This window comes from Lactuca serriola, chromosome 2 (genome assembly GCF_051521515.1).
Source record: "Lactuca serriola cultivar US96UC23 chromosome 2, Lser_US96UC23_V15, whole genome shotgun sequence".
Classification (NCBI taxonomy): Eukaryota; Viridiplantae; Streptophyta; class Magnoliopsida; order Asterales; family Asteraceae; genus Lactuca; species Lactuca serriola.
In genome coordinates, this window is record NC_136409.1 from 52,715,038 (window position 1) to 52,787,126 (window position 72,089).

General features: G+C 38.1%; 1 non-coding gene across 1 annotated transcript; it reads left to right on the forward strand.

Annotated features, from left to right (window-relative positions):
* The first annotated feature begins 23,164 nt into the window (after positions 1–23,164).
* On the forward strand, positions 23,165–23,271 carry LOC145091140 (small nucleolar RNA R71). Its single transcript, XR_013702028.1, has one exon. It is a non-coding gene; the product is annotated as a small nucleolar RNA R71 (small nucleolar RNA).
* The last annotated feature ends 48,818 nt before the right edge of the window (positions 23,272–72,089 follow it).

Below are 72,089 nucleotides of genomic sequence, written 5' to 3' on the forward strand. Positions count from 1 at the left end.
TTTGGGTTTCACTCAGCTCGTAGTGGCACGAAACTAAGATCAAAAACACAGATGTTGTGTAACCATAAACCTCAGTGGTAATTTCTGATAGTCTCAAGGGTTACGTTGAGGAAACGAATGTAATGGAGAAATGTAATGGAGATGGTGTAAGAAAACATAGTACCTCTGCTGTGAAATAAAGGACCAAGCAGAAAACTCTTATCTCATGTGAGAATAGAGTGAGGTAGCTCATGATTAGAATAAATGTATTAGCCTTATTGGGAAGACAAGGTTTGTGTATACCAGGTCATGAAGGCTATTATTCAAAATCTTATGAGGCTTGGGACACATACACCAGCATGCTTCTAGGGACACTTAATTAAGCCAACATTTATATTCCCATAAATGAACGAACATATAAAAAAAATGAAAGAAGAATTAAAAAAATAAGTAAGAAAGTAAGAAAAAAAACTAAGTTAAAAAAAAACCTTTGAAAAACCGAACCCGAACGTTCGGTTGCATTCGGTTAGGAAAAATTTCGAAAAACCGAACCCGAGCGTTCGGTTGGTTTCGGTTCCACAAGATTTTGAAAAACCGAACCCGAACCTTCGGTTGGTTTCGGTTCCACAAAATTTTGGAAAACCGAACCCGAACCTTCGGTTGGTTTCGGTTCCACAAGATTTTGGAAAACCAAACCCGAACCTTCGGTTGGTTTCGAAAAACCGAACCCGAGCGTTCGGTTGATTTCGAAAAACCGAACCCGAGCGTTCGGTTGGTTTCGGTTCCACAAGATTTTGAAAAACCGAACCCAACCTTCGGTTGGTTTCGGTTCCACAAGATTTTGGAAAACCGAACCTGAACCTTCGGTTGGTTTCGGTTTTGGAAAATTTTAAGAAACCAAGGGATTTAGACGTGCAATTGGAAAATACTTTCAATATTAAGAAAAACAATTTTTTACAGGAAATATACAACAAAGAAAAACTACCTTTGAAGTGATGAGCGAATCAGATGGTTTAACCGAACCCGAACGTTCGGTTGGTTTCGCTTCTTACGTTTGAGGTTGAGAGGTAGTGTGAGGTACTGACTCTGATTCCATCATACCTAGCCCTTGCAGTATTCTATTGAATGATGCTTCAGGAAGAGCTTTGGTAAAGACGTCAGCCAGTTGATCAGTGGTTCTTACAAAGTGAACTTCGACGTTTCCATCTTCCACGTGATCCTTGATGAAGTGATACCTCAGTGCTATGTGTTTGGTTTTAGAGTGTTGTACTGGGTTATGACAGATCCTAATTGTACTTTCAGAGTCACAATATAGTGGGATCTTCTTCATATTGAGTCCATAGTCTCAAAGTTGACTTTGGATCCAAATCACTTGGGATGTGCAGGATGCAGCGGCAATATATTCCGCTTCGGTAGTAGACAACGACACAGACGTTTGTTTCTTGGATTGCCAGCTGACCAACTTCCCGTCAAGGAATTGACAGCCACCAGTTGTGCTTTTTCTGTCGAGTCCACATCCTCCAAGTTCAGCATCAGAATAGGCTTGAACGAAGAAGCCTGAGTTGGAAGGATACCACAGACCTAAGGAGGCAGTTCGCTTCAGATAGCGTAAGATGTTCTTCACTGCAAGCATGTGAGGTTCGCGTGGATTTGCCTGAAATCGAGCACAATAACACACGGAAAACATGATGTCAGGTCTGCTAGCAGTAAGATACATTAGTGAGCCTATCATTTGACGATAGAGCGTGATATCGACAGCTGGTTTGTCTAGGGACGGAGTTAGCTTGGTGCCGAATGCCATTGGGACTTTGACTTTTGAGTCTCCCATCATCCCAAACTTTTCTAGGAGAGTCTTCGTGTAAGCTTCCTGATTGATAAAGATGCCTTCGGGTCCCTGTCTAATATTTAAACCAAGGAAAAAGTTAATAGGACCCATTGAGCTCATTTCAAACTTAGTCTCCATCAACTTTCTGAATTTAGCTGTTAAGCTGGGATTCGTAGAGCCAAAGATGATGTCATCGACATAAATTTGAACTATCATAAGGTGGTTACCTTCCTTTTTGCGAAAGAAGGTTGGGTCAACCGAACCTTGTTTGAATTTAGACATCTTTAAAAATTTGGTAAGCGTTTCATACCAGGCTCTCGGAGCTTGTTTAAGGCCATACACAGCTTTATCCAGAATGTAGCAATGATTTGGATATTTTTCGTTCACGAACCCAGGAGGTTGCTCCACATACACGGTTTCTTCGAGTTCTCCATTAAGAAATGCACACTTGACGTCCATTTGGAAAACTTCAAAGTTTTTGTGGGCAGCATAAGCCAGAAATATTCTAACAAATTCTAGCCTAGCTACAGGAGCGAAAGTCTCTTCATAATCTATTCCTTCCTCCTGACAGTATCCCTTTACCACCAGACGAGCCTTGTTCCTTATAACATTACCTTCCTTGTCCATTTTGTTCCTAAAGACCCATTTGAGACCAACAACTGAAGCATCTGGAGGAGTTGGAATAAGGCGCCAGACTTTGTTCCTTTCAAATTCGTTTAGTTTGTCTTGCATTGCTTGAACCCAATCAGAGTGATCGAGGGCAGTGTTAACTGTCTTTGGTTCAAATTTTGATACGAATGAGTTAAACATACAAAACTCAACCTTTGAAAATAAGGATGTCTGTTTTGCTTTCAGTTGCGATCGGGTCAGAACCTTTTCCGAGACATCACCAACTACTTGAGAAATAGGATGATCTCTGGTCCATTTGGTAAGAGGAGGGTAATTTGGATCAAAGGTTGGGTCTAGTTCAGCATTGATCATTTCTTCTTGCTCAGATTGGCTATCGTAGTCAAGCGTCATATCATCATGCTCCCCCTCGATTGATGAGCTTTGAGACACTTGAGGTTCAGGGGTTTCTTGTGGTGCTGTACTTTCAGGCGTTGAAGCGCCTTCGGTTGGAGAGGCACCTTCGGTTGGAGAGGCACCTTCGGTTGGAGTTGTAGAACTTGGCTCCCCCTCGACATTTGAACTTGGCTCCCCCTCGACTTGTGAGCTTGGCTCCCCCTCGACTGAAGCATTGTTGGATGGAGGGTCAACAGTAGTCAATCCTCCCTCATTCATTCTCCTTGCAGCTTCTTCGACAATCTGCTTCATGTGGTCAACCTTGTTGTCTGCTGCACCAGCTTCTGAGAGAGAAGCTTTCTCTGGTTCGTCAAAGAGCTCCAGAAATTTATCGTATAAGTTAGCGATCGAGACTGTGACTTGCCCAGTTTGAGGAAAGATTTCCCCAGCGATGTCTTCTTTGGCTTGTAGCTTTTTGACATAGCCATCGTCAAAGGTCATGTAATATGTCTCTTCAATTTTTCTCGAACGCTTGTTTAGGACTCTGTATGCCTTGGATGTGAGCGAGTATCCCAGAAAGATTCCCTCGTCGGCTTTGACGTCGAACTTGTTGTGGTGTTCTTTAGAATTAAAGATGAAGCACCGTGAGCCGAACACGTGGAAAAATTTCACATTAGGCTTCCTGTTATTGAGAATCTCGTATGGTGTGAGCGTGAATCGTTTGTTGAGATAAGACCTATTCTGTGTGAAACAAGCAGCAGAAATAGCATCAGCCCAAAAATAAAGAGGTAAGGAAGCGAAACTTAGCATAGTTCGGGCAGCTTCACACAAAGATCGGTTTCGTCTTTCGACAATTCCGTTCTGTTGTGGTTGTAGGGAGCTGAGAAGTTGTGACTTATTCCCTTTTCTGCAAGAAATTCTTCAAACTCCCTGTTCTTGAATTCCAGACCATTGTCGCTTCTGATGTTGCGAACAACCTTCTTGAGCTGAACTTCAATCTGCTTAATGAACACTTTCAGCTTATGAGTCGCTTCTGATTTGAGATTTAGAAAGAACACCCATGTAAACCGTGAAAAGTCATCAACGATAACAAGAATATACTTGCTACCACCGATGCTTTCGATAGATGAAGGACCACACAAATCGATATGAAGTAATTCGAGTGGTTCAACAACTTTTGTGTTAATTACAGATGGGTGACTTTGACGACTCTGCTTCCCCATTTCGCATACAGCACACAAATGATCTCTGTCGAACTTGAGCAATGGAAGACCCCTAACATGACCTCCAGTGACAAGTCGGTTGATATCTTTAAAGTTGAGATGAGAGAGTCTTCGGTGCCACAACCAGCTTTCGTCAGATTGAGCTTTTGATAACAGGCATATAGCTGGGTTTCCTTTGATGGGTTTCAGATTTAGAGGAAACATTTCACCCTTTCGCTCCGACTTGAGAATTACCTTCTTTGTCTTTTTCTCAATAATTTCAGAACCTTCATCATCGAATGATACTTTGAGACCTGTACCTCCAACAAGCTGAGATACACTGATGAGGTTGTGATGGAGTCCTTCCACATAAGCCACCTTCCTTATTGTAAAGTCACCATTTGTTATCATCCCGTATCCCTTTATGGTGACGAAAGAATTATTTCCAAACTTGACATTGCCACCATTTGCAAGAGATCTGTATTCCCTGAGCTCCTCTTTCCTCCCTGTCATGTGACGTGAGCAGCCACTATCGATGTACCATTCTTCGTCGAACTGCTCGTCACTTATAACCTGCAAAAATTAAGCAGATTTAGGAACCCAAAGTTTCTTGGGTCCACGTGAGCTTATCATGGGAATAGGAACAGTAAGAGAAATGTCAACTAGATATGTTCGTTTTATGAGTGTTGTTTCATCTTTCTTTTTCATGGTAAAAACTTTTATCTTATTAGGATTGGGTGCGTTCGGTTTGGACTCTGGTTTGGATTCATTGACCTTCTGTTTGCCCTTTTGTTCAGCTGACGAATAAGATTTTTGAGAACGAACAGAATTAGCTTTAGAACAAGATGGAGATGAATTGGTGGAGGTAGAAGAATTAGATGAACTAGAAGAAGTGGGTTTAGATTGAGAGGACTTCTTGGTTGGAGACTCTAGGTGACCCTTTTGCTTTTGATCATTGGGGGGACTGACCTTAGAGTTTTGATCTCTCTTGACTTCAGAACCGAACCTTTGCTTTCGGTTGGAATCGTTCTCTGAACCGAACCTTTGCTTTCGGTTGAAGTCATTCTCAGAACCGAACCTTTGCTTTCGGTTGGTATCCTCTTGTGAACCGAACCTTGGCTTTCGGTTGTTGTGACTGTCAGGCTTTCCGACAGGATTGTTTTCATACTTCAGATTCTTGTCTTGATGTGAGAAGTATGCATTCTGGGATTGCCAAAATTGTCTCCTTTCAGAGAGATTCTTCCTGTATCTTAGGTTCCTTTCTCGCTTCTTATTCCTCATCTGCTTCGATTGATGATGAACATTAGCTTTCGTTTTTGGTTTCTCCTTGGCTGGTTCGTTTTGAACTGTTGGAGTTTCATTTTGCACTGAGGAAGTAGAGGGAACGTCTTCTGTTGCCGAACTTTCATTCTCCTTAGGAATGTCTTTTGTACCACTGGTATTTGGCTCATCGAAATTATCTGGCTTATTTAAGGGTTCAGGTATGTATCTACCTTTACTCATCCAAGAGGTTCTTTCAGATAAGCCCACCGTTTCATCTGCATTATCGATTGGAGCTGACCAGAAGAACTCATCACATCCATCAGCATTGTCTTCGTTTACAATAGCTGTGAGTTCAGCGGTCTGATGTTCGGTTACTCCAGTGACCTTGTACACTTGATTTGGAGTGGTCTGGACCTTTTGATATACAACCGCTTTCTCTACTAAGATCGGGGACTTTTGTTGGGACAATCGAGCGAACTCTACTGAATTTTCAGAAATTAGATTCTTGTGGTTTTCAGGTTCGCTTTTAACAAATTCTGAGCAGTCAACCGTGTCCTCTACAGAAATTTCACTCATGTTGTCGTCCTCGTTAAGCTCAGATGCATTTTCAACATCAATTTTGTTTTCTGAGCTTACGTTGGCGTTTAAAGAGTCAAATTTTTGTATGGTTTCGGTTCTCAGTTTAAGTCTATCATTTTCATCCAAAAGGTTTTTAAGCATGTCCTTGTGGTCCTTGGATTTAATGAAGGACTCAATTTTGTCCAGTCCATACATGTAGGTCGGATTCACATCATCAGACGATATCACACTCTCACAATTATAGGCTTCAGCATCAATTTCATCCTCCTTAAACTCTAGGAAGGGCAAAATCATGCGATGGATCTTTTGGCCTATTTCACAATCTAAGTGAAGCTGAGTAATATTAGAATAAAGACATTTTGCAATTAAACAAAAACATTCTGCTGTTTTAACAACTTTAAATTCTCTCTTTGTAAATAAATGTTTTCGTCTTTAATTTTAACTATTTCAGACTCCTTCAACTCGATCCACATACGCCGCTCCTCACTCTTCGACGCCGCCCTGCTTAATTGATCAGTTAGGTTAGAATTGGTGACTCGAGTTTGAGTTAAGCTACTATCTAAATGAGAAATTCTTGTATTAACACTTTTTAATTCTTTCTCATATGAGGATTGTGGTACTTTAAATGAAACAAAAACCGATTGTACCTTCTTTATCAGTTCATCAAGCTCATTGAATTGCTGGCTGAGTGGTTTGGCCGTAAAGCACATGTCCTCCTGCACCTTTGGTTCATTGCTTCCATTATCGGTGTTGTATCCCCTCATCTGAGATACATCAGACACCATGAAGCATCTTCCTCCATTGCTCTCCTCCTTTGCCACATAAGCCTTTCCATGAGTAGGCTTCCTTACTTCATCGTCTTCTGAGTCGGTAGACCAAACTTCCGTGCTACCGAACTCATCATCAGCAACCGAACCCTGCACAATAAGAGCATTAATAGAAGGATTAGCGGTAGACTTCTTCTTTCTCAACTCATCCAGCCTTTTCTGCAACATAGCTTCTGTTGGATAAGGTGTCTAAGTCCATAACTATTTCGGGCTTGTACTTGACCCGACCCGGCATGGTCCATTTGGGTTGCATGGCACCATGCAATTGGATAGACTAAATGAGAGAAATAACACTTGGAGATTATTAATATATTATAAGTTCTAATATATTAATAATATTATTTAATTAGTTGATCAAAGAATTAATTTGGAATTAATTAAGTGATCAAAGGATAACTAATTAAATATATGGGTTGGTTATGTAAATCATCCATATCTTGTATAGTGGGCTAAAAGGCTCCATGGATTATCAGGTTGGGTTCTACCCATAGGATGTTCCATGGATGCTCCATGGGAGTTACAAACCCATGGGTCATGGAAATGAAGAGTCATGACACATTAGGGTTTACATGGTGTAACCCTAGATGTGCCAACACTATATAAGGATCCCATTCTCCACCAAAATTGGCTAAGGAAAAAGAATCTAGAGGGCTTGGCCGATTTTGAGAAGTGTGTGTTATCTCAAGAGTCTTTCCAAGAGCATTTGGTGTTGTGTGAAGCATTTGAGGCATCACACTTGGGGTGCTAGGCTCACAAGGTTTCAAGGAACACAAGCAACAACAAGGTAAGTTATTCTATCTATGATTCAAGTTAAAATTGTTCCCCATGTATGCTAGATAGGAATATAACCTTGGAATTCAACTTTGCATGATAATTAGACAAACATAGATCCAAGGTTATTAGGGTTGCATGTACACTTAGGAAGTGTTAGAATGCTCAAAACCCATCAGTGGTATCAGAGCCTAGGCATGTTTGTTTGTTATTTGTGCTTAAAAGTTGAAGAAAGTCGAAAATTCTGTTGTCTGACTGATGGACTCGGCGATTCCATGGGGAGGACTCATCGAGTTCATGTGTATCTTCAACCTACTCGGCGAGTAGGTTTATGCACTCGGCGAGTAGGGTCGACAGAGTGCAGAATTTCGACTTGAGTTGCTGGAAATGGATTAGAATCATTACCCTAAAATGTTTTGGTACTTGAAAACTTATTTTAGAAGGTGTAATGTCTTTTCTAACTCATTTACAACAACAAGTTATCAAAATTACAAAGATTAAATGTGATTTTGATTCTTGAAAGTGTTCATATTCATATTCTTGTTCTTATGATGTTTAGATGATCATAGGAATTATTTGTAACCTATGTGGTAGATTAATTCATGATCATAATGTGTTTTAATGGAGTCCATAACTTGTCCTCAAGTTATGGAAAACCAAAAGTCTCTTGGATTAAAAACCATTAAAAGAACACAAGAGTTAGGAAAAATGAAAAGTCCTCATTTTATTACTCTAATAAACTCATAAGTTACAAGAAAATGAAAAGTTTTGAAAGTTTACAAAACTTGCCCTCAAGTTTTGGAACAAGTAAAGTTGAGTTAAAACTTTAGTTCCAACCCCTAGAATTTTAAAAGTTAAAATTCAACCCTTATACTTATATTATTATGATTTAATAATTATATATATATGTATAAGAACAAAGTCGTCTTACCGCTAGTACGCCTCATTCACGAAGCCGGTCTATAAGGTGGGTATAAGGTTGTTGCCTATAAAATGGTGACTTAATGGGTGTCCACTCTCACCCACTGCTTGCTTGATCGGTGGAGGGTCGTTAGCCGAACGGGTAAGACAAGGACTTATTAATTCTCATTCAAAGTATGATGAATATTATAAAGTAACTAAATGTTTTATTAAATTCCCAATCTTAGTTACTTTAGGAAAAATGTGAATAAGGTGCTATTCCATGAAATTACACTTTACACTTTGATTAAGTCGTTGGTGGAGCGTGTGTGGTTAACCGGCACACTAACTTGGACTTAACAAGGTAGGTAAAGGGTGACTTAGGGTTTATTATAGTATCGATGGAGCGTGTGTGGTTAACCGGCACATCGATTGAGTGATAAACTTTAAGGGTACCAAGTGATTTGCATGGTTACTTCACACCTCGTTTTGTGATCCTCGGTATCCCAGTCACAAAACTTGGAGGGCACACTCGAGATTGAAACATGCCTTTGAAAAGTTCATTGAATCTCAAAGAATCTAGGAATTTCTAAGAACCATTCAAAAACCTAATACTAAAATATTGCGGTTTTCGTGGTGGAAATTGGTGAATCGTCATTCACCTACCTTTCAAATATGATATAGCTTAGATTACGACATACCTCTTCTAAGTTATATTATATTGTGATTGGATCCTAGCCTTAATATTACATTTGGGTGTTTTATTAAGGACTCTCTTATCTAAACTAATCTTGTCCTCTTTCCTTCAGATGTCTTTCAACAATGCTTCTGGCTCTAATCCTAATGGATCCTTTATCCTTATGAACTTGTGTGGGAAAGTCACCTTTGATGGATCCAACTTCAATGAGTGGATCAGAAACATCAGGATGATTACCCGCTACGAGGACAAAGAATATGTCCTTGACAAGGAGCTTAAGGAGATTGATGAGTCCACTGCAACTCCTCAGGAGATCGCTGAATTTCGGGCACATGAAAGGGATGCTACGAAAGTAGCTTGCATCATGATGGCCATGATGACAGCAGAACTCCAAAAGTCTTATGAGGATTTCTACCCTTATGACATGCACCAAGATTTGATGGAAAGATACCATCAAAGTGCAAGACAAGAGAGGTATGAAATCATCTGCTCCATGATAACAACCATGATGAAGGACGGGGAATCCGTCACGAGCCACATGCAGAAAATGCAAAGGTATGTGGATCGTTTGCTGAAGCTTAATGTGAACTTCCCGGAGGATCTTGCAATAGATATTATTTTGCATTCCTTACCATCGTGCTATGATCAATTCCGCATGACATATCACATGAACAAGGAAGAAGTCACTCTCAGCAAACTTCAGGGACTTCTCAAGACCGCAGAATCAGGTCTTAAGGGGAAGTCGGTTGCTATCACTCCTACTCAAAACTCTACTCCGGTTTTGGCAATTGGGAAGAATCGATGGAGGAAGAGAAAGAGATCTTCGAAGGGTACCAAGGCTCGGACCCTTGATGGCTCTTCTTCAAGTGGAACCAAGAAAGGTTTCATTACTCCTTCTTCTGACCCAAAAGAGGCTGAATGCTTCTATTGCCATGAAAAAGCTCATTGGAAGCGGAACTGCCCAAAATACCAGCAAGATGTGAAGGATGGGAAAGTTAAACCCAACCATGCAGGTATTTACACTATCATTTCTAATAACTCACCCCATTCTAATTCTTGGGTCCTTGATACCGGGTGTGGTATTCACATTTGTTGTGACTTGCAGGGACTAAGAAGAAGTGAGGATGTGGAGCAAGGAAGGATAAACTTGATCATGGGGAATAGGAAAGCTATACCTGTTACCAAGATTGGAGTTTATACTTTTTCGCTAAGTAGTGGGTTTAGTTTAGATCTGAATAAGTGTTGTTATTCGCCAGGAATGGCAAGAAATATTATTTCCTTCCATGCTTTGTACAAACAAGGGTTTACCTTTTCATTTAATAATGAAGTTGGTTCTATTGATGCTTTCTTTAATAATGTTCTTTATTTTAAAGCATTACCTTGTGATGGTGTGTATGAAGCTGTATCTGTTGTAGATAACTTAGGAAATAATGTTTTGTGTATTGATTCTACTAATAATAACTTGGATAAAGCATCATTATGGCATTGTCGTCTTGGACATATAAGCAAGAAGCGCATAGGCCAACTCCAAAAGGATGGAGTCTTGGAGTCGTTTGACCTAAAGTTAAATGATAGTTGCGAATCATGCTTACTTGGAAAAATTACAAAGTCACCCTTCACAGGTTCGTGTGAGAGGGGTGATGGTTTGTTGGACCTTATACACACGGATGTGTGTGGACCATTCAAACATGCCACAAGGGATGCTAATCGTTATTATTTGACTTTTACTGATGATTATAGTAGATATGGATATGTCTACTTGATCAAGCATAAGTCAGAGACTTTCGAGAGGTTTAAGGAATTTAAACAGGAAGTCGAGAATCAATTGGGCAGGAACATTAAGATGCTTCGATCCGATCGTGGTGGTGAGTATCTTAGTTCATAGTTCCTCGACTATCTAAGGGAATGTGGGATAGTCTCACAATTGACACCTCCCAGGACACCACAGTTGAATGGTGTGGCTGAGAGGCGTAATCGAACCTTGTTAGATATGGTTCGTTCCATGATGAGTCGAGCTACGCTACCAATCTCATTCTGGGGGTATGCCTTGGAGACTGCCGCCCACATTCTTAATCTAGTCCCTACAAAGAAAGTTGCCAAAACTCCTCACGAGATGTGGACTGGTAAAGTACCTAAACTAGACCGCATCAAGATTTGGGGTTGCGAGGCTTTCGTGAGACGCGAGACTCATGATAAGCTCGAACCTCGAAGCGAGAGGTGTATTTTCATCGGTTACCCACAGCGATCCTTTGGCTACCTCTTCTACAGACCTAGTGACAATGTGGTCTTTGTAGCAAGAAGAGGAGTCTTTCGAGAGAGAGAACTTATAAGCCAAGGAGACAGTGGGATACAAATTGATCTTGAAGAAATTCGAGAATCAAGCGGTGAAGGAACTTCAAACTCTAGCCCTCAACCTGAGGAGGAAACTCCTGTTGAGCCAATTGACAAATCTGTACCTCTGAGACGTTCCACGAGAGTTAAGAGTGCACCTGAGCATTACTATGGATTCCATATTACTGCAGAAGGTGAGACACTAGTAAGTCAAGATGACCCTAACAGCTATGAGGAAGCCATGGCAGGCCCCGAGTCTGCTAAATGGAAAGAGGCTATGGATAGCGAGATACAATCCATGTATGACAATCAAGTTTGGAACTTGGTTGAAAATGTACCAGGTCGTAAGACATTCGGGTGCAAATGGATCTTCAATAAGAAGACTGGCATGGATGGTAATGTACACACTTAAAAGGCACGACTGGTTGCAAAGGGCATTTCTCAAACTCTCTAGCCCTCAACTTGAGGAGGAAACTCCTGTTGAGCCTATTGACAAATCTGTACCTCTGAGGCGTTTCACGAGAGTTAGGAGTGCACCTGAGCATTACTATGGATTCCATATTACTGCAGAAGGTGAGACAGTTATTAGTGATGGGACACTAGTAAGTCAAGATGACCCTAACAGCTACGAGGAAGCCATGGCAGGCCCCGAGTCTGCTAAATGGAAAGAGGCTATGGATAGCGAGATACAATCCATGTATGACAATCAAGTTTGGTACTTGGTTGAAAATGTACCAGGTCGTAAGACAGTAGGGTGCAAATGGGTCTTCAAGAAGAAGACCGACATGGATGGTAAAGTACACACTTATAAGGCTAGACTGGTTGCAAAGGGCTTCTCTCAAATTCATGGAGTGGATTATGATGAGACCTTTTCTCCGGTAGCCAAGATTAAGTCTATTCGGGTTCTGTTAGCCATAGCTGCATTTCATGACTATGAAATATGGCAGATGGATGTCAAAACCGCTTTCCTTAATGGAAAGTTGGCTGAAGATGTTTACATGAGTCAGCCAGAGGGTTTTGTCAGCAACGAGCACCCTAATAGAGTGTGTAAGCTTGAGAAATCCATTTATGGATTGAAGCAAGCACCTCGCAGATGGAATCTTTGCTTTGATGAAAAGGTCAAGGAATTTGGCTTTTCTAGGAGTGAAGATGAATCTTGTGTGTATGTCAAGGCTAGTGGGAGTATAGTTAGCTTTTTGGTATTGTATGTGGATGACATACTACTCATAGGAAACGACATTCCAACCCTGCAGGAAGTAAAGTCCTGGCTTGGGAAGTGTTTCGCTATGAAGGACCTTGGTAAAGCTGCCTATATTTTAGGGATAAGAATCTTGAGAGATCGGAGTAAAAGACTAATTGGACTTAGTCAGACTACCTACTTGGATAAGGTGCTGAAGAGATTCAACATGCAGGACTCCAAGAAAGGAGAGTTACCCATCCAGAGTAACACCAGATTGAGTAAGACACAAAGCCCTAGCACTGAGGCTGAGATAGCAGAAATGAGTCGAACACCTTATGCTTCGGCTGTAGGATCGATCATGTATGCTATGACGTGTACTCGACCCGATGTAGCTTTTGCCTTGAGCATGGTTAGCAGATATCAGGCGAACCCTGGCAAGGCACACTGGACTGCGGTAAAGAATATCCTCAAGTACCTACGGAGGACTAAGGACTGGGTTCTTACCCTCGGTGGGAGTGATGACTTGAGAGTTGTAGGGTATAGTGATGCTAGCTTCCAGACTGATAGGGATAATTTCTGCTCTCAGTCGGGCTGGGTCTTTACCCTAAACGGAGGAGCAATTTCTTGGAAGAGTTCCAAGCAAGAGACAGTGGCAGATTCTACTTGTGAATCAGAGTATATTGCAGCTAGTGAAGCAGCAAAGGAGGCGATATGGCTGAAGAACTTCATTGGAGACCTTGGAGTTGTACCAGCTATTAAAGAGCCAATGGAAATTTTCTGTGATAGTGAAAGTGCTGTTGCCTTAGCCAAGGAACCAAGGGATCATGGGAGATCCAGACACATCGACAGAAAATACCATTTCATAAGACATCGGATCGAAGAAGGACACCTCGTGGCAAAGAGGGTATCATCATATGAGAATCCGGCAGATCCCCTCACAAAGGGATTGACTCGGGTTAAGCATCTTCAGCATGCTCGGAGCATAGGGCTGAAGGATGATATTAGATTTAGTAGTTAGATAATCTCGAAATTTGTAAAGTGTAATTGACATTAGATGATGAATAAAACATGTTTTATTTATGAGTAAAGTGTTGCTATCTCTTGTCAATCGTTTACTATATTTCTTTTTGCATGTTATGACTTCCAGAATAATTTTGTTCGGTATAACATATTATTCAAACCTCCACAGTCGGTCATATGTTGGAAGTAGATATGAATCAAGACTGTCATGTTTGGTTGTAGAGGTCTTGGACAAGGCTACAACAATCATGAGTGCTCATAAGTTCTGAGCATTGGATTCAACCCACGCTCACTGGAATCACTTCATGGAATTTTATCTCGAGTGATCGTGAGACAGTAATATCATATAAGTCTTCAAACCTAGAGATATGATTTGTTACTTACAAGTTGGTTATGAATTGACTGTACGAAACCGCATTGGTAACTCGATGTTATAAAACATACTTTTGTGTGTAATTCAATGAGTGGTAGAACAAACATATGAGTCGAAGTTTATATGTTCCTTCTTGGATTAGAAGCTGATATCTGGGCCCCTCGATGATTTTGTTTTGACCCATGTATCGGGCCCGGTCAGAACTAAGTTGATGTGTTCAATTAAGTTCTATGTCAAACAAATCGGAAATCGGGAAACAAATGCTGGACAATAAGCAAGACGTGTTCCATGTATTTGTCCGGCTGATATCTAGAACAAAGGATTATATGATCACTTATCTTAAATGGCGTATCATCATCTTCTCAGTTCCGAGAGACCTTGAAAGAGCTACGATTGCCGGTCGGTTCCTGAAGTACTAGAGATATAGTTATTAGACTTATCCAAGTGGGAGACTGTTGGATAAGGTGTCTAAGTCCATAACTATTTCGGGCTTGTACTTGACCCGACCCGGCATGGTCCATTTGGGTTGCATGGCACCATGCAATTGGATAGACTAAATGAGAGAAATAACACTTGGAGATTATTAATATATTATAAGTTCTAATATATTAATAATATTATTTAATTAGTTGATCAAAGAATTAATTTGGAATTAATTAAGTGATCAAAGGATAACTAATTAAATATATGGGTTGGTTATGTAAATCATCCATATCTTGTATAGTGGGCTAAAAGGCTCCATGGATTATCAAGTTGGGTTCTACCCATAGGATGTTCCATGGATGCTCCATGGGAGTTACAAACCCATGGGTCATGGAAATGAAGAGTCATGACACATTAGGGTTTACATGGTGTAACCTTAGATGTGCCAACACTATATAAGGATCCCATTAATTGGCTAAGGAAAAAGAATCTAGAGGGCTTGGCCGATTTTGAGAAGTGTGTGTTATCTCAAGAGTCTTTCCAAGAGCATTTGGTGTTGTGTGAAGCATTTGAGGCATCACACTTGGGGTGCTAGGCTCACAAGGTTTCAAGGAACACAAGCAACAACAAGGTAAGTTATTCTATCTATGATTCAAGTTAAAATTGTTCCCCATGTATGCTAGATAGGAATATAACCTTGGAATTCAACTTTGCATGATAATTAGACAAACATAGATCCAAGGTTATTAGGGTTGCATGTACACTTAGGAAGTGTTAGAATGCTCAAAACCCATCAGCTTCCTCATCTTTTTCATCACCCTTTTCAGCCATTTTCTTAAGCACACAGTCTTTAGCATAGTGGTTTTTCCCACCACAGTAGTAACAGCTTACTCCGGAATCGCCATCCACCTTCGGTTCCTTCGTGGGCTCTTCAACCTTCGGTTCATGGTAAACTTTTTCTGAACTATAACTCCCCTGCCAGTTTCGGTTTTTATTGCTGGGGAATCTTTTCTTTATGAACCTCTTGGGGTTAGACACCATCATAGCATAATCCTCAGACGTGAGGTCATACTCCTCCAAGTTAAGGTCTTCATCCTCCATCACAGCTTTACTCTTTGACAGGAGGGCCAACGAACCAAGGCTTGAAACAACGTTCTTCTCCTGCAGTACAATCTTCTCTTGGGACTTGAGAATACCCACCAGTTTCGCCAAAGAATATGATTTAAACTGCTCATGGGCTTTGACAGTAGACACCACTGCTCTCCATTCAGACCGCAGACCATTTAAGAAAGTAACCTTCTGCTCGATAAGCTTCCTTTCGATGTCATGTTTGATCATCTTGCTGAGAAGATGATTGAAGCGATCGAACGTCTGGGTCACCATTTCTTCGGCTCCTTGCCTGAATTCTCCAAACTCAGATAAGAGCAAGGTTTAAATAGAATGTTCAAGATCTTCTTCTGTAGAGTACAGTTCGCGAAGTCTATCCCAAACTTCCTTTGCCGTCGTGCATGAGCTGACCAACCTAAAGGTGTCGGACTGAAGGGCGAATCTGATTAACCTTAATGCCTTGATATTGCACTGGAATTTGTCCTTTTCATCTTGTGCAATATCCTTAACATCCTTCAGCAGATCATTGTACTCCTTTTGTGTCTTAATAATCCTGGACGTTGCAGAATGAGAAAACGGTCCATTAATGATAGCTTCCCATATGAGGTATCCATTATCCTTAGATCCAATCACGTAGTCTTCGAAGTGATGCGTCCAGACTTCATAGTCATGGGTATATAGGATTGGAATCTTTGTCGTCGAACCGATGCTATTGGAAATATTAATAGGATTTGATTGCGACTCGTCCATTATGATCGAAAAAAAACCTGTTAAAAGATCAGACTTGTAATAACTCAGATTAGGGCAAAACAATAAATATCAAGATACGTCAATAATGAGATGACGGCTCAATAAATATCGGTAGTTGCGGAAAAACCCTAATTAAAACCTTTTCACAGAAAAGATGTGTATCGATTACACAGCCTCCTGCTCTGATACCAATTGATGAGATTAAAACCTTAATCTATGAAGATCGACTAGATCTTAAATAGGTAATTAATTATAAAAACAACAAGAACACGATAAAAAGTATAAGACAAGAGTGAATCAAACGTGTCGAATGATTAAACAAAATCCTCAGAAGAGCTCGATTAAGAACATCAACTGCAGAGGATTGGTAGGTTACAAGAACGATTAAAGAAACTCGTAAATGCTATCGTTATGCTCTAGATGAATCTCTAAAATAGTTAACCTAATATGCATGCAAGCATATACTTATATATTAAACAAAATGGGCTCTCGGTTGGACAGGCCCAAACCGGAATACAAAATAAATAAATAAACTGCCGAGCACAATAGACGCAATCTTTAACAAAATCTTCAGCCCAACATCTTTGTTATTTAACTTTGATTTCTTTGAATTCACCAACTTTTTATTTGATTTTTGGTATCTTCAACTTTTTGAATCTTCAGAATTGTGATCTTTTAATCTTCATATTGTGTTTGCTCCATAATTCTTACAACTTTTTCTTGTAATTCTCTCTTTTCTTTTTTCACATGTAACTCACTTTTATTCGCTCAAAACCTACATGCTTAAGTAGTGGCGCTCCATTTCAACCTTTATTGATTAAAGATATTAGTTTTCCTGGATACATTTCAAGTACACGATGCTAAACATATTGCATCCCTCAAACTAAGCGATTTTGTGTTTTTGTCCCATGATTTCACTAGAATAAAGGGGGCCACAAATGCATTCTAACCTATATAGGCTCAATTAAACATTTGGGTCTTCATGCAATCATCAAACATAACACTAGCATGATTCCTAATTGCTTTTTACCAAATTTTCTAAATAATGTTTCGTAGCAATTTTATGCAAAAATTGTAAAATTTAACTAGTGTAACCAACCACCTACCCCACACTTAAATTATGCAATGTCCCAACTGCATGTTATGCATGATAAAGAAAATAATGAGAGAATTGGAACAAACTCCCCTGGGTTAGTAGTGACGGGGTCGATATTTCATCTGAAAAGCTCCATCTTCAAATGACTTTAGGCATGGGAACAGCTCATCCATGCCTTGGGTGTCAAAATGTCGTGTGGTTAGCTCCAAATATGCAGGAAAATCACTCGAAAAATTTCTGGAATCAGTCTTAAAGAAAATGCAGTCAAGTGGTGTATAAAATAGCATCAAATCAGCAACTTTAGAGGTGGAACGATAAACGACACGTTGAGTCAAAAAGGCGACTCACTGTGTAGTAGCGTGAAAAGACAGAAATTGTGAAATAACAATGGGACTCGTCGAGTCAGTATGTGCACTCGGCGAGTCCATCGCTGTGTGATAAAAATATATTCTGCTTCAAATCCGGATTTTGGTGTGCTGAAGTAACATCAAAAAGACACTCATGCTCTTCTCCTCTTCAGTGTTTACGAACTCTTCAACCCTCTCTAAAACCGAACTCGATACTTAGACTTCATTCTCACTCGCTTAGGCTCGATGCTTCTTTGGAATGACTTTCTAGACTCTTTGTGTGCAAACCCTTTATCCAAATTCTGGAAAGACTATAACAAACATGTAATAAAAAGAAAAAACACACCATAAGCAAATCCAAAACTACTTGTCCAAACCAAACAATAGCAAACAAACACAAACAAAATCAAACAATAAAAATTGTTTTAACACAACCAAACTAAAAAGGATAGAACTTCAATATTCATCTTCTTCCTCCTCATCCTCTTCATCATCATTCCGCGCTCCGCTCCCACTTGCTCCACTTATTCTTGTGTTTATCCTCTCCTATCAAGTAGGCACATAAGGAAATTGACGCCCATCCACATGTTGGATGTTGAAGTGATTAAACATTTAGATAAAGAACCAGTTGGCAAAATTCAAGCCCCTTCCCAAATCATCTCGATATCTTCTTCCCTCCACATTTAACCACTCTGGGGGTATATCATCTTCGACCGGTATCACCAGTGGATCGTGATGTTCTTGCATGCGTCACGTCCTTATCCTCCTTCCCGACTCCTCGGGTCCTATCATCGCATCATGATGAGGAATAACATAGTGGCCCCCTCCATAATCTTCAATAATTCTGGCTCTTCTAAAAAGAATGGGATTAAAAGGAGGGGTCGGGACCATCATCATCATGTTCCATACTCCTCTTTCCATTAACCCATAATATTTGGCTAGGCGGGTCACAAACATCCCACCATTGATCTTTGAAGTTTTGTGATCCTTGACCGCCCCCAGTTAAATAAGACGCCATGCAGTACGGAATATTGTAGAAAGTGTTTGGAGTAATAATACTCCATAAATACAAAACATCAAGGCTAGGAACCTTGTATTCATCTTTTCGCATGTTGATTGTATTCTCAATAAGGCGGTGAATCAATCTATGGGTGGGTGATCGAATACTCCCGTCTTGAGCGAACTTAGGGATATAAACCTTGTTAGCAATGGTGTTACACCACGTGGAACCCACAACACCCTCTGGGAACTCCTTGTGACAATTCTCAAGAAAGGTGCCAAAACCCTCAGTGGTGACCAATTGTTGGTCATAAATACCCAACCTGCAAGCTAGTTCCACCATACTACATTGGCGGAATTCACCACCAAGGCAAAAAGTAACAATTCCCGGGTTGTAATAATCGTTCCCTTCATAGAAGTTGATGGTTGAGAAAAACTCCCAACATAACTCCTTGAACACCGATTCTTGAATGCAGAATATCCGGTTCCATCCATCACAAGTGATGGATATCCCACCATTCATAAAGACTTTTACAAGACACGGGGCTAACTCCTCTTCATAACGAAATCTTCCTAACCAATCCCAATCTATTGCATTTGGCACATAAATTTCTTTCTTTTTAACTTCAACCAGCTTCTTCTTCCATCTTTTCATCGTGGAATCCGAATCAACTCTTGGAAAATTTAACCAAGGATGGTCTCCTTGGTTACCCCTAGAGCTTTGTCCACCTCTTGAAAACATTTTATGCAACATCAGAAAACCATAAAAACCAGAAAACACAGAAACAATAAAACTCAAAAACTAGGACTGCCTTTAGGGACCGACTCGTTGAGTCCACGAACAGACTCGGCGAATCGCAAGAACTGTTCGAGTCGCATGTCTGAGGTTCATCAGTTCATCAAACAAAACCCAAAATTGGTCCCAGGGGTTTTTCTCGGGATGCATACTAAGTATAAATTCACAATCAATTGCATCTATAACATTCTAATTAGACAAGAATTAAAATCCCTAGAATCCTAATCAAGTCAAAGGAAATGGGTTGCAACAAAATGGGACCATTATTCTGCAAAAATTAAAGCTTTAAGAAGATAATAAACAAAAGATGTTACCTTGTTAGAAGAAACTGGAAGAAATCAAAGAAAAATGGGATTGTTGCTTGAGAGAATATTGGCATGTCGAGTATAGGTATGTCGGCCGAATGAACTGAAAATGTTTTACAATTAGGTTAAAAAAACCATAATTTTACAGAAATGTAAAAATTATTTTTTCAATAAATTAAACCGACTCGTCGAGTCAGTATATGGACTCGCCGAGTCAGGTCGCAAAATTAGTTGACATCTGTGTAAGGACTCGTCGAGTTAGTGTATAGACTCGCCGAGTCTACTAATCTGTTGAAAACATTTTTTTCTAAAAAAACTTCTTTCTTTAAAAATAACACCACACCCCACACTTAGGCCTTAATTACCCTCAAGTAATCTGATAGGATTAAAACAACTTTTAATCTATGAAGATCGATTAGATCTTGAACAAGTATAAGTATAAGAAACAGCAAGAACGCAATAATAATAACAAACCAGAGAACAATATTAAGAACACAACAGCTTGAATCAATCGTGTTGAATGATTAAATAAAATCCTTAGAAGAGCTCGATTAAGAACATCAACTGTAAAGGATTGGGAGATTACAAGAAAGCAATATCGTAGAACTCTTGAATCTACAAACTGAAATCTTGAATCTTAACCTAATATGCATGCAAGCGATAACTTATATACAATACATAAAAGGCTCTCAGTTGGACAGGCCCAAACCTGAGAATAAAAGGCTAATCTACGAGCCCAAAAGACGCAACATAAAACAGAACTTCAGCCCAACATAATCATTTATGAATGAATATGAAGATTGAAATAGAAAAAAGAAATCCAAAGTAATCCACACCAAATGAAAAGTAAAAATGAAAAAGAAAAGAAAAGCAAACTCTATTGACAGGTTGCCTCCCGTTAAGCGCTTTTTTAGGAGTCTTTATCTGGACTCCATCCCGCTTTACGTTTCTGTTGCTTCCTCCATTGGGATCTCCTTCTTTAATTTTTGTACTTTACATTTTGTCTTGTACAAATGGATTTTTCTCTTGTATGCCCTCTTCAATTCTTCTATTCACTTTCTTGCAATGATTTCTTCAGCTTTACGCTTTTTCCCTTTACCATGCTTATTTTTTCCACTCTGTCCTTTTCATGCTCAATCATTTCCCTTCCTTTTATATCTTTCTTGATTGCCTTTTTGGACGTTACAGAATACGGTGTTTTGAAAGTGAAAACTTCAAACGTAGTAGAGACAATGGCACGAGGCTTCATTCTTTTGCTTTTGATTGACATCTCTTCTTAATCTAACATATGTGATTTAATAGAAGAGTTATGATTATCACCATTCAAATTTTTAGGATCCCCTTTATCTTCTAAACTTACTCTATCCTCCTCTTGGACAGCCACATCATTCTCCACAATTGTTTCAAGAAAAGCCAAATGTGCATCCTCAAGTTGATGTGATCTTTAACAGCCTTGTTTTCCTTAAGAGGATTCTTCAAGTAATCATGCAAAACGTGCACATCCGGTTTAGAAAGGGTACTAATGGCTTGCAGAATAAAATTTCCATCAGATTGGGATTTTTCCTATGTACTCGTCGAGCCAGCGGGTATGACTCGGCGAGTCAGAGAGTCTTTAACACTTTTGAGGCTTTCTTTGCAGTCAGCTTCCTTGATCAGCCTTTCTATCTCCTCCAGATCACCCTTGGCATCAAAATTCTCTTCCAAGGATTATAAGAATTGGTTTGGATTGATCTCTTGCAAGTAAGCAAGCTTTCTCTCCAATAATTCATCATCTAAAATTATTGATGAAACCTTATCTTCTTTTGACTCTTTGTGCTTCTCCTTTTTCTCAACTTCAAAAATTACCGAATCATCTCCCACCCTTAATGTTAGCATAGATTCACGTATATCTACCAAGGCACAAGCAGTATTCAAGAATGATTGGTACTTTAAAGTCCTCCTCCATGTCTAATATTATGAACTCAACCGGAAATACTAACTTATCAATTTTGATAAGGAGATATTTACATACTCCCATTGGATGTATTATCGTTTTGTCGGCTAGATGAATCTCCATTTGAATAGGCTTTGGGACCGGAAGGTTTAACTTTTGGAAGAAGGAATATGGCAAAATATTAATACTTTCCCCCGAATCCGTCAATGCTCGTGTGGTCATTATGTCCCCAAATTGACAAGGTACAGTGATGTTCCGCGGATCTCCCCTCTTTCCTGACATTTCATTTAGCACTATTTCAACAACTTCTTCTATATTTCTTCTAGTGGTAAAGAGGTTTTTAAGTAAAATAGCATATTTCGGTGTTTGTAATATCGTTTCAACAAATGGAATATTTACTTGGAGTGCCTTTATGTGCTCCACAAGCCTCCTATATTCTTGAATCTGCTCATCATGTATGGCTCAGCTCGGAAATGGAAAAGAGGGACGGTAAGGCTTCAAAAGAGAGCAGTTTTCGTTATCAGGTCTTCAACGCGTCGAGTCCATGTTAGCGACTCGGCGAGTCAAGTCGGGTTTACTCGAATTCCAGCTAATTACTTCTTCTGTTCGCACTTTGTTGGGATTCTTCTGGATAGAGGTCAGAGGAGTGAAAATTAGCTCAGAATCTGTTGTTATTGCCTTCACATGCGCAAATCTTGGATTTTGCTCGGTATTGGTAGGAAGTTCACCGGGTGCTCTTTGGTTGATTTATTGTGCAAGCTGACCTACCTATTTTTCAGTGTTATGAATAGATGCTTGCTGATTCCTAAGCATATTTTGATGATCCTTCATCATAGATTTATGTTCTCTAAACATATTTCATTTCTCTTTCATTTCAGCATATGTATCATTGTGTCTCTTCTCAGACACGACTACAGATCTTGTGAACATATCTTCCAAGACAGCTTTCTTCTCCAGCACCAGATCCTCTTTTTGATAAAAGCCCGTTTCTTTTTGCTTATATTTTTCCTCCTTTGCCTTTTTGTACTCATAATACGGGAGTCATTCCATCTTTGGTTTTCACTAATTTTCATCGTACCTATCACCAATTGAATAGCATACTTGCACATTCCAGTTCCCGTTCTCGTCAAGATCACATTCTTTAGTGAGATGAGGCCCTCTACAATTCTCAAAACTGACCCTAATGGCATGGATGGATTGGTCCATCTTAGTCATTCTTCGATCCAAACTCTCTAGTTTAGCCGTCATTGTTGCCATTCTATCATTAACTTAGTTCACCGCTCCCCGACATAGTTCATTCCTTGGGTTATGATATTATCTAGAGTGCTTAGAGAATTCTTCAATTAATTCATTGATTACCGGGGGTGGCTTATTCGTGAGAGGTCCTTGCGAATCAAGGAGTTGCCTTGAGGTCACATTCACTCCATCATAGAAAATGGAGACTTTTTGTTTGCTATTAAGATCATGATGTGGGCAGTTCCTTAGTAAACCTTTATATCTTTCCCAAGCCTCGTATAGGGATTCTCCAGCTTGTTGTTCAAAGTTGGCTATGGCTTTCCTCAACATGGCTATTTCTGAAGGAGGGCAAAATCGATCAATAAATTCTTCTTTCATCTTAGCCCATGTGGTGATGGATCCGAGAGGGAGTGGTTTGAGCCAATCTTTTGCATCTCCCTTAAACGTGACTGGTAGCATACGAAGCAAAACGGTTTCGTGAAGCACATTTGGAACATTGAATTAGTCAGTTACATCGTTGACCTCGTCTAAGTGCTTGTAAGCGTCTTCGTGATCTTTCCCGTAAAAGGGGATTTTCTTAAGTTGAGCAAGTATGTGGCCTTTTAGTTCGAAAGTGGCAATTGCAGGAATGATGGGTTGCACTAGTACCAGTCCGATATCGTCATGTATCCTCTTCTTCCATTCGCCCATGGGAACTTGATCGATGTTAGCCATGGTGTTAGTGGGTTCGCCTTCAAAGTCGCTTTATTCTTCGGATTTGGATTCGTAATCATACTCAAATTCGACTTCTTTGTGGAATGTATCGTCTCCAAGATTTCCAAGGTTGCTTCCTTCGCTCTTTTGGCTGCTAGACTCGCCTGCTTTCTTGTTCTTTTGCTTCCCAAAGACTGATTTGAGGTCCTTGAACGGTGATTTCTTTGGCGGGTTCTTGTCTTCAAGTACCTTGTCTATGTTTTTCCTTAGTGCGGATTTCGGGTCTTCAAATGGAGGAACTAGAGGTGTGTTGAATCCTTGGGTCATGTAATGCCTGCAAAAAAATAAGGAAAACGCATAAAAAGAACAAAACTAAAATAAAACACGAAACTGGGAATCAGTTATGGACTCGCCGAGTAGCTTTGACTACACTCGGCGAGTTCAAGGCAAAAATAGAAAAAAAATATATTAACGAAAATTCTAAAACAGAAAACTATTAAAACCTATCCTAATAACTAAATTACTTAAGAAATAAGTTTGTGCAAGATAAATCTCACACAAAGGATCGACAAAAATAGAAATTAGTATTAATTTTTGAACCGTTCCCCGACAACGGCGCCAAATAAGTAGGGTATCGAACTCAGGGAATGGAAATTAAACGAATAACTCATATTATCTAAGAACAAGTAATAAAAAGAAGGGTTTTCTCTAGTTTTACAAGACAAGAAACTTAAATAGACTAACTAACACGCAATTTAACTAACTAACAGCTAAAGTAAGTAAATACCACTAAGTTCAATAATTAAGAGGACTTCTGTTTATGTTCGAATCATTTGTTCCGATGGATGCTTTTATGGTAAATGCATCAGATTAATTCTTCATTGGTTACCGATTAAAGTGATTGGATTCACATTCGCTATTGCTAACCCTTAGAAAACAGATTAATTCAAGCAATGGCCAATTGTCTAAATTAATGAATTTCCTAGTTTATTGATTCGGGTTAAGTAAGACATGTAATAAGCTAATCAAATATGTTAATTCAATTTACTCCTTGTTGATGGTTCGTCACACAAGCTCACACATTAACTTACCTATCTTCTAGTTAATTCTAGTTTCACATTCGTTATTCCTAGACATATAACTATGTGGTTACATAAATCATATGAAATTAATAACTAAGAGAACTTAATTACTAATTTATTAACATAGAATAGTTCTTATTAACATATGAGGTTCTTTAACAAGCATAACAAAACAATATCACCAATTAAAATTAATCCTAACCATAAAATCAATCCATATTCACAAAATCATCTACCCTAAATAGAAAATAAAGGGTATAGTTCACAATTGCAGTAAAAACAAATTCAGAAACAAATTCAATTAGTTCCAACATGATTCAATCAAAAGATTAACGAAGAATAAACTACAATTTGCCTTAATCCTCTTCAAAATTGAACTTAGGGTTGATTCCTCAGTTTCTCCCGATCAAGAACCACCTTCAATCACAATTTGAGCCGCCTAGGGTTCCAGAGAAGTCCCCCTATCGATCTCAAAGTCCCTATTTATATTTTTCTGGAAACAGAGGTGACTCGTCGAGTCAAGGTCCCAACTCGCCGAGTCCCTCATTAAAAATCCGTGTACGGCAAGGACTTCTAGAGTTTCGTGAATCTTCGATCTAACTCGTCGAGTCAGGAGTTGACTTGTCGAGTCCTTCTTGTTTTTGGCAGTTTTTCTTCTTTGTTTCAACTCCCGAACTTCCAACTGCTTCTCCTGCTTCCTTTTGCTTCCGAACATATCTTTTCGACTAAAAATACAATTCAAACACTATTAAGTACCTTTTGTCCATAATGTGCAAATAATTAGTTAATAAATAAGAAAAATCTACACTAAATATATAGCTAAATATGCACATATCAGTTATGTTTCATCGTTCAACTACACCATTCTGTTGTGGAGTGTAAGGAGAAGAAAAGTTGTGGTCAATACCCTTTTCGGTGGGGAAGTTCTCAATGGTGGAATTTGTGAATTCCGAACCATCGTCACTTTGGATTCTCCTTACTGGGAGTTTGATGAGAACTTCAATTTCTTTAATAAAGTTGATGAGTTTGGATGTTGTTTCTGACTTGAGTCAAAGGAAGAAGACCTAGGTCACTTGAAATGGAGAAGTTGTCATTCGAAATGGAGAAGTTTCCATTTGTAAGGATACCATAACCTCTGATCTCAGAGTTGGAGTAGTTGTCATACGTCACATAGACAACATTTGGTGAAAGTTTGAGATCTTAAAGAATGTCCTTCTACCCCGTCATATGCATGGAGTAAGCACTATAAATATACCATATTGTTTCTTGCATCGAAGAACAAAGTGCCTGCAAAATTAGTGAGTTGTGGATCTTTTAGGCTTCCAGTTAGGTTTTGGGACAAGGGGATGAGTCTTAGGCTTTGGTTGTGAATTAAGAGCAACAAATGTTTTGGAAGGTTTGTTCATAGACTCTTTAGGAAACAAACAGAAGGCCATGGTTCTTTCATCTATCCAATAGCCATACTCAATGACATGAGGTTTCGGAATAGCCTTTCTTCGACAGGGAACTTCCGGAGCAGTGAGATTCACTTTTCCTTCCGAAATCACACTTTCATTGATGGCATTTTTTATTTTCCAAACAAGTTTTTTTTAAGATTTTTGTGAAAAAATTTTCTTGGAAATTCTTTCTTTGTTCGATGATACACTTGATTTTGAAATCGATCCAGGTTTAAAAATTATAACATCGGCTTTTACTATGAAAACGGATGAAACACTTAGAGGAGAGTTGGTTCGAGTAGATTGAGTATCTGCAATGGACTTTTTCGAAGTATAACTGACCACATTCTTTTGTTCTACTGGATTGGGAGAATTGGGTGGTCTTTTGAGAATCTTATTGGGTGCGAAGGTGTTGTGACTCTTAGTTGGCAAGTTGGTAGTCCGAGATACACTTTTTTGGAGTTCTCAAGGAATCTAGAGTTTTGTCTTGACTTGACTTCCTTTTTGTGAGCATTCCAGGATTCTGCCTTAGGATCAACAACATCTTTCCTAGTCAACAAGAGTTTCTTTTTAGAATAAGCTGAAGATTTGGAAATTTGACCAACAGAGGGGTTGTTAAACACATGTTTGATTGGCACAAGTTTGGTTTTGGAGACCACTTGTGAGTCAGATTCAAATGAATTGGATGAATTATCATCATCACTATCTATAGATGACCAAACAAACTCAGAGAATTCAGGTCCAGCTGTCTCAGGAATAATTTCCTCAACATAGTTGTTAGGAGGACAGTGGTTCGAAATTTCAATAACTGCAATTGGATTACTAAAGTGAGGTTCTAACGTCCGATTCAGGTCCAGGTTTGTCAGAGGCGGAAGAGGCATAGAATCGGGACACTTGAAAACTATTGGCTGAAATTTAAGGATTAGAGATGCAAATTGCTCAGAAGTCTTTGGATGGGGTGACAAAGGCGTGACAGGGTTGTCCGAATGTTTGATGTTTGGAACATCTTCCATAAAACTTTGGTTTTGTAACTCCCTCATGGGACTAGTAATTGGTTTTGAAAAACTCTCTTCCGAGACCAGGAGCTTTTGACCAAGGATGACGAAAATTGTGGGCCATCCGTTAATTTGCCTCAAGAATGTCAATGGACTTATGCAAAACATCTATTTTAGCATTGAGACTTATACAAAGCATCTATTTGCCTCAGAAATCAAAACATTTCTTTCAAAATAAGTGATTTCACATTCGTCTTTAAGAATGATACATTCATCTTTTGACATTACAACATCTCATTCTAAAGACTCTATTTTTAACTTCTTATCCACAAAACATAATCTAAGACGACTCAGTTCACATTATTCCTTCTCACTGGCTTCTATGGCTAACTCATAGGCTTTATAAATGATGTTCATATCTGAATGGATTTGGGTTAGATATGGTTCACAAAGAGATAAATCAAAATTATTATTAGTAATCATAGATTTTACCTGTTGAACGATGCTTCTTCCAGTTGGATCGTTGGTAGCCATGTAGTTTGGTTATGCATCCTCATCATCTCTCTCTGACCCAGGTGACCAGTAGCCTTCATCACATTTAATTTCTTTTCAAGCCATAAAACATATGTTTCTACCAGTGGTTACATCATCATCATCTCCAGATGACCAATACCCTTCCACATCCCATATAATGGAGACAAAAGCCTTTTTACTCTCTCCTAATTCTTAAGCTTTAAGTGCATAGTAAGCTGAATCCTTGATCTTAGGTTTCTGCAAGACTCCGGCTAAACAATCGTTTGCAATGTGGTTTGAATGACCACTTTTGTGACATACAATCTTGGGCTTTCTGACTTTGGAGTCTGTGAAGATTCCGAAGTGTGATTTGGTGAAGGAAGGTTAGGTTTATAGGATGGAGGATTTTCTAAAGGTTTGTTCAAAGGTTGAGGATTATTTTGGTGAGGAGCATGTAAAAGCTTGTGATACGACTTCATATAAGGACGATTGTATTTCATAGATTGTAAGGCAAACTCCTTTTGGAAACGGAGTTTGGAGTCCATAGCTTCAGAAGTAAGGTCACTTGTTGATTGATAGTTGTTGGTGGGAGCAACTATGGTTGGAGGTGAGGGTTGAGTAGGAGGAATAGATGGAATAATAGCTGAGAAGGGGTCCGAAGCTATGAGGTTCAAAGATTTTGGATCATAGGAACTGACTATAGCTAGAGGTCCTCCAATTAGTTCTCGTAGAGTTTGTGCAACATGTCACACCCTGCTAAACACGAGGCATGGAAGTATAAAGGGTTTCATAGCAAAAGTTAAAAGACAACACCAACCATCGTATTAAAAATCATTACAATTTTACAATGGGTTTGAACAATTTTTAAAAGAAATTACAATGTAAATTGAAATACAACGCATGTGAATGCTCCTAAAAGTGAAGTGTCCCTAAGTGCCACTTACTCGATGATTCCTAAAAAAGCATGTAAAACGAGCGTCAACTATAAAAAAATAGTTGGTGAGTACTCACATTTAAACAAAATAATATTGGTTCCATGAATTGAAATCAACGTTTTAAAAGTTTCCAATAATAAAAGTATATTGTTAAAATGAGTAAATAAGTTTGTAAAAAGAAAACAAAGTTCTTTGTCATCATGAGAGATAAGGCGTGTTGCCTAAATGAGATGCAACGTTCATATTCTCATGGAAGATAAAGTTCGTTACTCAAACGAGTAAACAAGTTTCATTGCTAAAATGAGCAATCAATTTCGTTACTACAAGGAGCAAACAATTTCATTCCTAAAACATGTATATAAATTTCCAGTAATAAAAGTTCGTTGTTATGATGAGATACAAAGTTTATTGCTATAACGAGAAACAAAGTTGATTGCTATAATTGATAAACGAGTTTATTTCCATAATAAATAACAAGTTTATATGTGTATCAGCAAACAATGAGTTCTCAACCAAGCCTATGACTGAAGCCCTATCAAGATCTATGCTTACCGTTCCATAGATTATATGGTATCATGCACTCTAGCAATCGGGCGAGTGAGGAGGTGTCAATTCCTAATAGCGCTATCCACAATGACCATTGGCTCAAAGAATTAATGGTTAGAGAAAAGTGTAAGGGAAGGGCCTTAAGATGATAAATTCTCATGTTTCGTGTTGCATAGACATACATACAGAGATATAGCAATAAAATAGCAATCAAGTTTGATACAAATCAATTTAAATACAACGAACAAATAAAAGTTTTTCGGACATGCTTTTCCACCCCAAAACATAAAAACTGAAAAAAAAAAAAAAAAAAAAAAAAGGAGTGCGTGAATACTCACAATATGCAAAATATAGCAACCAAGTTTATACGAGTCAAATAAGTATAACGAACATAAATAGTTTAGGACATGCTTTTCCACCCCAAAACATAAAAACCGAAAATAGGGGAGTGCGTGAATACTCACGATATGCAAAATATAGTAATCAAGTTTATACGAGTCAATTAAATATAACGAACATAAGTAGTTTAGGACATGCTTTTCCACCCCAAAACATAAAAACTGAAAATAGGGGAGTACGTGAATACTCACAATGCATTGAGATGATGCAAATGGTGCCTTGACTACGCTCCGCTCGTACCACTATCGATTCCTACAATAATGGTATTCGCTAGTGAGTCTCTAATCGAAATCTAACACTAGTATACTTACTACTACAATAGAATTCTGTCAATAATGTGTCAAAATTTAATATTGATAAGTTACAAACATTTTTCTGTGAAAACTAAATTTCAATGAATCAATTGTTATATAACAATTTAAGTGGAAAGTTCCCAATTTTGAAATGCTGATATTTAACATTTTAAGAGGCCTTCCAATGGTTAAATATTCAAAAATTAAATCAATTTAGTTCTAAAATTTCCTAAGCTTTTCATTTCAGTTTTAATTGAAGTCAAAGACCTTAAGTTAAATTTTCTTGAATTTTTCATTTGTCTAACTATTTTTCACCATTTTAGTTTCTCGAATAACCATAAAATCATGGATAAATACTAAATGGTTAGTAAAAATTACAAAACTTCAGATATTTGTTCCAACAGTATTAAAAGACTTCCAAATAACGTTTCATGGATTATAAATATGTATAATCATTTTTCTTATATTTAATCCTCAAAAAGGATAAAAATTCATGAAAAATAAAAATTAGTTAAGACAACACCCTAAGCTTTTTATAATACTGCCATTACACATCCTTAAACTGGGAAAACTATAAAAATAGATTTCCAAACTATTTAACCCAAATTTATGAATTTTGGACATTTATTTGAATAAAAATTGAAATAAATAGAACAAAGTTTCCAAAATTGCCCAAAAAAAATTTTAACACTGTTATTATATATGTAGAAGCTGCGCAAAATATAAAAGATATTTTTCAATTAGTCGTTCTATTTTTCTTTCTTTTATCCTCTTAAATAATCATTAATTGAAGAATAATTATTAAAAAGTTATGGTAAATTTCCAAATTTTTTGTAAAGTTCATTTACAGTGTAAATAATCTGGAAAAATCTCAAAGGTGGTTTTTATCTACTGGAATCCGATTTTGTGTATTTAAGTGTATTTAATCTTAGAAAATAAGGGGAAAATAGTATACAGAAGCGACAAATCATCAACATTTTTATGTAGCATCCTAATGTCCTACATGGTGTTATGGTAAATGTTCATAAATTTTGGATGAGTAAAGATATTTTTCCTATTTTTAGACCATTATAAATACAAAAATCGGAGAAAAATAGAAATGCATTATGAAAAATTCTGAAAATATTTTTCTAAGTCTTAAATAGAGATTATAATTTGCAAAAATTATTATATACCCTTTTCAAATTATCTAAAGCGGTTGTATGATTTATTGGGGCTAAACAAAAAGAAAAATAAAAACCACACTAAACTATAACAAAAATCGATGAAACTTAATGAGAAGTCATGATTTAGCATAGGCGTCATCCAAGAATTTACTTAGGATTTATAGACCCCATAAAGTATTTTATATGATTTATTTCCATATATTATTGAAATAATTATAATACTTCGAGGAAAATGAATTATTTTCTTAAAATTTTCATAACATCTCATTTTGTTGCTGGGAATTTGGGAAAAATCGTATTTGGTCAAAAAAGTAGTTTTAGATATTTATTTGGAAATAAATCCTTCATGAACATATTTGAAAGCTTTTAACAACATACTTTGATGGTCTAGCTTCTAAGCTTGAATATAATCAAATGCATGTTTGTTTGAAGACCATTCATGGATATATTTTGTTCATAGTGATGTTTTTCAAGGAAAAACATGAATGCATAAGGTAGATGAACCTCTAAAACTTGTAAAAATCATCCGTATTTTAGGGTTTCACATAGGTTTTGGTCCTTGGATTTCACCATCAAATAACATGCATGTTGTTCTTGGGTGAAACCCTACCACCATCATCATCAAACTCGACATTCATGGCTATGATCATGAATATTCATAAATAATGGTGTAGAAGAAGGACAAGTGCATGAAAAACCTTTAAAACTAGAAAGAAAAGTGAAGGAGATAAAATGATTTTCGTGATTACCATGAAGAACAACCCTAGAAGATGAAGATTTGAAGGTTAAGAGATGTTCTTGGCTGGAGAATTTCGTGGTTTTAGAGAGGGAAAAAGAGAGTTTGAGTGTGGTAAATGGTGGAGTGTGAGAGAGGGTGTAGAGAGAGAGAGAGAGAGAGAGAGAGAAGTGAAGGAGATGGAGTGTGAGAGAGGAGTGATTATGTGTTTTGGGAAGAGGCGAAGTATCTTGGGAAGAGGGTGGATGGTTTTGAGTGTAAAATGCCCTCCATCTCTTTTAATTTTATAAAAAAGAAATTCAATTCTTTTATAAAAATATCAAACTTTTTATAAAATATACACCCTAACCAAGCTTTTGCTCATGAAACCTTGATTTTTGACTTATAAATTTAGGGTAATTGTTAATGACTTAAATTTTATTTTCCTTAAATGAATTTTCATAATTTTAATTATTATAAGATCACATTATAAGTTTCATAATTAGTTTTATAGAATTTTTAAGGTTAAAGTTTATAAAGATGAGTTTTTATGGCTTTTAGGGTCTTGAGATTTAATTAATATTTGCATATCAAAATTAATTAAATTTTGAAACTTTTTAAATTATTTTTGAGTTTCATAATTCTTATTAAAATTAGAAATAATGTTTGTAATTTATTTTTACCGGTTTATTGGCATTCAATGTAGTGATTCCGATATTCAAGCGAAATTGAGGAATCAAGTATACTAGTCCTTGTCTTCAACTTTGACGTAAGTTTCTATGAGACTTTGACCTAATTTCTACTACTAGGTCAAGTGCATGATGGGTGTATATGATTCATGAAATGGTGTTTAAGTCAAGGAATGACCCGAGTGTGGTTAGCCACTATAGTTAAGTAGGTGTAGAATTCATATAACCATGTGAAATCTAAGTACACTATCCTTCGATTCTAATTGTTTCCAAGTTTATAATAGGTTATATCTTAACTTCTAGTTACTAAGTCTAGTATGTGTCGTGCCTAGATGTGCAACTAAGTTTATTCAAATCTAGAACCGACTCGAATTTTGACGGTTGTCACACAACATTTTTTTCTTGACCTTGAAATTCATAAAAAAAAAGTTGGTATAGTTTCAACTTCTTCAATGATCCTTTACTCTGAAGACATGATTTCAAATTTCCCTGTCACTTTCCGTGATTGTTAATGAACTTGATTTTGTATTAAAGTGGGGTTCGGACTATTCCATGAGAAGTCATGTTGTTGACAACGATTTGGTATCTATTTAATGTTGGGGTGATAGATTCACCGGATGTTTTAGTGAAAGTGTCGAACTCGTTGACAACAGAGGTTAGATGCATATCCTTCATGTTTTCTGACCCCTCTAACAAATCTTGAAGAGTGTCCCAAATCTCTTTGTGGATTTTCACAGTTTGATGTGCTCAAAGAGAGAAGGTGGAATACCAAACACCATTTCGGAAAAGGCAACTTGTTATGTATGCAGCTTTTTGAGGTCATCAGCAATGAGAGGTGCTTGATGTTGTTCATCCTGTCCCATGAGAGTTGCAGCAACATCTCTAACAATGGTTCGAACTGGAACATGAGGATCTTCTTTAACGAATCTCCTGATAAATTCACCTTTTCTTTTCCAAGGAAAAATCTTTCCATTCTGACTTTCCAATGATCATACTCTTCAACAACTAGTAGTGGGGCACGTGAATAGCATCCCACGCTATTTTCTATTTGCATTCAGTACATTTGTTGAGAATTAGAAGCATCCATTGAAGTTAAGATATCTTGAGAAAAAGTGGTATATAGAAGAACTTTTATCATGAACATAGAAATGATCAAGATACCAAGGTAGTCTCGAATCAACTATAATTTGTTCTTATGTATTCAAAGGACAACCGCTTAAGTTCAGATGCCAATTATGAGAACAAGGATCTGATTGTGCATGGACAAGGTTTGAAAACTCAAACCTTGAGTTACTACTTAAGATCAATGTCTGCTTCTGATTATAAGTTCCAGTTAATTCTGGCAAGACCAGTCGATACTGAAGATGAGAATCAAAAAAGTACTTCAAGTATTAAATATGGAGTAATGAGAATAAACAAAGTAAAGACAGTGAATGAACAATTAGAATGTTTGAAGATTGATTTGAGAGAAAAGTGAAAGTGAAGTAAATGTAAATATCTATCTTTGGAGTAAAAATTTGTCATCTATTCTTTGCAATAAACACTCCTTACATAAGAGAAAGGAATGCATCGTACAAACTAAAGCATATACTTAGGAACGGACAAAAGAGTTACATCTAACACTTTGATTATCCAATTTGACAAAATAAACTAAGCCCTATGTACTAGTACATCAAACTAAACGATAATAATAATAAATACAAAGACGGATAGACTGATTCGGACATAATCTTCGTTCGGAACATCTTCACTTGAACATATTCCTATTCCGGACACAAACTCCACATTTGACCATAGACAAGGTTCCAGACCAGATTCTACTCCGAAACTGAAACTGACTTTGGAATATAAAAGATTAGAGATTGCTTGAGATTCACTTTCAAGTTCCAACAGCAACCACAACGTAGCCAATGAGGGCCCATAACATGGTGGCCTTCTTCCTTGCGACTATTTTGTTCAGACATGGCAACGGCATGACCAGGGGTTCACCATTACATGGTAGTTGTCAACCTGGATGATCATTGACGATTGGCCAGTTTGACATTGGTTCAAACTTGAAGGATTTGGGTTGTTAAGTGAGGTTTGACGTTTGTGTTGAATCATGAAAGTGACCCTCTTTAACTTAGCTACCGCAACCATTTCTCTACTGCAACCGCATCTGCACCCGGAGTCAGCTACCGCAGTCATTAGCTAGATTACTTTATTTGTCTTTTATGTAATACACTCTATTATCTAGTATGCCTTGCACGGCTTCTTATAGAGTTGTAATCTAGTGTAGTTCTAAGTCTTTATAAATAGAGACTTATTCTCTTGTATTAAATACCTCTCCTGGTTACAGATAACTTATGCATTTCATCTGAATACAATTTCTAAAGTTATCACTCTTCACTCTCAATTTCTTACTTAAACATATATGATTATAATCACTCTTCGAAGCAAGTCTTTGTGACTTATTCACTAAGTTTGATCTCACTTACTAACATTGGTTTGAATGCATTCCAAGTTACGAATCAACTTACGTGTATTCTTGATATAACAATTGTTGTCATGTACATTACTTTACTTTCCGTATCTAACTCACTAACTTCTAACTATTAATATTATTGTTGAGCTAACAGATCCTTCGAGATTAACTATTCCACTATATACTTGCTCTAACCATTTTGTTCAAGTGTTTCTCAAAGTTTTTCTCTCAACAATTGGTATCAGAGCTATAGTGGTTGCTTTTTGAAAATCGGAACTCTGATTTTTCATAGAGCCCTCTATACCACTGAAGCTCATTTCTAAACAATTTTTTTTCAAATGGCACAATCGTTATCACTGAATGTTTCCAACAATGTTGGTGGTTCCAATCGAGCCCAATACTGGTTGCAAATGAGTATCATCACTGGTCTCAAAGGATGGAAAGATATCTCAGACGACTTGGTAGAGATGTCTGGAGATCTATAGAAGAAGGACCACACATTCCGTTCCTTACCCCTGTCCAAACTGATAGAGCCACAGCAAGGCTTGGAGGAGGTCAACCAGCTTTGAATCGTCCCACAAAAGATGATCTAGACAAGATGGAAAATGATGCTATTGCCTTTTATGAAATCTCTTGTGGAGTTGCTCCTGACAACTTCGACATTATCATAAATTGCAAATCAGCAAAGGAAATTTGGGATGTTCTCAAAAACTTGTACGAACGTTCAGAGCAGGATCAAGACAAAAAGCTCACTACAGCACTCAACGAATTCAATAACTTCAAAGCCCACTCCCGTAAAAGTTTGGAAGACTCGTTTAAAAGGTTCAACTTGATTTTCACAAAACTGTCCAATGCGGGTACCATCCGCAGAAATCATGAAACAAATATGCAGTTTCTTAATGACTTAGGAAGACACTGGACAACAGCCAAAATGATTGTACAAGATGACAGGAAGATTCACTCTTTATCTCTCTATAAGCTTTGTGGATAATTGCAAGCTCATGAGTCCACTGTACTAAAGGACTGTTCAGACTTCAAAGGACCACTCGCATTAGTAGCCCAATCACCTCACACTCAAACTTATCCCACCTATTATGACTCTCCACCATAGTCATATGAAGCTGACTCAGAATATGACGATGAAGAAGAGTTTCAGAATGCCATTGCTCTTATCAGTCAGAAATTCAATCGCTTACCACCTTCATTTCGCAAAAGCCAACAATTCAATCGACCACCTTTTAACCACAACTTTCAAAACAATCACTTCCATTCCACCAAAAACCCTCTCCCTCCACCGCAGTCTCAGCATACTCGGTCCAAAGAAGTACCACCGCAGTCCTAATCAACTGACTCTGGTACCTCTATAGAAGACAAGAGTGACATCATCATATGTCACAAGTGCAACAAGGAAAATCATTTTGCCAATGATTGCAAGGAAAACGTAGTGAAAGATAGAGCCTTCTATCTCAGAATGGCTCAAGAACTAGAAGATAAAGAAAAGGGAAAGGCCTACGTTGCTCAAGTGAAGAGGAATCATCAAGTGTGGTTATCAATAGACGAAGATGAAGATGATCTCAGCAAAGGGAAAGGCAAGATCTGTATGGTAGCAACTGTTGATGAAGACGGCTCAACTAATCTAAAGAAAAACCATTGCTATATGGCTAAATATGGAACTCTCAGCATTGTGGAACAGCTAAAAATCATGATTCAAACTTTAAATTACAACATGCATGATTGTCAACCTTTCATGGACACACTAAATGACACTTGTGCTGCCGTCCTTACAAACTACAATAAAGCCCTAGATGAGAAGAATATCGCTTCGCAGGAGATGCTCCATGTTAGAGGACGTTTGGACAATAAGGGACTCAAAATGGCAATGTTAGAGAAGGATTTAATGTTAGAAAAAGATGCTAGAATGCTTAGTGAAACTCAATTAGAATTAGCCTTAAATCAAAGAGATCTAGCACAGAATGAAATTGTACGTTTAAATCTTTTAATTAAAAAGTTGTTTAATGAAACTGAGGCCATTGAGAATCTTGTTAATAATGGGAATGTTGATAACACTTTTAACTGGGGTTGGTCCAATGGTTACCCAACTGCAACGGACTCCTCACCCCGGTTCACACCGGAACGTCCCTATGTCCCACCAGACCGCAACTTCTTGTTTCCGGTCAATGACAAAACATTTCCTAAGGATATCCAAGCCCACTTTGGAAAACTTCATGATCTGAGTAATAATTGTGTTATACAAGAAGTTCTCCCTGAATTTTCTACTCATGTTGATAACACAGATTCTCCGACATCATCAGTAGTCGATGAGGAAATTGTTATTGAAAGTCCTGAAGTCTCTTTAGACTTCCCATCCTTACAGTCTGACCGCAGTGTTTCTGACCGCAATCATATACTACAATATATCACGTTGTTCAATATCAAATGTCCCATAGAAGTGTCCACCAAGACTTACTCTGCGGTAGTCCAAAGCACTACACTGCTGACCGAAGTCAAAAGTTATGTGACTATTGAACCAATCAAACATGAATTACCAATTGAAAATTTTGAATTTGGTCAATGTTCTCAAAGTCCTGACTTCTCAAGTTCGGATGAATCGAGTCACTATTTTTCCAAACCCTCAAAAGATTTAAGGAAACCACAATTAAATATCGCTGACTGCAGTTCTCCTAAGACCGAAGCAAAAAGAGTTTTTAAAGAAGAATTTCGCTCTCGTGGAAAGAAAAGGGAAATTTGCTCAAAAGTTAAGAAATCTGTGACATGTCCTAAGTCAAAAAGTCCAGAAAAGTTTGTCTTTTCAAATTATCATTTCAAGAAAACTGTTTCCAAGAAAACAAAAAGAAAAGAGTTCACTGTTTCTGACAATACTCAAAAAATATCCAAACATAAGGTTAAGTCTTTTCGATCAAATGGATTTCAAATCTATTCTATCAATGATCCAAAATGGAAAGGTATTTTACCTACTCCAACCTTTTCAAAGTCAGTCTCAAAATCTCAAAAGTGGAAAGGAATTTTGCCAACTCTAGCACTCAAAAGGTCATATCAAATGTTTAAGAAATCACATCACAAAAGCTCTGCACGTACCTTCACCTTCCAGACTTGCACAAAACACCTTTTCAAAACACACAAACAAAAGGGTCAAATCTCACAATCCTCGGAATGGACAAAAACATACTTTTTCTTCAAAACCTCAGCCTAGGTCAAATGTCAGGGAAAATGACAAAAAGTTCTCTTGTCAATGTCAATGTAAAAAAATCCAAAGAACTTCAAACACCCAGGATTTCAGGGTCAATTCTAATCTCTCCAAAAGTACTCGTGATTATTCACAATCTCACAAAACTCCAAAGAACTTCAAACACCCAGGACTAGGCTTGAAAGTTGACTTAAAATGTTCCTACCACCTCGCATCATGCATCGATTAACACATCATATGTGACCTCGGGCTCCAAACTCGCTTGGGTGCCCAAATTAACGACTAAGTTTTTGTAGGCTTTATGCAAGGAGCATCAAGATGAAGAATCGTTGATCGACAGTGCCTGCTCCTTGCACATGACTGGAAGGTTAGAGTACCTTCGAGATTTCAGGCCTATATGCAATGGTGGAAATGTCACTTTTGGAAACAATGCAAATGGCATCATATGAGGCTACGGTGTTCTCACCACGAGGAACTTTTCCATTCAGAAGGTTGCTTATGTAGAAAGCCTTAAACGCAATCTCATCAGTGTTGGCCAACTATGTAAAGCAGGCCATCGAGTGGAGTTTGATGATCAATTATGTTACATAATTACAAGTGATAGAAGCACTTGTTTAATCAAGTTACAATCCGAAGGCACAATGTATCCTCTGGATGTCTCTCTCATCATTGGTAAACCATAGATGTGCTTTCTCTCTAAAGTTGTATCCGAAGTCAGTTGGCTATGGCCTCGCAAGCTAACTCATCTCAACTTCAGATACATCAACAATCTGGTCACTGGAGAACTAGTCTGCTGTCTTCTTATTCTCAAATTCAGCAACGATACTCTTTGTCCAGCCTGTAAATGTGGAAACAAGTCAAAGCAAGTCACCCTCTGACAACGGATTCGTTTATTTCAGAACCACTGGAATTATTGCACACTGATCTCTGCGGTTCTTCAACTGTAGCCAATCTCCACCACAAGAAATACATACTGGTTGTTGTTGATGACTTCACTCGCTTCACATGGGTCTTCTTCCTCAGACTCAAATCCGAAACACCGTAGATTCTCATAAACTTCATCAAAGAAATAGAACTTCAGATCAAGCTTCCAGTAAGATGCATCCCCAGTGATAATGGAACCGAGTTCACAAATCATCTACTCAACAGTTTCTTGGTGTCCAAGGGTATTTCTCACAACTTCTCAGCACCCTACACACCGCAACAAAATGGTGTCGTAGAAAGAAGAAGCCGCACACTAGTAGAAGCAGCCAGATCCATGCTTAACTTCGCCCACCTTCCTCTCTACTTCTGGGCTGAAGCTGTAGCAACCGCATGCTTTGTCCAAAACCGAAGCATTGTGTGCAAATGTCTCAACAAGACACCATACGAGAGTCTTAACAACCGCAAGCCAAATGTTCGTTTCTTTCATATTTTTGGGTGTAGATGCTTCGTCATTAACAACAGAGATCAGCTTAACAAGTTTGCACCTAAGTCTGATGAAGGAATCTTCCTTGGTTATTCCACTAACAAGGTTGCATATCGAGTGCTTATCAGGTGTACAAGGCTGATCATTGAAAGCTTCGATGTAAAATTCGATGATTCTCACATCCGCGATGCCCCTCCATCCACTGAAACCACCGCAATCATGGAATGTGACATTCCTGCTTCCTGTTATCCTCACATTACGTCCCTAAACACCTATCATAAGGGACCTAGCCTAAGGATCATCAGCGGGATGGACACCACTGCTAAGGGGATTCCTCAGCAATAAATGTCCTAAAGGCAACCATGTGGGGGATGGAGTACACCGGTGAAGACATCGTTCACAAACACCTACAGGTTGCGAGCGTGCTAGTGTTCCACTGGACTGTCTAGAAGAGTCCGTGGTCGTCATCCATACTCAGCTAGATGACAGAATCAACAACATAAACATCGAGGCCTCTCATCATTTTATCACACATCACCTATTACATCTACCCATGTTTTACCCCAACATTTTTGTAGATATAAAATACATATACAGTTTAAATCATTGAAAACATGTATAACAATGTTCATCCAGCATAGATAGCAAGCATTCAGATAATATGCACACATAGCACGTAATTTATATAAAATACTTCATATCTATGTGTAAGCTGAAAGTAACTACGCACTCACCTGAGTAGGTGGTGACTCAGCGCTTGGACAGCACTTCGTTACTCTTAACACACTTTTCCTTCGGCAAAACCTAGTATCATTGCCACTAGGGTTTAGTCTAATATTCACCGCGACTAATTAATAGTCTAGCTATTATTACTATTATATAAGCATTAAACGATACTTATATAACCCATAATAATAGCCTAAGTACTTATTATAAGTTCCTAATAACGTTACTATATTAAAACATAAGCTAAACTAAAGTTAGGGTAGGTATAGCTCACTTACAGCGGGTTTTCTCGAAAACCGGGCTTCGCTGGAGCAGCATTCCCAAGCCGAAAGGCTCTTTTCTCGGGACTCCAGGAGCCTCGGGGCTTCTTTCGGGTGCTAGGGGGTTTACCTAGGCTTTTAGGGGGGTTAGGGAGGCTAGAGAGAGAAACTAGAGAGATAAAGTGAGTTTGGGAGGTGTGAAGAGAAGGCTAGACCCGGCACCTCTATTTATAGTGAAAATATCTAATGGAATCGCCGAGTAGGGGGACCTACTCGCCGAGTTGGTCCATGTGGTGGCCTTCTGGTGGTGCCACGTATCCAATTCTGGTGGTGCCACGTCACCCCCTATCGCGTATCAGCCTTCAAACTTAGAAAAATCATAACTCTCGCATACGAGCTCCGTTATCGACGTTCTTTATATCCACGCGTAGGTAAAATCAAGATCTACAACTTTCATTTAGACTCCGTCGGCTAATTTTCGACCAATCTCAAATTTAACAGTAGGAGGCGTTTAGACTGTTAAATGACCGCGAAGAATTCGTAACTCCTTCATACGAACTCCATTTTCGTCCATCTTTTTACCGTTGAGTTCCTATTAATGAGATCTTCCACTCTCATTTAGGTCGTGTAAGCCAAAAACCGCTCGAACTAAAATTCGAGTTTCGGGCCGTGCACTGCTAAGCCGAATCTTAGAAAAATCATAACTTCCTCATACGAAGTCAGATTTGGGCGTTCTTTTTATAGAAGCTCTTAGTTTAACATATTCTACAACTTTCGTTTAGATTGCCAAGGCTAAATCTCAATCTATCGTAAATTCAATATTTACGCTACCCGGTGCCGTGTCGGTTTTGCCGTAAAACTTCGACGGGCCATAACTTCTTCGTTATAACTCGGATTTTGGCGTTCTTTATATGTACGGAAACCTTGAGACATATTCTACAACTTTATGTAGAGACATCAGGCTTATATCGTACTTTAATTTTGACGCTTATTTTTATTCTTTATTAATTATACATTTATAATTAAATTATAAGCACATAAATAATCATAATTCACATAATACTCAAATATTTCATCTTTATTACTTCAAAAAGAGTTACAATAGTTGACCTAGACTATTACATTGACAAATATGCTTAGCCCTGAAACCCGGGCGTTACAATTATCTCCCCCTTAGGATGATTACGTCCTAGAATCATGCATCAGCAAACAGATGTGGATAGCGACTCATCATGTCATCCTCTATTTTCCCAAATGAGATTCGGCCCATTCGAATGTTTCCATCGGACTAGCACTAAGTCGACCATCTTGCATCGTAACTTCTTAGTCCTACGGTCAACAATTGCCTCAGGCTCTTCGATCAGCCTTTTATTTTCATCCATCCTTAACTCTGAGATTGGAATTATGTCGGGAACTTCTCCCGTGAACTTCCTTAAATAACACACATGGAAGGTGTTATGAATACCATCGAGTTCTTCGGGTAATTTGAGCTTGTAAGCTTGGTTCCCTATCTTCTGAAGAACTTTGAACGGTCCAATAAACCTTGGACTCAACTTTCCTCGTTTCCCAAATCTTATATGTCTCTTCCACGGTGAGACTTTAAGCAAAACTGAATCCCCAACTTCGAAGGTCATTGGTCGTCTTTTCTTGTCAGCATAGCTCTTCTGACGATCTTGAGCTGCTCACATCCTTTCCCTAATCACCTTCAACTTCTCAGCAGTCTCATGGACTATCTCGAGACCCATAAACTGCTTCTCTCCGGCTTCAAGCCAACAAGACGGCATACGACACTTCTGTCCATACAAGGCTTGATAAGGTGCCATCTTGATGCTCTAGTGAAAACTGTTGTTGTAGGAGAATTCTACCAAAGGTAAGTGCTTGTCCCAGTTCCATTGGAACTCGAGGGTACATGCTCTCAGCATATCTTCTAGCGTCTGAATTGTTCTTTCGCTCTAACCATCGGTTTGCGGATGGTAAGCAGTACTCAAACACAACTTTGTACCCAACTCCTCTTGTAGACTCCTCCAAAACCTCGATGTGAAACAACTATCACGATTAGATACAATTGTAAGAGGAACACCGTGAAGTCTTACTATCTCTTTCACGTGAGCATTTGCGAGCTTATTCATAGACCACTTCTCGTTGGCTACTATGAAGTGTGCACTCTTGGTGAAACGATCCACGACTACCCAAATCATGCTGTGTCCGCTCTTCATCCTGGGCAGTTTAGTCACAAAATCCATGGTGATGTCTTCCCATTTACCCATGGGTACAGGTAAAGGTTCTAAACTCCCATACGGTTTCTGATGTTGTTCCTTAACTCTCGCACATGTCACACACTTGGCCACATACTTCGCAACATCGAGCTTCATCGTCGGCCACCAGTAGTAGGGTTTTAGGTCCCTATACATTTTAGTACTACCGGGCTGAATTGAGTACATGGTCTTATGTGCTTCTTCCATCAGAAGATCTCTTATTCCTCCCGTCTTAGGTACCTAAATTCGATCTTGGAATACCTTCAGTCCTCGACTGTTTGTACCGAACACTAACGTTTTGCCCAAACGTTCTTCCTTTCGGTCATTCTTTTCTAAAGCATCTTCCTGAGCCTTCCTGATACTTTCCACAATCGTTGAGACGACTTCAATTCTCAATGCTCTTGGCTTTTTCCTTTCAAGGTTGACTTTCCGACTGAGAGCATCAGCAACAATATTTGCTTTACCTGGGTGGTAAAGTATCTCACAGTCATAGTCCTTGAGTAGTTCTAGCCAACGTTGTTGCCTCATGTTCAACTCCTTCTGATTAAAGAGATACCGGAGACTCTTATGATTAGTGAAGAGTTTGCACTTCGTGTCGTAGAGGTAATGCCTCCATATCTTTAGAGCAAATACTACCGCTGCCAACTCCAGATCATGAGTGGGGTAGTTCTTTTCGTGCTCTTTCAATTGTCGAGATGCGTATGCTATCACCTTTTCTCTTTGGGTCAAAACACAACTCAACCCGACTCCAGATGCATCACTATAAACCGTAAAGTCTTCAACTCCATTGGGTAGAGAAAGTATCGGTGCTTCACATAACTTCTTCTTTAGATTCTCGAATGCCTCATCGTGTTTCTCACTCCACGTATACGTAGCTCCTTTGTGGGTCAACGCTGTTAATGGAGCAACTATCGAAGAAAAGCCTTGGATAAATCGTCGATAATATCCGGCTAATCCTAGAAAGCTTCGGATCTCCGTGGGACTCTTTGGACGTTCCCACTTCATTACAGCCTCGATCTTTGCGGGGTCAACCATTATTCCCTCCTGGTTAACAACATGACCCAAGAATTGGACTTCCCGTATCCAAAAGTCGCATTTGGAGAACTTTGCAAAAAGCTTCTCCTTCTTCAACACTTCTAATACTTCTCGTAGATGCTTGCCATGCTCCTCTTGGCTTTTCGAGTAGATGAGAATGTCGTCGATGAACACTATCACGGATTTATCGAGGAATGGTTTACAAACCCTATTCATCAAATCCATGAATGTTGCAGGAGCATTGGTTAGTCCAAATGACATAACCAAGAACTCATAGTGTCCATATCTTGTTCTGAATGTAGTCTTCTTAATATCTTGTTCTCTCACCTTCAGCTGATGATATCCTGACCTAAGATCGATCTTTGAGAAGTAGCTCGAACCTTGCAGCTGATCGAATAGGTTGTCAATCCTCGTCAATGGATACTTGTTCTTTACCGTTGCCTTATTCAGCTCTCGGTAGTCTATACACATTCTCATACTTCCGTACTTCTTCTTTATGAATAACATCGGAGCTCCCCAGGGTGATGAACTAGGTCGAATGAAACCGTTGTCCAACAGCTCCTGAAGTTGCGTCATAAGCTCCTTCATCTCCATCGGTGCTAATCGGTAAGGTGCTTTCACTATTGGTGTTGTTCCTGGTAACAAGTCGATACGGAACTCCACTTGTCTATCAGGTGGTAATCCGGGAAGATCTTCTGGAAAGACTTCGGGATAATCACACACAACCGGTATATTCTGCACCTCTTTCTTTTCTTTCTTAGCATCGATTACGAATGCCAAGTACGATGCACATCCTTTGGACAAACATTTCCTGGCTTTCATCAGGGAGATGATTCTAGAATTCACTATGTGTTTGTCCCCGTACACCATAAATGATTCCTTTCCGGGTGGGTTCACCCTTACTATCTTCTTTCGGCATTGAATCTCAACATCGTTGGCGCTAAGCCAATCCATACCCAAAACAATGTCGAAACCGTTTAACTCTATGGGTAATAGCTCTTCGTGGAATTCGTTTCCGTTTAGGTCAATGACGATGTCCCTAATATGATTACTAACAGGTACGAATTTGCCACTGGCAACTTCTACAATCAGGGCATTATCTAATTTTTCTATAGGCAATGCTAATTTCCCACCAAATTTATGCGACACAAAAGAGTAGTTGGCTCCGGAATCAAATAGTATATTTGCAGGCAAACCATTTACAAGAAAGGTACCTGAAGCGACGTCTGTTGCCTCCTTCGTAGCCTCGAGCGTCATCTGGAAGGCTCTTGCCTTCGGCTTCGGTGGTATGTTGAGTCTTCCTGCCTCCTTCTTCTTCGGGCAATCCTTCAAAATGTGCCCTTCTTCATTACACCCATAACAGGCTTTCTGGTTGAGGGTGCATTCATTGGAATAGTGCTCAGGCTTTCCACATTTGAAACAAGTGACCCCTCCGTCACACTTCCCAGAGTGCTTCTTCTTGCACTTGTCACACCACTTCGCTTCTGATCCTCCTCCTCTCGAACCAGACTTCGAGAATCTACTCTTCTTGTTGGACTTCGAGGATCCATCGAACTTTCGTTTCTCACCAACCTCAGCCCTCTCCAGACGTCTTTCCTTTTGTTGGGTCTCCACGTTCTTAGCTGCTCGAACAGTTGATTTCAAAGTGGTTGCCATCTTGACTGTTGGGCCAAAGTCAGCCGGCAGTCCGTTCGCGAATTTCTCAATTTTGGAAAGTTTGGTTGGCACTAGGTATGGAAACAACTTCATCTTTTCCGTAAATGCAGCAGCATAGTCATCGATGCTCATTCTCCCCTTCTTCAAATTTTGGAACTCATTGTTCAGATCAATCAGATCTATCTCTGAAGAGTACTGCGCCTTCAGTTGTTCCAAGAACTCATCCCATGACATTTTCATAGCTTCTCCTCGTGGCATTGTATCTGCCAATAGCTTCCACCAGCTCAAGACTCCAGTTTTCAATTGTCTTACAGTGAAGACAGTCTTTTGCTTCTCGCTGCAGTCGCAGCACTCAAACACCATCTCCATCTCGGAGATCCAGTCCATAATCTCAACAGGCTTTGGGCTTCCTGAGAGACTTAGTGGTTTCGCACCCAAGAAATTTTTGTACATCAGCCCATCCTTGTTGTTTCTCCCTTCTGGGCCATCCCTTTGCTCACCTTGAGTCCCTACTTGACTCGCTTGGCAGTTGTAGTTCCCTTCCTTAGATTGCTTGGGAACTGGCTCTGTCAATTCAGCATGTATGGTAGGTTCGTCCCTATGCTCGTGGAGCATCCGTCTCATTTCTTCCCTTTGTTCAGCTAGCATAGCCTGAATCAGGGCTTGAACTCCAGCCATGGTAACTGGCGCAGGTGCAACTTTTTCAACTACAGGTATTTGCTGAACCACTGGGGGTTGGTTCCTATCTCCATTTGCATTCACGTTTCCGCTACGGGTCCTTGCCATCTTGATCTATACACCAAATAAGGTGAATTTAGATCTTTATTTAGGATAGACGTTTAAATCGTCCTAATCACTCCGAAACGTTTACATGCTAGTTCTAATATCGTAGTCATACGTTTAGAATCCTAAACACAAACCTTCTTTCCAGATCCGGTCGGCAACAGACCATAGATCCGAACAAATAACAGCATATCATGCATAAAGCATCTAGCACATAAAAGCATTTTAGGCATAATTCCTAAAATAAGCTAGTGCTCACACCTCACAATCATCGCTTAGCATTCTAAGTTTAAGTCTAGAAATCCTACCAATTCCTAGTTCGCTTAAACTAACGCTTTGATACCAACTGTGACATCCCCAAAATCACGGCCAAAAAAGACCGGTTTGTTTATGCTTTGTTTAAAAATCAGAGTAACATTTTAAATAAAAGTGTTGCGGAATTTGTCCCAAAACAAAATCTGATAAAGATTTATGAAAAGCATTTCCATAGAAATGTATTTCATTAAAAGACTTGGGATGTCATGTTCGTACAGATCAAAAGCATAAACAGTACAATATAAGCCTTACTACATTATTTCATATCTACAGGCCTATATCCGTAATCCCTCGTCCAACATCATATCTATGCTCAAGTGCCACTACCTGTAATACATAAAACTGAGTGGGTTAGGCTTGGGAGCCTGGTGAGCACATAGGGTTTTCCACCCACAATAAATAAGTTTATTAATTTTACCAATCAACAATAACCCGATTACCTGTTCCCGTTATCCTCACTTTACGTCCCTAAACACCTAGCATAAGGGACCTAGCCTAAGGATCATCAGCGGGATGGACACCACTTCTAAGGGGATTCCTCATCAATAAATGTCCTAAAGGCAACCATGTGGGGGATGGAGTACACCGGTGAACACATCGTACACAAACACCTACAGGTTGCGAGCCTGCTAGTGTTCCACTGGACTGTCTAGAAGAGTCTGTGGTCGTCATCCATACTCCGCTAGATGACAGAATCAACAACATCAACATCGAGGCCTCTCATCATTTTATCACACATCACCTATTACATCTACCCATGTTTTACCCCAACATTTTCGTAGATATAAAATACATATACAGTTTAAATCATTGAAAACATGTATAACAATGTTCATCCAGCATAGATAGCAAGTATTCAGATAATATGCACACATAGCACGTAATTTATATAAAATACTTCATATCTATGTGTAAGCTGAAAGTAACTATGCACTCACTTGAGTAGGTGGTGACTCAGCGCTTGGAGAGTACTTCATTACTCTTAACACACTTTTCCTTCGGCAAAACCTAGTATCATTGCCACTAGGGTTTAGTCTAATATTCACCGCGACTAATTAATAGTCTAGCTATTATTACTATTATATAAGCATTAAACGATACTTATATAACCCATAATAATAGCCTAAGTACTTATTATAAGTTCCTAATAACGTTACTATATTAAAACATAAGCTAAACTAAAGTTAGGGTAGGCATAGCTCACTTAGAACGGATTTTCTCGAAAACCGGGCTTCGATGGAGCAGCGTTCCTGAGCCAAAAGGCTCTTTTCTCGGGACTCTGGGAGCCTCGGGGCTTCCTTCGGGTGCTAGGGGTTTACCTAGGCTTTTAGGGGGGTTAGGGAGACTAGAGAGAAAAACTAGAGAGAGAAAGTGAGTTTGGGAGGTGTGAAGAGAAGGCTAGACCCGACACCTTTATTTATAGTGAAAATATCTGATGGACTCACTGAGTAGGGGGACCTACTCGCTGAGTTGGTCCATGTGGTGGCCTTCTGGTGGTGCCACGTGTCCAATTCTGGTGGTGCCACGTCACCCCCTATAGCGTATCAGCCTTCGAACTTAGAAAAATCATAACTCTCGCATACGAGCTCCATTTTCGATGTTCTTTATATCCACGCATAGGTAAAATCAAGATCTACAACTTTCATTCAGACTCCGTCGGCTAATTTTCGACTGTTCTCAAATTTAACAGTAGGAGGCGTTTAGACTGTTAAATGACCGCGAAGAATTCGTAACTCCTTCATACGAACTCCGTTTTCGTCCATCTTTTTACCGTTGAGTTCCTATTAATGAGATCTTCAATTCTCATTTAGGTCGCATAAGCCAAAAACCACTCAAACTAAAATTCGAGTTTTGGGTCGTGCACTGCTAAGCCGAATCTTAGAAAAATCATAACTTCCTCATACGAAGTCAAATTTGGGCGTTCTTTTTATCGACACTCTTAGTTTAACATATTCTACAACTTTCGTTTAGATTTCTAAGGCTAAATCTCGCTCTATCGTAAATTCACTATTTACGCTTCCCGGTGTCGTGTCGGTTTTGCCGTAAAACTTCGACGGGCCATAACTTATTCGTTATAACTCGGATTTCAGCGTTTCTTATATGTACGGAAACCTTGAGACATATTCTACAACTTTATGTAGAGACATCGGGCTTATCTCATACTTTAATTTTGACGCTTATTTTTATTCTTTATTAATTATACATTTATAATTAAATTATAAGCACATAAATACACATAATTCACATAATACTCAAATATTTCATCTTTATTACTTCAAAAAGAGTTACAATAGTTGACCTAGACTATTACATTGACAAATATGTTTAGCCCTGAAACCCGGGCGTTACAATATGCTTCTCACAAAAACATCAAAGTACACCAAATGGAGGTTAAGAGTGCTTTTCTCAATGGGGAATTCAAAGAAGAGGTTTATCTTCAACAACCTCTCGGATTTGAAAGTATCGAGTTCCCTGATCACTGCTACAAGCTTCAGAAAGCAGTCTACGGTCTGAAGCAAGCCCCTAGAGCTTGGTATGAAACTCTTTCTGAATTCCTAGTCTCTTTAGGCTACAAAAGAGGAGTGATTGACCCCACATTATTTAGAAAATTAAACGGGACTCACCTTATGCTTGTACAAATATATGTGGATGATATCATCTTCGGATCATCTGATCAAGGAATGGTGGATGAATTTGCTAAGCTCATGACAAACAAGTTTCAAATGAGCATGAATAGAGAGATTAACTTCTTTCTAGGTCTTCAAGTCAAACAAATTCAGCAAGGGATATTCGTTCATCAAGAAAAATACACCACTGAACTTCTAAAGAAATACTCTATGGACAATTGCTCTTCGGCTAAGGTCCATATGGCCTTTGGATATAAGATCTCTGCTGATCCCTCTGGTGAATTTGTGGATCATAAGACTTATAGAGGTATCATTGGCTCGCTAATGTATCTCACCGCAAGCAAACCTGACATTGTCTTTGCAACCGGTGTGTGTGCAAGGTACTAGGCTGACCCATAAGTGTCACACATGACCGCAGCCAAACAAATTATTCAGTACCTAACAGGAAGAAAATCTCTTGGTCTATGGTACCCCACAGGCAATGACTTCAGTCTTCAAGCATTTACTGATGCGGATCATGCCGGATGCAAACTTGATCGAAAAACTACATCTGGTGGATGTCAATTTTTAGGAAGAATACTTGTCATCTGGTCCTCAAGAAAACAAAGTTTTGTTTCTTTATCTACCGCAGAAGCAGAATACGTGGCCGCAGCCAGCTGTTGTTCCCAAGTCCTTTGGATGAAGACACAACTATTAGAGTACGGATACAGGATGCTACGGATACCAATCTACTGTGACTCTGAAAGTGCCATAGCGATCTCTCATAATCCTATTCAGCATTCCAAGACTAAACATATTGAGCTACGATATCATTTCATCAAACAACATATTCTGAAAGGTAATATTGAACTCATCTTTGTTCCTACTCAAGAAGAGATTGCTGATGTCTTTACAAAAGCACTTGACTCTTCAAAACTCAATGTGTTCTTACAAATGTTGGGAATGATGAATCTGGATCCTAAATTCTTCTTGAATTAACTAGTACCGTAGACCTTCCTGGTCCCCATTGGGGTCCTTACTGAAAGTTATTTATAATAGATGGTTTTGGAACATTCTCTGTTCTACAGTCAATGTACCGCAACCATATATTATATCTATCTTTCATGGGTCCTTCTTGTTTGTGTTTACTAACTTTTGTACAAGTGCTTCTCTCAGTTTCTCACTGCAGTCTTTACTCTGGTCATCCGCGATGAAATTCCAAACCGCAATGAAGTTTTCATCCGCAATCGTCGTGACAGTTTCTCAACTGTTTTATCAACCTGTGAATCCTTGTGTGCTATTTAATGATCCTTCATTAAATAAAATAAAACATTCCCCTTAGAAACTGTCATATTCTCTTTCTGAATAATCCTTTTATCAGACTTATTTTAGGGATGATGAAAAAAAAACGTTTTTCCAATAAACTCATCCTTAATTTGTCCTTTCCTCTCCCTAACACGTCCTATCCGTTATCACTTCCTCTCCCATCACCCCCACGATTACCTGACGTATTGACATGCGTCTGACTTTACATTAAATGCAAACCCCTTTTAGAAATCTCCCAAAATCTTTTAGAACCCGTTTTAATTATGTGTGGCTGAGATTTAATCCAAAATTCATCGATTCCCGACAAAAAAAACAATCGACATTTTACCCTATTCTACCATTTACCTAGGGTTAAACATTTTTCTTTCACCCCTCTTATAATCTCATATCCTTCCCTAAATTCACTTTACGCTTTCTGAATATTGATCATTCCCTCTCAAAACCATCAAGAACTCTGTGTTCTACTTCTTCTTCAAACACTTTCAAACTTCAACAATGGTAAAATCAGGAGTATCAAAGAAGCAATCCAAGGCTTCTGGTTCGGTAAATCCAACAGGCTCAGACTCTCCTACAATCGCATCAAGCAATTTCAGAGCAGTGTTTGAAGATCATCCTTCATACAATGTTACCATCAAGCTCATGATCAAGTTTCTCAAGAACCACCCTCTGTTTGGTCTGTTTGATGCATTTACAGACGTTGTTCCAGTTTCTACTCTCTTCAAGAGCGCTTTTTCTGCTTATCGCCCACTGGAAAACCGTCAAGAAGTTCATCTCGATCTCATTAACGGTTCTTTGGTCATCTTGTCCAAAGAAAAGTTCCTCACAACCATTAACCTTCTGGTTCATCCATCCATCAAATTCTTCTCACCATCAATGGCTGACATCACATCCGCACTCTACCAGATGGGGTATCAAAAACCAATTCGAGGTATTGGTGAGTTCAAAAAGAATCAACTGCCTGAGGTTTGGCAGTTTGTGTGTCACTCTGTCATCTGTTTCCTATCCGACAGAACCGGAGGCATTGACAATATGGGATTCAAGCTTTTGGAATTAGTATGGAGCATTTTCACCGGACACGACGTCAACTACGGGCAAATTCTTTGGGATGATTTCATTCAGTACATTCCCAAGGAACACCCAAAGGAAAACCCAACCGAGCTCACATTTTCAAGATTTTGGTCTCTCTTCATATTAGACCTACATGCAGACGCTGGAATAGATATGGGTAGTGACATCAACTTCTTTGTCACTAAGGATCTTAAAATGTACCTCCCTTCATCTGATCAAACTCTCTTTGGACCCATTTGCAGACTCCCAAACCACATTCTTACAACCCTTAGTCATGAGGCTGCTGATGTCTCTGACCATATTGAGGCTACGGAGGGTATTGCCCCGTACCCTTCTACCCTGCCTCTTCCATCCGCAATCGTTAACCCTGAGGGTACCACAGTCCCCTCTGCCACTACATTATCCAATCTTTCTCAAAGAAGAAAGCAATTGGCATCCAAGAAGAAACAAAGAACACCCAAGAAGGATGCTCCCAAACAAACTGCACCCTCCAAGAAACGCAAAACCAAACCAACCACTGTATCAAGCAGTGATTCTGAAGAGAACAGACAACTAATCTCTATCCTAAAGAAAAGAAAAACAACTGCTACCTGTAGCCAAATGCGTGACTGGACTGATACCTCAGCCTCTCCACAGGCTCAGGTAGTCCTTGGGATTGCCGCAGATCCATTCAATACCACCATCGAATACCACTCAAGCTCATCAAGTGAGCATGTTTCATCACATCGTGGAGACACCCCACCTATATCACCCCAAAGCGATAATACTGGTTCTCGCCCTAAGGTCTCCAAGGCCTCCCGACTGCACTTGTTTTCTCCAGAGCAGTTGCGCTCCATCCTTCTTTCTGTCACCCAAACATTACAAACACCTCCCCATCTGCAGTGCACTTCTTCAGCCCATGCCAGAACTGAGTTGAGGACAGACTTGACCACGGGTCAAGGAGACCTAGGACACTCAGGAAATCCTACTCTGCTTTCATCTCTTACAGGTGGTTTAGGCACGGTGAGCACTAATGTGCAAGGATCCGTGAACCCAAGGGACACCTTGGTGCGAACATAAGGAATTGACGATATTAACTCTAGCGATTCTTGGACTCGTTATCAACCAACAACCGTAGTTGAACTCAAAAAATATGAAGCTTTTAGAAGAGCTTTCCAAGCCCACAAGGAGCAACAAATCAAGCAGCAGAAACAGAAAGAGCAGGAGATCCAGTCCGTGGCTAGGTATTGGGCAAATGCCATCAGTAATGCCCATATTGTAGCCACTATTCCAAAAGTTCAAAAGTCGATGGATGAAATGGCAGAAACAATTCTCCAAGCACAAGCTTCCAGTGCACCCACAGGTACCTCCAAAGTTCCTCCCACTCCAACCGCCATCCCAGTCAATCCATCACAAGATGAAGAACCCTCAATCTCAATTAGCCCTGCTCCTACTTTTGGTCTGGATGATGACGACATTCAGGAGGTAAACAGACCCTCTCCCTCAGATGATGACTACATGATGTTTGATGAAGGTGAAGAATCAAGTGGTTCCCATCACTCCACCTCCAAACCCAAGAAGAAGAAGAAGAGGAAGAAGAAGAAGAAGAATGTAGTAACCAGAAAATAATTCTTATCCCTTCAAGCCAAAGTTGATCAGATCTTGGCTGTGGTCCAGCCTTATCAACTGCAACTTGAAGATACTCCAGGACCTCAGTCACTGAGTGAAAGAATAGAGCGTCTGGAAACAAGGGAATGCAAGGCTGCTAAATGCATCTCTCTTAAAGTAGAGATGGGGATCCTGTCTCTTAAAGTAGAGATGGGGATCCAAAGTGGATGGACTTAAGCAATGGCTTGAGGAATCACCTGCGCTGCATTCCTCAAGGGGGGGAAGTGAAGAAGAAGAAGAAGAAGAAATCCATCACTCTGATACTGCCCATCATCAGAGTCCCCCCATCATCACTAACAAAATTCCCACACCGCAGCCCTCACCGCAATCATCTCAGCATATTCCCAAAAAACCTGAGACTCCTCCTCACTTCAAAAATCTTGAGGAGAACATGTCCTCACCAAGCCCAACTGATTCCCTTACCACAGCCCAAAAGAAGAGAGACTGGAGGTCAGCTAAACTTGTTGAAGAAATCTGGAGGCTAAGTGGTTTCGACACTGTCATAAATGAAACCCTTATCAACTCATGGGTCAATCCTCACCGAAGGCTGCAACATGAAGTTTATATTCCCCACCTCACTTATGTAGAACCTCCTTCAGATGGCTACTGGGATGTTCCCATTTCACCCAATGCCAAATACTTCACAGTATTTGAGAAGTTTGACCAAAGCCTTCTTGATGCCAAGAGACTGCCTATGGAGTTTGAAAGACTTGAACAATTCTTTACTAAACATTCCTCCCCCATAGAGCACATATAATCCAATGACAGGCCATCCACAGTTGTGAACTACAAGGCTCGAAGATTCATGAAAGCAGAATTCTTCCAGTACACCCTCACCCGAAGGGGACATGAGTATATCCGCACCCAAGCAGACTTTCCCCACATGAATCCGGAAGAAGTGTTTCTCATAGACAAAGTATTTCAGAACAAGGCTGAGAAGCATCCAAGAATGAATACTGCACTTGATCGGGTCAACAACTTCTTGAGAGAAACTGTGTGCGACTTTGTCAAAATTGATGCGGACATCTATCCCATCATTTCCAAGAAGTTTGATCTACCACCTCTCAACCCCGCACCTATGCCCACCGAAGGCTTTGCTGACAGATCCTTAGGTGCAACTAACTTCCTAGAGCTTGGCATCATTTTCAAGTCAAATACTTTATTCCCATTAGTTCCATGAACCGCCTGCCCAAGAAACAACTTGACATCTACCGGACCGTAGTTGAAAGATTGAAACATACTATCGTAGAAGTCTAGTTCGAGATTACTAGAAGAATCACATGGCTAGAAAACGTCAGGAAGTTCTGGTGGATTTTGATCAAGTTCCTCAAACTTGATAGTTGAACCAAAGTTAAAGAGGTCGCTTAGGGGAAATTGTTGAATCATGAAAGTGACCCTCTTGAACATAGCTAACGCAACCACTTCTCTACTGCAACCGTATCTACACCCGGAGTCAGCTACCGTAGTCATTAGCTAGATTACTTTATTTGTCTTTTATGTAATACACTCTATTATCCAATATGCCTTGCACGGCTGCTTATAGAGTTGTAATCTAGTGTAGTTCTAAGTCTCTATAAATAGAGACTTATTCTCTTGTATTAAATACCTCTCTTGATTACAAATAACTTATGCATTTCATCTTAATACAATTTCTAAAGTTATCATTCTATCACTCTTCACTCTCAATTTCTTAATTAAACATATCTAATTATAATCACTCTTCGAAGCAAGTCTTTGTGACCTATTCATTAAGTTTGATCTCATTTACTAACATTGGTTTGAATGCATTCCAAGTTATGAATCAACTTACGTGTATTCTTAATATAATAATTGCTGTCATTTACATTACTTTACTTTCTGCATCTAACTCACTAACTTCTAACTATTAATATTATTGTTGAGCTAACAGATCCTTCGAGATTAACTATTCCGCTATATACTTGTTCTAACCATTTTGTTCAAGTATGTCTCAAAGTTTTTCTGTCAACACTTTGTATGGTGATAGTCAGTTTGTGGGTTTGATTAGTTCAAGGAGTAGGAGTGCTATTGTGTTTATTGGTTCTTCGATTCAGGAGACTATTCTCAATATGCCATGTCTGACATTATATATCCTCTGTATGTTAGGATAGTAATATTGTTAGAGTACGAGCATGCTAGCAGACTAGGATAACTGCTTTTTATGTATGTGCAATATATGAAACTTGGTTTCATGGTATTCTAGATTATAGGGTGTTGCCTATTGATTGTATGATATTGTTAGGTGTCATGACTGTTTAGGGTAATCATAGTATTGGTTGGTCGTTGAATGGATATCCTAGGGTTTGTTTGTAGTTTAATTTAGATAGCATGATAACTCTTAATCTAAAGCCTTACTACGTGGTTCTTGTTTATTTTATTGCTTTTGGGTAGGATCATATGTCTAACTACCTATGTAACACCTAGTTTCTGTTGGATAAGGTGTCTAAGTCCATAACTTATTCGGTATATACTTGACCCGACCCGGCATGGTCCATTTGGGTTGCACTTCACCCGAACTATTTATGGATAATTTTATGAGAGTTATACACATATGTTTATTAATATATTATAAGTTATAATCTATTAATATGAATTCATGTTATTTAATTAGTCTTAGTCTTAAATTAATTATGAATTAATTTAGAGATTAAAAGGAAGACTAATTAGATTGTGGGCTATTGGTTTTATATAGTGTGGGCTAACACTCATTTGATAATGGGCTAGGCTTATATGGAAGTCCATGGATGATCCATGGAGCTTTTAACCCATGGATCCTTGGAAAAGGAAAGGTCATGGGTTATTAGGGTTTCACCCTAATCATGTACACTATATAAGCATGCTTATGTTGCATGAAATAGCCACTAGTGTCACTAGTGTGTGTGTTTTGTGTGTGGCCGATTTTCTATGTGTGTATACACTCTCTCAAAGTTTTCCAAGTGTTTGTGGTCATTTGTGATTCCATTTGAGGCATTCACACTATTGGTGCTTGGCTCTGAAACTCCAAACAAGCAACCATCATCAAAAGGTATGTATTTCTACTAGTACTTTTATGATTCATAATCCTTATGCTATGCTAGTTAGGAAGAAACCTTGGAAATTATTATTTGCATGTATTTTAGAAGAAAACATAGATCCAAGGTTTATTAGGGTTGCATGCACACTTAGGAAGTGTTAGATTGCTTAAAACCCAACAGTGGTATCAGAGCCTAGGCTTGTTTTCTTGAATACTTGATGCAAATTGCTGAAAATCGAAGTTTATGTGCTGTCTGCACAGCAGACTTGCCGAGTCCATGAAGGGACTCGACGAGTCCAAGACAAAATTCATCCAACTCGGCGAGTTGGTTTATGCACTCGACGAGTTGGACCCCCAGACAACATATCTTTGAGTTTTGGTGCTGGAATTGGTCTAGAATCATTACCATAAACTGTGTTGGACTCACAAAAATTGTTTTTGATGTGGTAATGATGATGGTGGACCAATTTCAAAGTTATAATCAAAATTTCAAGTTTATATGTGTTCATATGATTCTTGAAATTGTTGATGTGGATGTTCATGTTCATATGAGTTTTGTTAGATCATAGGAATTATTTGCAAATTGTTTGTTAGTTGATTCTTGATCTTTATGTGTTTTAATGGAATTCATAATTTGTCCTCAAGTTATGGAATTCCAAAAGTTTTTTCTTTTAAATGTTTTTTTAAGAAGTCATAAGTTACATTTTCTTGAAGAGTTTTTCTAATAAATGCTTTTATGGACCTCATAACTTGTCCTCAAGTTATGGATTTCCAAGAGACTCTTCATTAAAAGTTTTAAACACTTAATTAAAACTCATAAGTTATGAATATCCAAAAGTTTATGAATTGTTCAAAACTTGCCCTCAAGTTTTGGAATTTGTAAAGTCTCACACAAACTTTAATTCCATACCCTAGAAGTTTTAAAAGTTAAAATTCTACCCTTATACTATTATTAGATTAATGGTTAATTATTATATATATGTATAAGAACAAGTCGTTTTACCGTTAGTAGGCCTCATTCACGAAGCCGGTCTATAAGGTGGGTATAAGGTTGTTGCCTATAAAATGGCGACTTAATGGGTGTCCACTCTCACCCACCGCTTGCTTGATCGGTGGAGGGTCGTTAGCCGAACGGGTAGGACAATGACTTTAAATTCTCATTAAAAGTATGATGAATATTATAAAGTAACTAAATGTTTTATTTAATTCCCAATCTTAGTTACTTTAGGAAAAATGTGAATTTGGTGCTAGCCCATGGAATTCACACTTTGTACCTTACCAAGTCGTTGGTGGAGCGTGTGTGGTTAACCAGCACACTAACTTGGACTAGTAAGGATCACGAAGGGTGACTTAATGTTTGTCATAGATCAATGGAGCGTGTGTGGTTAACCGGCACATTGATTAGGTGATAATATTAAGGGTACCAAGTGAATTGGTATGGTTATTCACACCTTGTTTTGTGATCCTCGGCATCCCAGTCACAAAATTTGAGAGGGCACACTCGAGATTGAAACATGCCGTTGAAAAGTTCAATGAATCTCAAAAGATCTAGGAATTTCAAATCCAATTAAAACCTAATAAATTATTTCATTTTTCATGGTGGAAATTGGTGAATCGTCATTCGCCTACCTTCAAATATATTATAGCTTGGATTACGGCATCCCTCTTCCAAATTATAAAATATTGTGTTGGGTCCTAGCCTTAATATCTCATATTGGGTGTTATATTAAGGACTTTGAATCAACTAACTTGATTTTCTCCCATTATAGATGTCTGGTTCAGACAACTATGACCTTCCCAAATCTCTTGAAGATGGTGTCCCTCAACATTATGCTTCACTTCCTCCACCTCCTCCAATTATTCTCCTTTACCCACAAGTTCTTGAAAAAGTTTAAAGTCACTCAATCCCTATTGGCAAGCATAGTCTATGTGTGCTCACATCTTGGAGATAAAAGTCACATATTGACAAGACGGGAGAGTTGGGTGTCAAAGTCTCGTGAAAGTTGGATGTTCAATCACTTTCTTAGTAACATAGTGAGTCTCTTTGGGACTACTATGAGGCGGACTATGACATTACCCTTAATGATGTTATCTGTTTGCTTGGTGTTGTGGAATCAGCAATGATTTGGAACACCTGTAAAGCAAATTTGATTAAAAGAACAACTTCCTAAGTCTTAAATGGACATTGACAATGGTAGCATTGGATATCTAGAAAAAGATTTCTCTTCCCAATGGAAAGGGAACGACTATAGTCAACTTGGTTGACCAAATAGTAAAGAGAAAGGCAAATTCTGATATAGTCTCATGTGCCATTACCAAAGGGTCCATGTGTTTTGTTGCCAAAGGAAAGGGCATTGGTTGCGAAACTGCCCTATTCACCTGAAAGGTCATAAGGTTGATCAACTCAAGAGGTTTGACTCTACTTCGGGTAAAGTCCACTATCTAACTCTATTATGTTCCTATTTGGATATTCTTATTACATAATGTGAATGGGTCACATGCTGATGTTTTTAAGAATCAAAGAAAAGATATGAAGCTTAAAGTAAGTATATGTTGATTCTGATTGCAAAGGTGGGTTTTCGATCGCATGGTTCGGCAATCAGAATTTTGAGCTGTTGCTTAAGAGTTATAATATATTGCTTATGAATAGATAACAACAAGGTTTTCATGTGGATTGTAAAGATAAGTTTTTCTGCAAAGTTTTAAAATAAAAGAAAAAAGGGTTTTAATTTTATTTATTTTAAAAATATCCTTACAATGGCATCTGTGGAAAATTGTTGCTTATGTGTTTCCAGTAATAGCAATATTGGAAAGTGGATTTGATTCTTTCATTTGTGGTAGTGTCTGAATTTACCAAATGAAGAAAGTTTTTCATCACCCAAGTTTCAATTGGACAGAAACTTGGAATCATACAAGTTGTATTGTATGATGAATGAGAATTTTCATCTTTGAAAATTAAGACTAATTCTTTGATCACATGTATATGTGAGTCAATTGAAGGACTAAGGAATTAGGTACACTGGGTGTGCGCTGGTCAAGGTCCACCACAAAGATTGATTTGTCATGATTTACTAAAGATTAGTAAATATGATTATACTTATGAGGTTAAGTATAATTTTGTAACATTGGAAAGGTTACAATGTATGACAAAACAAATGAGAAGAATCAAATTAGGCGGAAAGATAAAAGTTTCTCAAATCTGAAAGGATGGGAGAGTACTTTAATATCGTATTTCATGATCATCTTAATGATTATGAAACCATATCACAAATTCATACTCTAAGGATGTCTTAGTGCATTGTTATGGCTAAGAAGAGAGGTCATGAATTGTTGGATTGGTTAAGATCGAGAAGATGAGTCATACTTCGTTCCAAAACAATTCTTAGAGTCATACTCCAAGATTGCAACATTGAGTGACATAAAGTAAGGTTTAAAACACTTATCAAATGTAGTGTAGAATGCTTCTACCCTTGTACATTTGAGATTGGGAAGTTGTGATGTCTTGGATGAGACAAAGACCAACTAGGACCAATTGTGTGAAGTGTTAGTCTTGATAAGAATCCGCACTATCCCTTGAATATTTGTTTTGTCAAGGAATGGTTCTTGACTGGGGAAACTTATATGTCAAGGGGACAGTGGGAGCCTTAAAGATCCTGAAAGTGTTTCAAGATTTAATCAAGAGTAAAACCTGTAATTTATCACTAATACACGACTTAAGGTTTGCAACCTATCGTGTTGATATAATTCTTATTTCTGTACCTACTTCAAATAATTTGAATTTGCATGTGAGTTACCAGAGTTCAACTTGGAAGCATTGGTGGGCCTTGTGCTACCAAGGTGACAAGAAACTAAGATTGAACAAGTTTAATCCATGTAAGGTTGAATTTGTCACTAACCTTATCCGGTGATTATGGTTTTGATAAATTCACATGGATAGGAACTCATACACTATAAAATCTAAGTGTCATAAGGTTTCTCTCCGATTCATGAAAATTATGGTGAGGAAACGCTTTCACTAAGTAGATTTTACGTAGATATCAATTGTGTTATTTGCATTTTCAAAAGTCGTTAGTGGAGCGTGTGTGGTTAACCAGCACACTAACATGGACTTGTGAGAAATGGCAAAGGTCTAAGAAATTGAGACTATGATTATGGCATCCCTTTTCATAGTTCTTGAAATTGCTTAGACACACATGTGAGCTATCTAAGAAAGGGTGTATGAATCTAAATTTCAGAAGTCCAGCAGATTTCTGGAAATATGTCAGAGCTAGTGGGAGCATAAGTGTTATGCTGATAATCATCATGTTAGTGGGAGCATGATTATTAGGTTTAGTGTTGCAAGTTAGCAATGTTAATTATAGAAAACAAAGGTTCAACTCGTGAAGTTGCAAGGGTTGAAAGGTTGTTTTTCTATAATTAAGGGAGAGGAAATTATACTTCATTTCAATTCTAGAAGCTTAGATTGAGATTTTAATCATCTTTAGTCAAGGACATATATATGAATTTTATGTCTGAATGGTTCGACTTAAGGAAATTCTATATATATTGCGTTCTCAAAATTCAATTATGACTACGACATCCCTCTTCATAGTTAAATTTTGAAAACATGGCAAATAAAAAATATTGTAGCAAAAGACTGGTCTAGTATCATGTCTTTATGTGAGACATCATGAATCGTGTCCCATATGCTTCGGATATAGCATCGATTTCATGTGCTATAATATTCATCTTTTCTAAATTTTCCAAATGATTAAGGCATTGAGAAGGGAAACGTCTAGAACTGGATATGACTAAAGTGATTAAGCAATTGTCGAGGACAAATCTGAGGTTTGCCAAAGATTGGTTGCTCAGGGACAGTTGGTAGTATGATGTAAGTTGTCGGAAAGGACCATATTGACATATTTTGAAAAGAAGTAACTCTTGTTCGGAAGTGATAATTAAAATGGGACTATGGAAATGTCTCCATAGGTGGAAGTTATTCAATCTATGTAAGATTAGAAAACCTTAATGCAAGAAGGATGTTCACAGCAATGTACTTTAAATATGAGACTTCGTTTCCATAGAGTTGATCTTCTTTGGAATACCCTGTAATGACTGGTGACAAGGTTTTGGTGACTTTGTGCATAATCATTACAAGAGGAACATTGCATAAAAGTTTAAAATCTAACAGTTTTTTGGTAAATGATAGGAATCGGGGATTCTCACATTTACAATAAGGATTTGGGATTGTGAAATGAGTATCATTGGAATCATGTTTAATTGATCTACATCACAATGTAAGGATCATCGACAAACATAGTGTGCATACTTGGAGTATGGCATAACTATTGTTTAGAAAAACAAAGTGTACATGCTAGGAGCATGGGATGACTGTTGTTTTTATTCAAGTCTTAAGTTGATTGATTGACATATTATACAATGAATAATGTGTAATCAATATGGTGATAAATAAAAGGTGGTTCTATTTATATTCAAAAGGGTTCTGAGACCATATTGGATTCGATTATTATTGTGTTTCACTTTGCATGTTTTGACTTCCAAAATAGCTAGGTTATTCTTTCCGAATGACTAAGTTATTTAAACACTCCACAGTCATTCATATGTTGGAAGTAGGTATGAATCAAGACTGTCATGAATCGAGTTTGTAGATGGCTAAATGGGTTTAGTCATAGAAATGGTTGCTACAACATTCATGAGTGCTCATAAGTTATGAGTATTGGAATAAACCCACACTCACTTGTATCACTTCATGGAATTTATCTCGAGTGATCGTGAGACGGTAATATCATATAAATCTTCAAACCTAGAGATATGAGTTGTTACCTATGAGTTGGTTGTGCATTGATTGCACGTAAATGCATCAGTAACTTGATGTTATAAAACGTGCCTTTGTGTACAATTCAACAAGTAGTAGAACAAGCATATGAGTCGAAGTTTATTTGTTCCTTCTAGAAATAGAAGCGATATCTGGGCCCCTCGATGATTTTTTTGTGTCCTATGTACCGGCCGGTCAGAACTAAATTGATGTGTTCGATTAAGTTCTTTGTCAAACAAATTGGAAAATCGGGAAACAAACTGCTGGACAATAAGTATGATGTTGTTCCATGTATTTGTCCGGCTGATATCAAGAGAACAGAGGATTATATGATCACTTATCTAAAATGGCGCTTCATAGTTCAACAGAGTTTTCGAGAGCTACGATTGCTGGTTGGTTCCTGAAGTAACATACGCAAATATAGTTATTAGACTTATCCAAGTGGGAGTCGGTTGGATAAGGTGTCTAAGTCCATAACTTATTTGGTATATACTTGACCCGACCCAGCATGGTCCATTTGGGTTGCACTTCACCCGAACTATTTATGGATAATTTTATGAGAGTTATACACATATGTTTATTAATATATTATAAGTTATAATATATTAATATGAAGTCATGTTATTTAATTAGTCTTAGTCTTAAATTAATTATGAATTAATTTAGAGATTAAAAGGAAGACTAATTAGATTGGGGCTATTGGTTTTATATAGTGTGGGCTAACACTCATTTGTTAATGGGCTAGGCTTATATGGAAGTTCATGGATGATCCATGGAGCTTTTAACCCATGTATCCTTGGAAAAGGAAAGGTCATGGGTTATTAGGGTTTCACCCTAATCATGTACACTATATAAGCATGCTTATGTTGCATGAAATAGCCACTAGTGTCACTAGTGTGTGTGTTTTGTGTGTGGCCGATTTTCTATGTGTGTATACACTCTCTCAAAGTTTTCCAAGTGTTTGTGGTGATTTGTGATTCCATTTGAGGCATTCACACTATTGGTTCTTGGTTCTCAAACTCCAAACAATCAACCATCATCAAAAGGTATGTATTTCTACTAGTACTTTTATGATTCATAATCCTTATGCTATGCTAGTTAGGAAGAAACCTTGGAAATTATTATTTGCATGTATTTTAGAAGAAAACATAGATCCAAGGTTTATTAGGGTTGCATGCACACTTAGGAAGTCTTAGATTGCTCAAAACCCAACAGTTTCTAGGGCGGATCGGTTTAGGGTTTCAAGGAGTAAAAGGCATGGTTTTTGGGAAAAGCCGAGTGCCAAATCACAATGTGACAATAGGACGCCTACTTCAAGAGAATGGTTGCAACCCAAGCTCACGAATTTTAGAGTTCTCTCCATATTTAAGGACTTTATCTCATGATTTAGGGTATCTTCTTTAGCCTCCACTCCATTCAAAAGAAACCCTAGTCCCATCTATGAGTTTGTTAACGTTACAATAAAAGGCCACATTAAATGTAACAGAAAGCATAAAAAAATATATTACTGCACCATAACAATTAGCGAAGACCCGGTCTCGACCTGGGTGAGCCAACACTAGTGTGACTGTTCACTTTCCTTCACTAGGAAAGAATATTCCACGGGATCCTCTCATTCACTCACGACCAATCAAGACGTTAGGTGACGCCCAGAACTGACGTCACTAGGCAGTTAGTTAACATGGGCATAATCCTCCCAATAAAAGGGGGCCACGTCTCATACTCATTGGACGAGGTCCCCACGATCTGTTAGAAACAAGTATAAAAGGATCTTTTCTGCCTCAAGGAAGTGATCCATCTTCTCTCTCAAAAATATTACCCCAAAGTTCTATCTCTTAGGAAACTAACTTAATCGTCGGAGTGACGTCCCGGGAGAACACCCAGCCGTCCTTTAACGATTGTTTTGTGTTGTGTTTTTAGGAAAGTCTCCAGGACAGATCCATCATCTAGCATCCAAACCCCTGCGGAGCATGTCACAACATTTGGCGCCATCCGGACGTATCCTCGGAGTGATACAGCTAATAGATGATGTTGGTAAACCATTAGTAGGATTCACCATACATAGCTTGTGGCCATTGGGCACTATTCAACTACGCTTAACGTTGGTCAGTTGTGACGAGAGGGATCAAATCATAAGAAAAATCGATTTCTCTGTGACCTGGTACCCAATAGAACACAATATTCTGCTAGGACTATCGGGAATCTCCTTACTGCACCTCATACCATTGATGACCCATGGCATTGTTAAATTTAGCACACACCAGGGATCGGCAATGGTGCTCGCCACAAACACCAGGGCACAACGTTGCCACCAAATCATAGCCGCTCCAAAACTCGTGCGTGCACCAAAGAAGTCCAAGGAGGGATGTTCCACTGAGCAACACCAAATAAACATGGAATATCTACAACTGCTTGTGCAAATTGGCGCTCACTTATCAGATGAGACCAGGGCACGAATCGTAGCACTCCTGAAGCAATCCTCCATAGTCTTCGCCAGGAAACCAACAGATCTGACAGGAGTTGATCAATAGGCTATAGAACACAACCTTAATATCACTCCTGGAAGCAATCCGGTTAAGCAAAAAAAGAGGGGCTAGGCGGTAGAACGGAACAAGGCCATAAATGCAGAGGTAGCCTATCTGGTGAATGCCAGAATCCTTAGGGAAGTCATGTTCCCAATAGACCATGGCGAATGTGCATTGATTATTCGAACCGTAACAACACCTACCCGAAGGATTGTTATCCTATCCCGGAGATTGATCAGAAGGTCCAATCGCTCAAAGGCTTTCAGCTCAAATGTTTCCTTGATGCGTACAAGGGCTACCATCAAGTACAGATGAAACGAGAGGACGAAGCGAAAACTACCTTCCACACTGAAAAGGGCACCTTCTGCTACTAGAAAATGCCATATGGGCTAAAAAATGCCAGTGCTACTTATCAAAGGCTCATTGACAAAGTATTCGCCGATCAAATTGGTAGGAATATCGAAGTCTATATCGATGACATGGTAGTTAATAGCCACAATGAAGAAGCATTACTCCACGATGTGGAAGAAACTTTTGAAACGGTAGCCAAAGCGAAGATGAAGTTAAACCCAACTAAGTGTACTTTCGGAGTACAGGAAGGGAAATTCCTTGGGTATCAGATATCCAAAGAAGGAATTCTACCAAATCCCACCAAAATCCAAGAGTTCCTCGAGTCAAAAACTCCCCACAACCTCAAGGGTGTGCAGGAGATCAACAGCAGGTTAACAACATTGGGAAGATTCATCGCCAAATCCACAGAAAAAGCAGTCCCCCTATACCAAACACTTAAAGGTTACATAGACAAAAAGCAGTTCAAATGGACAGAAAAATAGGACGCATCATTGTAAAAACTGAAAGATGCTCTACAACAACTACCGACTCTCACCTGCCCGTTACCATGGGAAACATTGCAGATGTATTTAGCAGCTCCCGAAGAATCTATCTCAAGAAGGTTCTTATCCATTTTGTTAGCAGGGCCTTACAAGGACCAGAGGTGAATTACCCGGCCTTGTAAAAACTAGTCATCGCGCTGGTATACATCATCAGATGGCTGGAAAAGTCTAGGCGCCTAGCCAAGTGGGCCATAGAGTTAGGTAAACATGATATCCATTACCACACCCAGACTAGCATCAAGTCCCAGGCCCTCACAGACGTCCTTATTGAAATTCCAGATACCATTAAGGGAGTGCCGACGACGATCCCCGTTGACCCACTCGAAATCAATTTTCATGGAGAATGCAAACGACACAGTCCAATTCTCTAGAAGCCAACGATTAGATCTTCTTCTCATTCTTATTAAAGATCTAAGTCAATTGATAGTCTTATACTTCTCCTTCTTTTCACGATTTCACAAAAGTGAAACTCGATCTTTTCCTTCTTATTATTGTTTTCCTTTTTCTGAAATAACACCAGTGAATCTATGAATGAATGGGAAATTATTTGATTGTTTTTTTTAATTCAAACCTTTTAGAGACTGGAATCGAGAGTTACAGTCATTGTGTCACTTCTATTTCTTTCCCAATCGCTGGAAATTTCAAGTTGCGGTCATTCAAAATTGAGGTCCGGAGACAAAATCGACTTCTTATAATCTGATTATGAATATGTGTAAGTTCTAGCCTTTTTGAAATCTCATTTTGTTTGTGGAATTCAATTTTTTATGATGTTGTGCAAGTTAGTGGAGAAATCGTGTTTTATTGTTTTAATCTGTATACATTAGAGACATTTATTGAACTTTATTTGCTTAAATTCAGTTTCTGTTAATCTTCTTAATTGTGAGTTTTCTATACTTCATGAATCATGATTTGCAGCTCTATTAGGCCCTTTTATAACTACTTACAGTTTTTTATAATAGCCAATACCACAATCATCCCTACAACAGGTAGTCTCCTTGTCTTGGTATATATTTTTTTGTTATTCTCTTATCTGCAATTGTTAATCTGCCATTACTTATTGTTGGTTGATATGTTTCCCATAAAATGTATGTCTAGAAATGAAAAGCCAAAAAATACAGACAATTGATGATTTTGATTTTTGAATCAAAAGAGCTAGTAAATGTAAATTTTTTAGTTTTTCTGTGATATGTTTATGTATTAGCTTTAGAGCATGTTTATTTATTTATTTTTTTTCTTGTATAAATAGTTGTTAGGGTTTTTTTTTTTGTATAAATAGTTGTTAGGTTGTTTGACCCTTGCAGACTGTCTCGTAGTCCTTTTTTTTCCTTTAGGCTGGGAATCCCCCACATGCAATTTTATTGAATTTTTTTTAATAAATAATTTTTTTTTGAGGTGCTCAGTCATCTTTCATAAAAACAATCTGAAGGGCCCCATTTTGTATTTTGCCATGAGCCTCAAATAGTCTTGGACCAGCCCTGTATATTTTAGGTTGGGTCTCTTATGTGTGTGGGTTGATTTGTTATGCATGGTATGCTTGTGGTTTGGTGACTTGGCAAATCGGCGTTGGGGCCGATGAGTTTGGTTGTATGCATTGTATGTATGGTGAAATTTGTGGTATATTGGAAAACTCGCTAAAATTTATTTATATAATTGTAGATTAAATGTTTTGTTGGTAGTTTGAGAGAATAGTTCGGCGAGTCTCCACTCACATCGAAGATATTTGTTTCCATTAATTTTTTTTAAATCAACTCTATTAACATTATGGTTTTTAAACAAATAATTTTAAGTATAAGGTTTTAACTGGTTAACTTATTTTAAATAAAAAAATCTTTTTATAATTTTCAGACGTTGCAAATTCTTTTGAGTTCTAGCAACATTTCTACCCATTGGAATAAATATGTTTCAATAAAATTGAATATTGGAGAGTTGTTTAGAATTGTATTTCTGCCACGGACAATTTAATGTTTAGGGGATTTGATATAGATTAGATTTTATGCTCGAGATCAAAATGAAGATGTCAATCATTTATTCTTGGGATGTTACTTGGCAGGGCAAGTTTGGGCTCGTTTAGCAAGATGGTTCGATTTACTATTCCGGTTTGGTATCTAATTATGGATTTTGTTTATTTGGGTGGAGATATGGTAGATGTCAAGAGTGAAAGAAAGGTGTTGGTTGCTATTTATATGGTCACTGTTTGGGTACATAGGGCGTATCAAATGATAAGGTGTTTGGGCCCATAATTTTAGTAAACATGTTAGTTTCGAAATAATTGTTGCTTTTCATTTTGATTAACATTTTCATCGATAATTGTCATACGAATTTGTGATTAGAGAACCATATATTTTCTACAAATAAAACTTATGATGAGAATTTTAACGGTTGAGGTGTGAAAATTCATATAATAGGACCAAAGTTCAAACTCTGACACGTCAAAAATATTCCTATAAAAGCACTAGTACGAATTGATATGGGTCATTCATTTTTTATAATGACCGCAAATGTGTAACTGATTGTTTGCATTTCCTAACGACTTGCTAGGCTTAATAAAAATTCAACAGTTCAAAAATAATGTCAATATTTGATAAATTTGACAAACACTGTCGATCGACACCTATACTCATCGGTATTTCAGTCAAGATAAATAGCTAAATTACAATGTGTACAAGGAAAGCAATGCGGTTATTAAATTTTGAAATAAGTCACTAATGTATTCCTGGCTCTTTATTGCTAGGATTCGTAAAATCCAATAGTGTATTAACATATAGAAGGGTAAACAAATTTAACTCCTGTTCTGATTTTATATATCCAAGTTCGATTTGCATTAATAAAAGTAGAATTTTTTATTCATTGATTCAGTCAAGGTAAACAGTTACTAAAATTGTAAACAAATGGTTGTCCTAAAATAATACCAATAGCAAGTATATTTAAAATAAAAATTAAAATCAATTTTTGTTTGCTTTGTGTTTTGTATTGTATTGTATTGTTTTATAGTCCGATTTGTTTTCTTTATTCTTTTTAATGTTTGTGTTGGTATCCTATGATGATTTTTCTATGATCCTTGTTGTTTCACACAGATACACAAACTCACATTCATATAAATTTAATAATAAAAAAATATATCCAATAAAAATATATTTTAATCATACCCAAGTTGCGTTTTTCTAATTGGTTTATTTTGGTTTGTTTATGTTGATGTAAATCACCGAAAACAATGGCGACTAAAAACGACAAAAGTGATATAAAATTCATGTGGTGATAGACTCATAGCTCCTTGAAATAACAATATACAGTCTTAAATAACTAAAAATACGTTAAAAAGAATTAAGTTATGTAACTTCACATAGGTGATTTTCAATAGAGAACCATAATTAATAAACAATCAATCATGAGCGTCGGAAATTATAATTATCAACGGTCAAGAAAATAGATATACACTTTTACATTGGACAGACACATACCAGATTATATCAAAAAATCTACCTATTTACCAAAAAACTCACCTCTTTTTTTTTGTTTAAAATTTTTTAGGCCATATTTTTTATTAACAAAAAAACGAATATATTGTTCTCGATTTTTCGTCCCTTTTCCATAAAGATCCATGTTGAAATATAAAAAATAAACTTTTTTTTTGAAAAAAAACTCACTTCATTTTGTTAGTTTTTTCAATATTTAAGTTTATTTTTATCAAAATAATAATAATAATAATAATAATAATAATAATAATAATTATACTAAAAATATTAATTTTTTGTACTCTATTAATAAACATCAACACCAATTTAAAAAAACTAGAACAGTGTAGATTCACACTGCGAATCTAAACTGTAAATATTTCAATTTTTAACATTCACATTGCGAAAAAGCTCAAACAGTTCAGATTCACAATGTGAATCTGACTTACAATTATGTATATTGTGAATCTGAGAAGGTTCAGAAAAACATAAAATATCGATTAGTGTAGATTCACACTGTGAATCTAAACTGTAAATAATTCAATTTTTAACATTCACAATGTGAAAAAGCACCGATCAGTTCAAATTCACATTGTGAATTTGACTTATTATTATGCACACTGTGAATCTGAGAATGTTCACAATATAAATCTGAACAGGTTCACAATGTGAATCTGAACTGAAATTTTATTTTTTACATGAATATCAATCTATGTTAAAAAAGTACAAGAAACATGAATTTTGATATATTTATTAAATTTTTTCTATAAAAAAATAGACCTTAACTTTTCAACAAAGAAAATGAAGTTGGTTTTTATCAAAAAAAAAGTTCGTTTTTTTATATATCATCATGGATCTTTTTGGAAATATGACGAAAAATCGTGAACAACGGTATACTCAGTTTTCTTCAATAAAAAACATGGAAAAAAATTCAACGAAAAAAATGAAGTAGGTTTTGTTATAATCCGGTGCATGTGTGTCTATTATAAAAGTCTACAACCATTCCTTTTGCCGTTGATCGCTTTAAATTTCAACATTTTGTATTTGTTCATTGGCTCATTGATTAATAATGATTCTCTATTGAACTTTTCCCAATATATATATATATATATATATATATATATATATATATATATATATATATATATATTAGGTTTACGTAAGACGGCCTAATATCTTAAGACCGTGAGACCTTTTTTTTATAATGAAATATTCTAATATTCTAATGTTTATAAAAATTAAATATGTGTATTATTCTAATATTGTAAACGAATAACTTTAACATATTTTTCTATTAAAATAATCTAAAACATATACTATTATAATACATTGTATATTCTATTTTTACGAACAATAGAATATTAGAATATTTCACTACAAAAATTTGGTCTCACAGTCTCACAAAACTATATTCGTCTCAAATGAACTCGTGTCTGTATATATATATATATATATATATATATATATATATATATATATATATATATATATATATATATATATATATATATATATATATATATATATAGTTAGCAGATATATATATTCTTCATACTAGTTTAGTATTGTTGTATTTAGGATTGTATTGATTAGCCCATTATACGTATTTGGCCCATGTAGCCTTATGTATTTATACTCTCATTAATGAAGTCGTATGGCAAGGGAATTACAGATTATAATGCTATGAGGCTTTAGCTCTAACCCTAGCTGATCATGTTCCTAAGTCGATCTAGTCTTCTCTCGACGTTCTCTTCTTCTTCTTCTTCTTCTTCCCCTGTTTATTGTTTCTTTATTTTTCACCATGTCAACCGAAAGCAACTCCTCTACAGAACCTACACACAAGGTGTACGACATCACCATCATAAAAACCTTCTTACCACTCATCCTCGATCTCTCTACTCGTAACTAAGACCTCTGGAGCGATGTTTTCAATGCACATTGCATTGCATATGGCGTTGCTGATCATATTAATGAAATATAAGACCCCCCCCCTAAATAAACCTCCTACGAACTAGGAGTAGAAGGAACTCGACAATCTCGTGAAACTATGGCTTTTCGATTCTATATCATAAAAGTTGATTACCTCTGCCTACTCCACCAACGCCATTGCTCGTAGAGTTTGGTTGAACGTACAATACCTCTTTTATGATGATAAAGAGTCAATTTCTATGCAACTAGAAGATGAACTCAGAAACATAACTTTGGAAGAATTAAGCATTCACGATTAATGTGAGAAGATAAAGAAGATCGCTAATATGCTTGAGGGTCTCAGTGAAAAAGTCAATGATCGTAGTGTTGTACTTCATGCATTTAACGGTCTCCCTAGCAAGTTTGAAAGCGTCGATGGAATCCTCCACTTCTCCAAACCTCTTCCCACATTTTCTGAGACGCGATCCATACTCTTGGTTTAAGAATCGAGGTTGAACAGCCACCGTGTCACTCTCCCACCGCACGAAAATCAACACTCTTCACCTTCACTGCTCCATGTTACTAACCCATCTTCGTCGTCGACGCGTGGAAGAGGGGCAGATCCTACCAGGGAAACAATTATCGTCGCGGTGGAGGTCGCAACAACAACCAACGTCGCAAGGAGCCTCCTAGTCAAACTTCTTTTACTCTGTAATCATGCAACACCCCAATTAGGTGGGTTTATTCTCCTCCGCCCCATCCCCTTCCTTCAATATGGACAACATGAGGTCCGAACCATCAAAACTGGGCCATTCCTCAACAGATCTCTCACCTGGCGTATCTAAATAACCAATACTAAAGCAGGCCCACTTCCAGCGGCCTAGGTCTTCTCGATAGCAAGCCATCAATACTTCAAGCCCATATTTAGTATTCTGGTTGAAATCAGCCACCATGGGCCTGGCTTGGTAGTGATCAACCCACATCGCTCCCAAATCTATTTAGCACTATGTCTTTAAATAATATGGGAAATGGTGGTTAGGCCATGGATACGGGAGCAATAGATCAAGTTCACGCGAATGCAGGTATACTCAAATTGAAACATCCCAAAAATATAGTCCAAAATTTTCATTTTTAAATCATTAATAAAACCATAAATCATCCATCATCATAATGAAAATCAAAACCATGCATCTCAAAACATAATGTCAAATACTGTATCAAAGTCGAATAAGAAAACATCAAGGTCTAAGACAATCCTAGGCTGAAACTGCGGTATGTGTCATGCGATCATCCTGAGCCCTTCCCCTT